At 45.4% G+C, this 72089-nt stretch overlaps 1 protein-coding gene across 1 annotated transcript; it reads right to left on the minus strand.

Moving 5' to 3' along the window:
* Positions 1–22320: 22320 nt before the first annotated feature.
* Positions 22321–52494, minus strand: LOC139572262 (uncharacterized). The gene is made up of 2 exons (XM_071394906.1): positions 52455–52494; positions 22321–23588 (listed from the first exon to the last, which is right to left on the minus strand). Exons 1-2 carry the CDS (start codon positions 52492–52494, stop codon positions 22321–22323), a joined length of 1308 nt encoding a protein of 435 aa, XP_071251007.1.
* Positions 52495–72089: the final 19595 nt, after the last annotated feature.

A 72089-nucleotide genomic window follows, 5' to 3' on the forward strand; every position in this document is an offset into this window, starting at 1 on the left:
TACACTGTCTGACTATAGTATATTATACTGTCTGACTGTAGTATATTATACTGTCTGACTATAGTATATTACACTGTCTGACTGTAGTATATTATACTGTCTGACTATAGTATATTACACTGTCTGACTATTGTTGTTGATTCCAGCCTACAAACAGAAACTAAAACAACAAGCTCCCGCGCTCAGGTCTGTTCAACGCTGGTCCGACCAATCTGATTCCACGCTTCAAGACTGCTTCGATCACGCGGATTGGAATATGTTCCGCATTGCGTCCAACAACAACATTGAAGAATATGCTGATTCGGTGAGCGAGTTCATTAGGAAGTGCATTGACGATGTCGTACCCACAGCAACGATTAAAACATTCCCAAACCAGAAACCGTGGATTGACGGCAGCATTCGCGTGAAACTGAAAGCGCGAACCACTGCTTTTAACCAGGGCAAGGTGACCGGAAACATGACCGAATACAAACAGTGTAGCTATTCTCTCCGCAAGGCAATCAAACAGGCTAAGTCCCAGTACAGAGACAAAATAGAGTCGCAATTCAACAGCTCAGACACAAGAGGTATGTGGCAGGGTCTACAGTCTATCACGGATTACAAAAAGAAAACCAGCCCCGTCGCGGACCAGGATGTCTTGCTCCCAGACACGCTAAATAACTTTTTTGCCCGCTTTGAGGACAATACAGTGCCACTGACACGGCCCGCTACCAAAACCTGCGGGCTCTCCTTCACTGCAGCCGAGGTGAGTAAAACATTTAAACGTGTTAACCCTCGCAAGGCTGCAGGCCCAGACGGCATTCCCAGCCACGTCCTCAGAGCATGCGCAGACCAGCTGGCTGGTGTGTTTACGGACATATTCAATCAATCCTTATCCCAGTCTGCTGTTCCCACTTGCTTCAAGAGGGCCACCATTGTTCCTGTTCCCAAGAAAGCTAAGGTAACTGAGCTAAACGACTACCGCCCCGTAGCACTCACTTCCGTCATCATGAAGTGCTTTGAGAGACTAGTCAAGGACCATATCACCTCCACCCTACCGGACACCCTAGACCCACTCCAATTTGCTTACCGACCCAATAGGTCCACAGACGACGCAATCGCAACCACACTGCACACTGCCCTAACCCATCTGGACAAGAGGAATACCTATGTGAGAATGCTGTTCATCGACTACAGCTCAGCATTTAACACCATAGTACCCTCCAAACTCGTCATCAAGCTCGAGACCCTGGGTCTCGACCCCGCCCTGTGCAACTGGGTCCTGGACTTCCTGACGGGCCGCCCCCAGGTGGTGAGGGTAGGTAACAACATCTCCACCCCGCTGATCCTCAACACTGGGGCCCCACAAGGGTGCGTTCTGAGCCCTCTCCTGTACTCCCTGTTCACCCACGACTGCGTGGCCATGCACGCCTCCAACTCAATCATCAAGTTTGCGGATGACACTACAGTGGTAGGCTTGATTACCAACAACGACGAGACGGCCTACAGGGAGGAGGTGAGGGCCCTCGGAGTGTGGTGTCAGGAAAATAACCTCACACTCAACGTCAACAAAACAAAGGAGATGATTGTGGACTTCAGGAAACAGCAGAGGGAGCACCCCCCTATCCACATCGACGGGTCAGTAGTGGAGAAGGTGGAAAGTTTTAAGTTCCTCGGTGTACACATCACGGACAAACTGAATTGGTCCACCCACACAGACAGCGTTGTGAAGAAGGCGCAGCAGCGCCTCTTCAACCTCAGGAGGCTGAAGAAATTCGGCTTGTCACCAAAAGCCCTCACAAACTTCTACAGATGCACAATCGAGAGCATCCTGTCGGGCTGTATCACCGCCTGGTACGGCAACTGCTCCGCCCACAACCGTAAGGCTCTCCAGAGGGTAGTGAGGTCTGCAGAACGCATCACCGGGGGCAAACTACCTGCCCTCCAGGACACCTACACCACCCGATGTCACAGGAAGGCCATAAAGATCATCAAGGACAACAACCACCCAAGCCACTGCCTGTTCACCCCGCTATCATCCAGAAGGCGAGGTCAGTACAGGTGCATCAAAGCAGGGACCGAGAGACTGAAAAACAGCTTCTATCTCAAGGCCATCAGACTGTTAAACAGCCACCACTAACATTTAGCGGCCGCTGCCAACATACTGACTCAACTCCAGCCACTTTAAAAATGGGAATTGATGGAAATTATGTAAAAATGTACCACTAGCCACTTTAAACAATGCCACTTAATATAATGTTTACATACCCTACATTACCCATCTCATATGTATATGTATATACCGTACTCTATACCATCTACTGCATCTTGCCTATGCCGTTCTGTACCATCACTCATTCATATATCTTTATGTACATATTCTTTATCCCTTTACACTTGTGTGTATAAGGTAGTAGTTGTGGAATTGTTAGGTTAGATTACTTGTTGTTATTAATGCATTGTCGGAACTAGAAGCACAAGCATTTCGCTACACTCGCATTAACATCTGCTAACCATGTGTATGTGACTAATAAAATTTGATTTGATTTGATTTGATTTGTATATTACACTGTCTGACTGTAGTATATTACACTGTCTGACTATAGTATATTATACTGTCTGACTATAGTATATTATACTGTCTGACTATAGTCTATTGTACTGTCTGACTATAGTATATTACACTGTCTGACTATAGTATATTATACTGTCTGACTATAGTATATTATACTGTCTGACTGTAGTATATTAGACTGTCTGACTATAGTATATTACACTGTCTTGCTATAGTATATTATACTGTCTGGCTATAGTATATTACACTGTCTGACTATAGTATATTACACTGAGTCTGACTATAGTATATTATACTGTCTGACTATAGTATATTACACTGTCTGACTATGGTATATTAAACTGAGTCTGACTATAGTATATTACACTGTCTGACTATAGTATATTACACTGAGTCTGACTATAGTATATTACACTGTCTGACTATTGTATATTACACTGTCTGACTGTAGTATATTACACTGTCTGACAGTAGTATATTATACTGTCTGACTATAGAATATTACACTGTCTGACTATAGTATATTATGCTGTCTGACTATAGTATATTACACTGTCTGACTATAGTATATTATACTGTCTGACTATAGTATATTATACTGTCTGACTATAGTATATTAGACTGTCTGACTATAGTATATTACACTGTCTGGCTATAGTATATTATACTGTCTGGCTATAGTATATTACACTGTCTGACTATAGTATATTACACTGAGTCTGACTATAGTATATTATACTGTCTGACTATAGTATATTACACTGCCTGACTATAGTATATTACACTGAGTCTGACTATAGTATATTATACTGTCTGACTATAGTATATTACACTGTCTGACTAGAGTATATTATACTGTCTGACTATAGTATATTACACTGTCTGACTATAGTATATTACACTGTCTGACTATAGTACATTACACTGTCTGATTATAGTATATTACACTGTCTGACTATAGTACATTATACTGTCTGACGATAGTACATTAGACTGTCTGACTATAGTACATTAGACTGTCTGACTATAGTATATTATACTGTCTGACTATAGTATATTATACTGTCTGACTATAGCATATTACACTGTCTGACTATAGTATATTATACTGTCTGACTATAGTATATTATACTGTCTGACTATAGTATATTACACTGTCTGACTATAGTATATTACACTGTCTGACTATAGTATATTACACTGTCTGACTATAGTATATTAGACTGTCTGACTATAGTATATTACACTGTCTGACTATAGTATATTATACTGTCTGACTATAGTATATTACACTGTCTGACTATAGTATATTATACTGTCTGACTATAGTATATTATACTGTCTGACTATAGTATATTACACTGTCTGACTATAGTATATTACACTGTCTGACTATAGTACATTATACTGTCTGACGATAGTACATTAGACTGTCTGACTATAGTACATTAGACTGTCTGACTATAGTATATTATACTGTCTGACTATAGTATATTATACTGTCTGACTATAGTATATTATACTGTCTGACTATAGTATATTACACTGTCTGACTATAGTATATTACACTGTCTGACTATAGTATATTATACTGTCTGACTATAGTATATTACACTGTCTGACTATAGTATATTACACTGTCTGACTATAGTATATTACACTGTCTGACTATAGTATATTACACGGTCTGACTATAGTATATTAGACTGTCTGACTATAGTATATTACACTGTCTGACTATAGTATATTATACTGTCTGACTATAGTATATTACACTGTCTGACTATAGTATATTATACTGTCTGACTATAGTATATTATACTGTCTGACTATAGTATATTACACTGTCTGACTATAGTATATTACACTGTCTGACTATAGTCTATTATACTGTCTGACTATAGTATATTACACTGTCTGACTATAGTCTATTACACTGTCTGACTATAGTATATTACACTGTCTGACTATAGTCTATTATACTGTCTGACTATAGTATATTACACTGTCTGACTATAGTATATTACACTGTCTGACTATAGTATATTACACATAGTATATCTGACAGACCATCCATCCTCTCTGTCTGTGGTTCAGACTAAACCAGACCATCCATCCTCTCTCTGTGTGGTTCAGACTAAACCAGACCATCCATCCTCTCTGTGTGTGGTTCAGACTAAACCAGACCACCCATCCTCTCTGTCTGTGGTTCAGACTAAACCAGACCATCCATCCTCTCTCTGTGTGGTTCATACTAAACCAGACCATCCATCCTCTCTCTGTGTGGTTCAGACTAAACCAGACCATCCATCCTCTCTCTGTGTGGTTCAGACTAAACCAGACCATCCATCCTCTCTCTGTGTGGTTCAGACTAAACCAGACCATCCATCCTCTCTCTGTGTGGTTCAGACTAAACCAGACCATCCATCCTCTCTGTGTGGTTCAGACTAAACCAGACCATCCATCCTCTCTGTGTGGTTCAGACTAAACCAGACCATCCATCCTCTCTCTGTGTGGTTCAGACTAAACCAGACCATCCATCCTCTCTGTGTTGTTCAGACTAAACCAGACCATCCATCCTCTCTCTGTGTGGTTCAGACTAAACCAGACCATCCATCCTCTCTGTGTTGTTCAGACTAAACCAGACCATCCATCCTCTCTCTGTGTGGTTCAGACTAAACCAGACCATCCATCCTCTCTCTGTGTGGTTCAGACTAAACCAGACCATCCATCCTCTCTCTGTGTGGTTCATACTAAACCAGACCATCCATCCTCTCTCTGTGTGGTTCAGACTAAACCAGACCATCCATCCTCTCTCTGTGTGGTTCAGACTAAACCAGACCATCCATCCTCTCTCTGTGTGGTTCAGACTAAACCAGACCATCCATCCTCTCTCTGTGTTGTTCAGACTAAACCAGACCATCCATCCTCTCTCTGTGTGGTTCAGACTAAACCAGACCATCCATCCTCTCTGTGTTGTTCAGACTAAACCAGACCATCCATCCTCTCTGTGTGGTTCATACTAAACCACACCATCCATCCTCTCTCTGTGTTGTTCAGACTAAACCAGACCATCCATCCTCTCTCTGTGTGGTTCAGACTAAACCAGACCATCCATCCTCTCTCTGTGTTGTTCAGACTAAACCAGACCATCCATCCTCTCTCTGTGTGGTTCAGACTAAACCAGACCATCCATCCTCTCTCTGTGTGGTTCAGACTAAACCAGACCATCCATCCTCTCTCTGTGTGGTTCAGACTAAACCAGACCATCCATCCTCTCCCTGTGTTCTTCAGACTAAACCAGACCATCCATCCTCTCTCTGTGTTGTTCAGACTAAACCAGACCATCCATCCTCTCTCTGTGTGGTTCAGACTAAACCAGACCATCCATCCTCTCTCTGTGTGGTTCAGACTAAACCAGACCATCCATCCTCTCTCTGTGTTGTTCAGACTAAACCAGACCATCCATCCTCTCTCTGTGTTCTTCAGACTAAACCAGACCATCCATCCTCTCTCTGTGTTCTTCAGACTAAACCAGACCATCCATCCTCTCTCTGTGTTGTTCAGACTAAACCAGACCATCCATCCTCTCTCTGTGTGGTTCAGACTAAACCACACCATCCATCCTCTCTGTGTTGTTCAGACTAAACCAGACCATCCATCCTCTCTCTGTGTTCTTCAGACTAAACCAGACCATCCATCCTCTCTGTGTGGTTCAGACTAAACCAGACCATCCATCCTCTCTCTGTGTTGTTCAGACTAAACCAGACCATCCATCCTCTCTCTGTGTGGTTCAGACTAAACCAGACCATCCATCCTCTCTCTGTGTGGTTCAGACTAAACCAGACCATCCATCCTCTCTGTGTGGTTCAGACTAAACCAGACCATCCATCCTCTCTCTGTGTGGTTCAGACTAAACCAGACCATCCATCCTCTCTGTGTGGTTCAGACTAAACCAGACCATCCATCCTCTCTCTGTGTTGTTCAGACTAAACCAGACCATCCATCCTCTCTCTGTGTTGTTCAGACTAAACCAGACCATCCATCCTCTCTGTGTTCTTCAGACTAAACCAGACCATCCATCCTCTCTGTGTTCTTCAGACTAAACCAGACCATCCATCCTCTCTCTGTGTTGTTCAGACTAAACAAGACCATCCATCCTCTCTCTGTGTGGTTCAGACTAAACCAGACCATCCATCCTCTCTCTGTGTGGTTCAGACTAAACCAGACCATCCATCCTCTCTGTGTGGTTCAGACTAAACCAGACCATCGATCCTCTCTCTGTGTGGTTCAGACTAAACCAGACCATCCATCCTCTCTGTGTGGTTCAGACTAAACCAGACCATCCATCCTCTCTGTGTTCTTCAGACTAAACCAGACCATCCATCCTCTCTGTGTGGTTCAGACTAAACCAGACCATCCATCCTCTCTCTGTGTTGTTCAGACTAAACCAGACCATCCATCCTCTCTCTGTGTGGTTCAGACTAAACCAGACCATCCATCCTCTCTCTGTGTGGTTCAGACTAAACCAGACCATCCATCCTCTCTGTGTGGTTCAGACTAAACCAGACCATCCATCCTCTCTCTGTGTGGTTCAGACTAAACCAGACCATCCATCCTCTCTGTGTGGTTCAGACTAAACCAGACCATCCATCCTCTCTCTGTGTTGTTCAGACTAAACCAGACCATCCATCCTCTCTCTGTGTTGTTCAGACTAAACCAGACCATCCATCCTCTCTGTGTTCTTCAGACTAAACCAGACCATCCATCCTCTCTGTGTTCTTCAGACTAAACCAGACCATCCATCCTCTCTCTGTGTTGTTCAGACTAAACAAGACCATCCATCCTCTCTCTGTGTGGTTCAGACTAAACCAGACCATCCATCCTCTCTCTGTGTGGTTCAGACTAAACCAGACCATCCATCCTCTCTGTGTGGTTCAGACTAAACCAGACCATCGATCCTCTCTCTGTGTGGTTCAGACTAAACCAGACCATCCATCCTCTCTGTGTGGTTCAGACTAAACCAGACCATCCATCCTCTCTGTGTTCTTCAGACTAAACCAGACCATCCATCCTCTCTGTGTGGTTCAGACTAAACCAGACCATCCATCCTCTCTCTGTATGGTTCAGACTAAACCAGACCATCCATCCTCTCTCTGTGTGTTTCAGACTAAACCAGACCATCCATCCTCTCTGTGTGGTTCAGACTAAACCAGACCATCCATCCTCTCTCTGTGTGGTTCAGACTAAACTAGACCATCCATCCTCTCTCTGTGTTCTTCAGACTAAACCAGACCATCCATCCTCTCTCTGTGTGGTTCAGACTAAACCAGACCATCCATCCTCTCTGTGTTCTTCAGACTAAACTAGACCATCCATCCTCTCTCTGTGTTCTTCAGACTAAACCAGACCATCCATCCTCTCTCTGTGTGGTTTAGACTAAACCAGACCATCCATCCTCTCTCTGTGTTGTTCAGACTAAACCAGACCATCCATCCTCTCTCTGTGTGGTTCAGACTAAACCAGACCATCCATCCTCTCTCTGTGTGGTTCAGACTAAACCAGACCATCCATCCTCTCTGTGTGGTTCAGACTAAACCAGACCATCCATCCTCTCTCTGTGTGGTTCAGACTAAACCAGACCATCCATCCTCTCTGTGTGGTTCAGACTAAACCAGACCATCCATCCTCTCTCTGTGTTGTTCAGACTAAACCAGACCATCCATCCTCTCTCTGTGTTGTTCAGACTAAACCAGACCATCCATCCTCTCTGTGTTCTTCAGACTAAACCAGACCATCCATCCTCTCTGTGTTCTTCAGACTAAACCAGACCATCCATCCTCTCTCTGTGTTGTTCAGACTAAACAAGACCATCCATCCTCTCTCTGTGTGGTTCAGACTAAACCAGACCATCCATCCTCTCTCTGTGTGGTTCAGACTAAACCAGACCATCCATCCTCTCTGTGTGGTTCAGACTAAACCAGACCATCGATCCTCTCTCTGTGTGGTTCAGACTAAACCAGACCATCCATCCTCTCTGTGTGGTTCAGACTAAACCAGACCATCCATCCTCTCTGTGTTCTTCAGACTAAACCAGACCATCCATCCTCTCTGTGTGGTTCAGACTAAACCAGACCATCCATCCTCTCTCTGTATGGTTCAGACTAAACCAGACCATCCATCCTCTCTCTGTGTGTTTCAGACTAAACCAGACCATCCATCCTCTCTGTGTGGTTCAGACTAAACCAGACCATCCATCCTCTCTCTGTGTGGTTCAGACTAAACTAGACCATCCATCCTCTCTCTGTGTTCTTCAGACTAAACCAGACCATCCATCCTCTCTCTGTGTGGTTCAGACTAAACCAGACCATCCATCCTCTCTGTGTTCTTCAGACTAAACCAGACCATCCATCCTCTCTCTGTGTGGTTCATACTAAACCAGACCATCCATCCTCTCTCTGTGTGGTTCAGACTAAACCAGACCATCCATCCTCTCTCTGTGTGGTTCAGACTAAACCAGACCATCCATCCTCTCTCTGTGTTCTTCAGACTAAACCAGACCATCCATCCTCTCTCTGTGTGGTTCAGACTAAACCAGACCATCCATCCTCTCTGTGTGGTTCATACTAAACCAGACCATCCATCCTCTCTCTGTGTTGTTCAGACTAAACCAGACCATCCATCCTCTCTCTGTGTGGTTCAGACTAAACCAGACCATCCATCCTCTCTGTGTGGTTCAGACTAAACCAGACCATCCATCCTCTCTGTGTGGTTCAGACTAAACCAGACCATCCATCCTCTCTCTGTGTGGTTCAGACTAAACCAGGCCATCCATCCTCTCTCTGTGTTCTTCAGACTAAACCAGACCATCCATCCTCTCTGTGTTCTTCAGACTAAACCAGACCATCCATCCCCTCTCTGTGTGGTTCATACTAAACCAAACTAAACCAAACTAAACCAGACCATCCATCCTCTCTCTGTGTGGTTCAGACTAAACCAGACCATCCATCCTCTCTCTGTGTGATTCAGACTAAACCAGACCATCCATCCTCTCTCTGTGTTCTTCAGACTAAACCAGACCATCCATCCTCTCTGTGTTCTTCAGACTAAACCAGACCATCCATCCTCTCTCTGTGTGGTTCAGACTAAACCAGACCATCCATCCTCTCTCTGTGTGGTTCAGACTAAACCAGACCATCCATCCTCTCTCTGTGTGGTTCATACTAAACCAGACCATCCATCCTCTCTCTGTGTTGTTCAGACTAAACCAGACCATCCATCCTCTCTCTGTGTGGTTCAGACTAAACCAGACCATCCATCCTCTCTCTGTGTGGTTCAGACTAAACCAGACCATCCATCCTCTCTCTGTGTGGTTCAGACTAAACCAGACCATCCATCCTCTCTCTGTGTGGTTCAGACTAAACCAGACCATCCATCCTCTCTCTGTGTTCTTCAGACTAAACCAGACCATCCATCCTCTCTGTGTTCTTCAGACTAAACCAGACCATCCATCCTCTCTCTGTGTGGTTCAGACTAAACCAGACCATCCATCCTCTCTCTGTGTTGTTCAGACTAAACCAGACCATCCATCCTCTCTCTGTGTGGTTCAGACTAAACCAGACCATCCATCGTCTCTGTGTGATTCAGACTAAACCAGACCATCCATCCTCTCTCTGTGTGGTTCAGACTAAACCAGACCATCCATCCTCTCTCTGTGTGGTTCAGACTAAACCAGACCATCCATCCTCTCTCTGTGTGGTTCAGACTAAACCAGACCATCCATCCTCTCTCTGTGTTGTTCAGACTAAACCAGACCATCCATCCTCTCTCTGTGTGGTTCAGACTAAACCAGACCATCCATCCTCTCTCTGTGTGGTTTAGACTAAACCAGACCATCCATCCTCTCTCTGTGTTGTTCAGACTAAACCAGACCATCCATCCTCTCTCTGTGTTGTTCAGACTAAACCAGACCATCCATCCTCTCTCTGTGTGGTTCAGACTAAACCAGACCATCCATCCTCTCCCTGTGTTCTTCAGACTAAACCAGACCATCCATCCTCTCTCTGTGTGGTTCAGACTAAACCAGACCATCCATCCTCTCTCTGTGTTGTTCAGACTAAACCAGACCATCCATCCTCTCTCTGTGTTGTTCAGACTAAACCAGACCATCCATCCTCTCTCTGTGTGGTTCAGACTAAACCAGACCATCCATCTTCTCTCTGTGTTCTTCATACTAAACCAGACCATCCATCCTCTCTCTGTGTGGTTCAGACTAAACCAGACCATCCATCCTCTCTCTGTGTGGTTCATACTAAACCAGACCATCCATCCTCTCTCTGTGTTGTTCAGACTAAACCAGACCATCCATCCTCTCTCTGTGTGGTTCAGACTAAACCAGACCATCCATCCTCTCTCTGTGTGGTTCATACTAAACCAGACCATCCATCCTCTCTCTGTGTGGTTCAGACTAAACCAGACCATCCATCCTCTCTCTGTGTGGTTCAGACTAAACCAGACCATCCATCCTCTCTCTGTGTGGTTCATACTAAACCAGACCATCCATCCTCTCTCTGTGTTCTTCAGACTAAACCAGACCATCCATCCTCTCTGTGTGTGGTTCAGACTAAACCAGACCATCCATCCTCTCTCTGTGTTCTTCAGACTAAACCAAACCATCCATCCTCTCTGTGTTGTTCATACTAAACCAGACCATCCATCCTCTCTGTGTGGTTCAGACTAAACCAGACCATCCATCCTCTCTCTGTGTGGTTCAGACTAAACCAGACCATCCATCCTCTCTCTGTGTGGTTCAGACTAAACCAGACCATCCATCCTCTCTCTGTGTGGTTCAGACTAAACCAGACCATCCATCCTCTCTCTGTGTGGTTCAGACTAAACCAGACCATCCATCCTCTCTGTGTGGTTCAGACTAAACCAGACCATCCATCCTCTCTCTGTGTGGTTTAGACTAAACCAGACCATCCATCCTCTCCCTGTGTTCTTCAGACTAAACCAGACCATCCATCCTCTCTCTGTGTTGTTCAGACTAAACCAGACCATCCATCCTCTCTCTGTGTTGTTCAGACTAAACCAGACCATCCATCCTCTCTCTGTGTGGTTCAGACTAAACCAGACCATCCATCCTCTCTGTGTGTGGTTCATACTAAACCAGACCATCCATCCTCTCTGTGTTCTTCAGACTAAACCAGACCATCCATCCTCTCTGTGTGTGGTTCATACTAAACCAGACCATCCATCCTCTCTGTGTTGTTCAGACTAAACCAGACCATCCATCCTCTCTCTGTGTTGTTCAGACTAAACCAGACCATCCATCCTCTCTCTGTGTGGTTCAGACTAAACCAGACCATCCATCCTCTCTGTGTTCTTCAGACTAAACCAGACCATCCATCCTCTCTGTGTTCTTCAGACTAAACCAGACCATCCATCCTCTCTCTGTGTGGTTCAGACTAAACCAGACCATCCATCCTCTCTCTGTGTTCTTCAGACTAAACCAGACCATCCATCCTCTCTCTGTGTTGTTCAGACTAAACCAGACCATCCATCCTCTCTCTGTGTTGTTCAGACTAAACCAGACCATCCATCCTCTCTCTGTGTTCTTCAGACTAAACCAGACCATCCATCCTCTCTCTGTGTGGTTCAGACTAAACCAGACCATCCATCCTCTCTGTGTTCTTCAGACTAAACCAGACCATCCATCCTCTCTCTGTGTGTTTCAGACTAAACCAGACCATCCATCCTCTCTCTGTGTGGTTCAGACCAAACTAAACCATCCATCCTCTCTCTGTGTTCTTCAGACTAAACCAGACCATCCATCCTCTCTGTGTGGTTCAGACTAAACCAGACCATCCATCCTCTCTCTGTGTTGTTCAGACTAAACCAGACCATCCATCCTCTCTGTGTGGTTCAGACTAAACCAGACCATCCATCCTCTCTCTGTGTGGTTCAGACTAAACCAGACCATCCATCCTCTCTCTGTGTGGTTCAGACTAAACCAGACCATCCATCCTCTCTCTGTGTGGTTCAGACTAAACCAGACCATCCATCCTCTCTCTGTGTGGTTCAGACTAAACCAGACCATCCATCCTCTCTCTGTGTGGTTCAGACTAAACCAGATCATCTATCCTCTCTGTGTGGTTCAGACTAAACCAGACCATCCATCCTCTCTCTGTGTTCTTCAGAATAACCCAGACCATTTTTTTCTCTGTGTGTGTTTCAGACTAATCCAGACCATCCATCCTCTCTCTGTGTGGTTCAGACCAAACTAGACCATCCATCCTCTCTCTGTGTGGTTCAGACTAAACCAGACCATCCATCCTCTCTCTGTGTGGTTCAGACCAAACTAGACCATCCATCCTCTCTCTGTGTGGTTCAGACTAAACCAGACCATCCATCCTCTCTCTGTGTTCTTCAGACTAAACCAGACCATCCATCCTCTCTCTGTGTGGTTCAGACTAAACCAGACCATCCATCCTCTCTCTGTGTGGTTCAGACTAAACCAGACCATCCATCCTCTCTCTGTGTTCTTCAGACTAAACCAGACCATCCATCCTCTCTCTGTGTGGTTCAGACTAAACCAGACCATCCATCCTCTCTGTGTGGTTCTGACTAAACCAGACCTTCCATCCTCTCTCTGTGTGGTTCAGACTAAACCAGACCATCTATACTCTCTGTGTGGTTCAGACTAAACCAGACCATCCATCCTCTCTCTGTATGGTTCAGACTAAACCAGACCATCCATCCTCTCTCTGTGTTGTTCAGACTAAACCAGACCATCCATCCTCTCTCTGTGTTGTTCAGACTAAACCAGACCATCCATCCTCTCTCTGTGTGGTTCAGACTAAACCAGACCATCCATCCTCTCTCTGTGTTGTTCAGACTAAACCAGACCATCCATCCTCTCTCTGTGTTGTTCAGACTAAACCAGACCATCCATCCTCTCTCTGTGTGGTTCAGACTAAACCAGACCATCCATCCTCTCTCTGTGTGGTTCAGACTAAACCAGACCATCCATCCTCTCTCTGTGTGGTTCAGACTAAACCAGACCATCCATCCTCTCTCTGTGTGGTTCAGACTAAACCAGACCATCCATCCTCTCTCTGTGTGGTTCAGACTAAACCAGACCATCCATCCTCTCTCTGTGTGGTTCAGACTAAACCAGACCATCCATCCTCTCTCTGTGTTCTTCAGACTAAACCAAACCATCCATCCTCTCTGTGTTCTTCAGACTAAACCAGACCATCCATCCTCTCTGTGTGGTTCAGACTAAACCAGACCATCCATCCTCTCTGTGTTCTTCAGACTAAACCAGACCATCCATCCTCTCTCTGTGTGTTTCAGACTAAACCAGACCATCCATCCTCTCTCTGTGTGGTTCAGACTAAACTAAACCATCCATCCTCTCTCTGTGTTCTCCAGACTAAACCAGACCATCCATCCTCTCTGTGTGGTTCATACTAAACCAGACCATCCATCCTCTCTCTGTGTGGTTTAGACTAAACCAGACCATCCATCCTCTCTCTGTGTGTTTCAGACTAAACCAGACCATCCATCCTCTCTCTGTGTGGTTCAGACTAAACCAGACCATCCATCCTCTCTGTGTGGTTCAGACTAAACCAGACCATCCATCCTCTCTCTGTGTGGTTCAGACTAAACCAGACCATCCATCCTCTCTCTGTGTGGTTCAGACTAAACCAGACCATCCATCCTCTCTCTGTGTGGTTCAGACTAAACCAGACCATCCATCCTCTCTCTGTGTTCTTCAGACTAAACCAGACCATCCATCCTCTCTCTGTGTTCTTCAGACTAAACCAGACCATCCATCCTCTCTCTGTGTGGTTCAGACTAAACTAAACCATCCATCCTCTCTCTGTGTTCTCCAGACTAAACCAGACCATCCATCCTCTCTGTGTGGTTCATACTAAACCAGACCATCCATCCTCTCTCTGTGTGGTTCAGACTAAACCAGACCATCCATCCTCTCTCTGTGTGTTTCAGACTAAACCAGACCATCCATCCTCTCTCTGTGTGGTTCAGACTAAACCAGACCATCCATCCTCTCTGTGTGGTTCAGACTAAACCAGACCATCCATCCTCTCTCTGTGTGGTTCAGACTAAACCAGACCATCCATCCTCTCTCTGTGTGTTTCAGACTAAACCAGACCATCCATCCTCTCTCTGTGTGGTTCAGACTAAACCAGACCATCCATCCTCTCTCTGTGTGTTTCAGACTAAACCAGACCATCTATCCTCTCTCTGTGTGGTTCAGACTAAACCAGACCATCCATCCTCTCTCTGTGTGGTTCAGACTAAACCAGACCATCTATCCTCTCTCTGTGTGGTTCAGACTAAACCAGACCATCTATACTCTCTGTGTGGTTCAGACTAAACCAGACCATCCATCCTCTCTCTGTGTGGTTCAGACTAAACCAGACCATCTATACTCTCTGTGTGGTTCAGACTAAACCAGACCATCCATCCTCTCTCTGTGTGGTTCAGACTAAACCAGACCATCTATCCTCTCTCTGTGTTCTTCTGACTAAACCAGACCTTCCATCCTCTCTCTGTGTGGTTCAGACTAAACCAGACCATCCATCCTCTCTGTGTGTTTCAGACTAAACCAGACCATCTATCCTCTCTCTGTGTTGTTCAGACTAAACCAGACCATCCATCCTCTCTCTGTGTGGTTCAGACTAAACCAGACCATCCATCCTCTCTCTGTGTGGTTCAGACTAAACCAGACCATCTATACTCTCTGTGTGGTTCAGACTAAACCAGACCATCCATCCTCTCTCTGTGTTCTTCAGACTAAACCAGACCATCCATCCTCTCTGTGTGGTTCATACTAAACCAGACCATCCATCCTCTCTGTGTGTTTCAGACTAAACCAGACCATCTATCCTCTCTCTGTGTTGTTCAGACTAAACCAGACCATCTATCCTCTCTCTGTGTTGTTCAGACTAAACCAGACCATCCATCCTCTCTCTGTGTGATTCAGACTAAACCAGACCATCCATCCTCTCTCTGTGTGGTTCAGACTAAACCAGACCATCTATCCTCTCTCTGTGTTGTTCAGACTAAACCAGACCATCCATCCTCTCTCTGTGTGATTCAGACTAAACCAGACCATCCATCCTCTCTCTGTGTGGTTCAGACTAAACCAGACCATCCATCCTCTCTCTGTGTGATTCAGACTAAACCAGACCATCCATCCTCTCTCTGTGTGGTTCAGACTAATCCAGACCATCCATCCTCTCTGTGTGTTTCAGACTAAACCAGACCATCTATCCTCTCTCTGTGTTGTTCAGACTAAACCAGACCATCTATCCTCTCTCTGTGTTGTTCAGACTAAACCAGACCATCCATCCTCTCTCTGTGTGATTCAGACTAAACCAGACCATCCATCCTCTCTCTGTGTTGTTCAGACTAAACCAGACCATCCATCCTCTCTCTGTGTGATTCAGACTAAACCAGACCATCCATCCTCTCTCTGTCTGTGGTTCAGACTAAACCAGACCATCCATCCTCTCTCTGTGTGGTTCAGACTAAACCAGACCATCTATACTCTCTGTGTGGTTCAGACTAAACCAGACCATCCATCCTCTCTCTGTGTTCTTCAGACTAAACCAGACCATCCATCCTCTCTGTGTGTTTCAGACTAAACCAGACCATCTATCCTCTCTCTGTGTTGTTCAGACTAAACCAGACCATCCATCCTCTCTCTGTGTGGTTCAGACTAAACCAGACCATCCATCCTCTCTCTGTGTGGTTCAGACTAAACCAGACCATCCATCCTCTCTCTGTGTGGTTCAGACTAAACCAGACCATCTATTCTCTCTGTGTGGTTCAGACTAAACCAGACCATCCATCCTCTCTGTGTTCTTCAGACTAAACCAGACCATCCATCCTCTCTCTGTGTTGTTCAGACTAAACCAGACCATCCATCCTCTCTGTGTTCTTCAGACTAAACCAGACCATCCATCCTCTCTCTGTGTGGTTCAGACTAAACCAGACCATCCATCCTCTCTGTGTTGTTCAGACTAAACCAGACCATCCATCCTCTCTGTGTTCTTCAGACTAAACCAGACCATCCATCCTCTCTCTGTGTGGTTCAGACTAAACCAGACCATCCATCCTCTCTCTGTGTGGTTCAGACTAAACCAGACCATCTATCCTCTCTCTGTGTGGTTCAGACTAAACCAGACCATCCATCCTCTCTCTGTGTTGTTCAGACTAAACCAGACCATCCATCCTCTCTGTGTGGTTCAGACTAAACCAGACCATCCATCCTCTCTCTGTGTGGTTCAGACTAAACCAGACCATCCATCCTCTCTCTGTGTTCTTCAGACTAAACCAGACCATCCATCCTCTCTGTGTGTTTCAGACTAAACCAGACCATCCATCCTCTCTGTGTCGTTCAGACTAAACCAGACCATCCATCCTCTCTCTGTGTGGTTCAGACTAAACCAGACCATCCATCCTCTCTGTGTTCTTCAGACTAAACCAGACCATCCATCCTCTCTCTGTGTTGTTCAGACTAAACCAGACCATCCATCCTCTCTGTGTTCTTCAGACTAAACCAGACCATCCATCCTCTCTGTGTGGTTCATACTAAACCAGACCATCCATCCTCTCTGTGTTCTTCAGACTAAACCAGACCATCCATCCTCTCTGTGTGGTTCAGACTAAACCAGACCATCCATCCTCTCTGTGTTCTTCAGACTAAACCAGACCATCCATCCTCTCTGTGTGGTTCAGACTAAACCAGACCATCCATCCTCTCTCTGTGTGGTTCAGACTAAACCAGACCATCCATCCTCTCTCTGTGTGGTTCAGACTAAACCAGACCATCCATCCTCTCTCTGTGTGGTTCAGACTAAACCAGACCATCCATCCTCTCTCTGTGTGGTTCAGACTAAACCAGACCATCCATCCTCTCCCTGTGTGGTTCAGACTAAACCAGACCATCCATCCTCTCTGTGTTGTTCAGACTAAACCAGACCATCCATCCTCTCTCTGTGTGGTTCAGACTAAACCAGACCATCCATCCTCTCTCTGTGTTCTTCAGACTAAACCAGACCATCCATCCTCTCTCTGTGTTGTTCAGACTAAACCAGACCATCCATCCTCTCTCTGTGTGGTTCAGACTAAACCAGACCATCCATCCTCTCTGTGTTCTTCAGACTAAACCAGACCATCCATCCTCTCTGTGTGGTTCAGACTAAACCAGACCATCCATCCTCTCTGTGTTGTTCAGACTAAACCAGACCATCCATCCTCTCTGTGTTCTTCAGACTAAACCAGACCATCCATCCTCTCTCTGTGTGGTTCAGACTAAACCAGACCATCCATCTTCTCTCTGTGTTCTTCAGACTAAACCAGACCATCCATCCTCTCTCTGTGTTGTTCAGACTAAACCAGACCATCCATCCTCTCTCTGTGTGGTTCAGACTAAACCAGACCATCCATCCTCTCTGTGTTGTTCAGACTAAACCAGACCATCCATCCTCTCTGTGTTCTTCAGACTAAACCAGACCATCCATCCTCTCTCTGTGTTGTTCAGACTAAACCAGACCATCCATCCTCTCTCTGTGTGGTTCAGACTAAACCAGACCATCCATCCTCTCTGTGTTCTTCAGACTAAACCAGACCATCCATCCTCTCTGTGTGGTTCAGACTAAACCAGACCATCCATCCTCTCTCTGTGTGGTTCAGACTAAACCAGACCATCCATCCTCTCTCTGTGTGGTTCAGACTAAACCAGACCATCCATCCTCTCTCTGTGTTGTTCAGACTAAACCAGACCATCCATCCTCTCTGTGTGGTTCAGACTAAACCAGACCATCCATCCTCTCTGTGTTCTTCAGACTAAACCAGACCATCCATCCTCTCTCTGTGTGGTTCAGACTAAACCAGACCATCCATCCTCTCTGTGTTCTTCAGACTAAACCAGACCATCCATCCTCTCTGTGTGGTTCATACTAAACCAGACCATCCATCCTCTCTCTGTGTGGTTCAGACTAAACCAGACCATCCATCCTCTCTCTGTGTGGTTCAGACTAAACCAGACCATCCATCCTCTCTCTGTGTGGTTCAGACTAAACTAGACCATCCATCCTCTCTCTGTGTGGTTCATACTAAACTAGACCATCCATCCTCTCTCTGTGAGGTTCATACTAAACCAGACCATCCATCCTCTCTCTGTGTTCTTCAGACTAAACCAGACCATCCATCCTCTCTCTGTGTGGTTCAGACTAAACCAGACCATCCATCCTCTCTCTGTGTGGTTCAGACTAAACCAGACCATCCATCCTCTCTCTGTGTGGTTCAGACTAAACCAGACCATCCATCCTCTCTGTGTGGTTCAGACTAAACCAGACCATCCATCCTCTCTCTGTGTGGTTCAGACTAAACCAGACCATCCATCCTCTCTGTGTGTGGTTCATACTAAACCAGACCATCCATCCTCTCTCTGTGTGGTTCAGACTAAACCAGACCATCCATCCTCTCTCTGTGTGGTTCAGACTAAACCAGACCATCCATCCTCTCTGTGTGGTTCAGACTAAACCAGACCATCCATCCTCTCTCTGTGTGGTTCAGACTAAACCAGACCATCCATCCTCTCTCTGTGTGGTTCAGACTAAACCAGACCATCCATCCTCTCTCTGTGTGGTTCAGACTAAACCAGACCATCCATCCTCTCTCTGTGTGGTTCAGACTAAACCAGACCATCCATCCTCTCTCTGTGTGGTTCAGACTAAACCAGACCATCCATCCTCTCTCTGTGTGGTTCAGACTAAACCAGACCATCCATCCTCTCTGTGTTCTTCAGACTAAACCAGACCATCCATCCTCTCTCTGTGTGGTTCAGACTAAACCAGACCATCCATCCTCTCTGTGTTCTTCAGACTAAACCAGACCATCTATCCTCTCTGTGTGGTTCAGACTAAACCAGACCATCCATCCTCTCTGTGTTCTTCAGACTAAACCAGACCATCCATCCTCTCTGTGTTCTTCAGACTAAACCAGACCATCTATCCTCTCTGTGTGGTTCAGACTAAACCAGACCATCCATCCTCTCTGTGTTCTTCAGACTAAACCAGACCATCCATCCTCTCTGTGTTCTTCAGACTAAACCAGACCATCCATCCTCTCTCTGTGTGGTTCAGACTAAACCAGACCATCCATCCTCTCTGTGTTCTTCAGACTAAACCAGACCATCCATCCTCTCTGTGTTCTTCAGACTAAACCAAACCATCCATCCTCTCTGTGTTGTTCAGACTAAACCAGACCATCCATCCTCTCTCTGTGTGGTTCAGACTAAACCAGACCATCCATCCTCTCTGTGTTCTTCAGACTAAACCAAACCATCCATCCTCTCTCTGTGTTGTTCATACTAAACCAGACCATCCATCCTCTCTGTGTTCTTCAGACTAAACCAGACCATCCATCCTCTCTGTGTTCTTCAGACTAAACCAGACCATCCATCCTCTCTCTGTGTGGTTCAGACTAAACCAGACCATCCATCCTCTCTCTGTGTGGTTCAGACTAAACCAGACCATCCATCCTCTCTGTGTGTTTCAGACTAAACCACACCATCCATCCTCTCTGTGTGTGGTTCAGACTAAACCAGACCATCCATCCTCTCTCTGTGTTCTTCAGACTAAACCAGACCATCCATCCTCTCTGTGTGGTTCAGACTAAACCAGACCATCCATCCTCTCTCTGTGTGGTTCAGACTAAACCAGACCATCCATCCTCTCTCTGTGTGGTTCAGACTAAACCAGACCATCCATCCTCTCTCTGTGTTCTTCAGACTAAACCAGACCATCCATCCTCTCTGTGTGTTTCAGACTAAACCAGACCATCCATCCTCTCTGTGTGGTTCAGACTAAACCAGACCATCCATCCTCTCTGTGTGGTTCAGACTAAACCAGACCATCCATCCTCTCTCTGTGTGGTTCAGACTAAACCAGACCAGTATTCTAGCCATTCATCTGCATTCACTGTCAAAATGGACAGAGAGAAACAAAAAGCTTCAAATTACCTCCATTCACCTCTCTACCCACTCACCACCATCCCTCCCTGCTCTCCTTCCTCCTCTCAAATCTAATGACTTTGATTAGAGTATCATTCATATCAACTGCATTAGTGAAGCCCTGTGTTTCTCCCAGTGCCTGACTCCCCCATTTCCTGATGCTTGGTGCTTGGTGTGTCACCTGATCCCAGGCTGCCTTTTCCCGGCTCTCCTCCATGCTGCTCCCCCTCCTGATCCAGTCTGGCCCTCCTTCATGCTCCCCCTCCTGGTCCAGCCTGGCCCTCCTCCATTCTCCCCCTCCTGATCCAGTCTGGCCCTCCTTCATGCTCCCCCTCCTTGTCCAGCCTGGCCCTCATCTCTGCTCCCCCTCCTGGTCCAGCCTGGCCCTCCTCTCTGCTCCCCCTCCTGATCCAGTCTGGCCCTCCTCCATGCTCCCCCTCCTGGTCCAGCCTGGCCCTCCTCCATGCTCCCCCTCCTTGTCCAGCCTGGCCCTCCTCCATGCTCCCCCTCCTAGTCCAGCCTGGCTCTCCTCCCTGCTCCCCCTCCTGGTCCAACCATGCCCTCCTCCCTGATCTCCCTCCCTTTCCCCACTCCCCCAGTCCCCCACCCTAGTCTCCTTCCCAGTACCCCTTCTTTGACCCTCCTCCCTGGTCCAGCCAGGGTTCAGATCAGGAGGGGGAGCATGGAGGAGGGCCAGGGTCCCCCTCCCTGCCCCCCCCCCGTCACCGGCTCTCCTCTGTCAGTCCCCCTCCCTGGCTCCACTCCCTGGTTCACCCTGGCCCCCCTTCCTTGGTCCCCTCCCTGGCCCCCTTCTCCTAGTCCCCCTCCCTTGGTCTTCCCCTCCTGGGCCAGCCTGGCCCCCTACCCTGTCCCTCCCATGGTTCCTCTCCCGTCAATAATGTGTTATTGAAGTGAAATGGTCACATTAACTCTGAGCAGCCTAATGCTCTGCTCTTCATTGATCACATAAACACAGGATATACTATAATACAGCATGCCGCAGCCGGTTAATCATCTCTCCGGCTCTGACAAGATCATAGTGGACTTGAAGAGAGAAGGAGAGGAGGAGTGAAGACGAATGGAGAGAAAAGAGCTCCCCAAGGAACCATCACAGGGAATTAGAGAGTTTCAGCTCAGCGTATGTAGTCTAGCAGGCTCTCAGGCTCTCTCGGTGGGAAAGGCCTCCTGAATGATCCCTTTTTATCTGGCCGTGGAATCAAATTAAAAGGGTTTGTAAGTCCTGACCCCACATTAATCAGAAAGCAGAAGTTGTAACCCTGGTGATTTGTTAGCTGACCTGTTTCCATCAGGTCCCACCTACTACCAGAAGTTAATATGGAGGAAACACTATCTTTAAGTGCAGCTACACTCTTGGAATGAAAGGTGCTACCAAGAACCTAAATGGGTTCTCAGCCGTCCCCATAGGAGAACCCCTTTGAAGAACCCTTTTTGGTTCCAGGTGGGTCCCTGCTCTGCACAGAGTCCAATTAAAGATGCACTCTCAAACTGTTGTGCGATTTGAGCCAGAAGTTTTGAAAGTGGTGCTCACGAGCCAAAAGTAGTCCCTTTTTTTGTGTACTATCATCCAATTGTGTACTACTTCATCCATTTTGTGTACTACTTCATCCATTTTGTGTGATATGTTGCGAATTGTGCAATTTATGTGCAATATGTTACACATTTTTTGTCCTTAAGATCCCCGAGTTTATCTTTAAGGCTGACTAATTAATATCACATGTGTTGTTCCACTGTGTTGTTCCACTGTGTTGGTCCACTGTGTTGGTCCACTGTGTTGGTCCACTGTGTTGGTCCACTGTGTTGGTCCACTGTGTTGGTCCACTGTGCTGGTCCACTGTGTTGGTCCACTGTGTTGGTCCACTGTGTTGGTCCACTGTGCTGGTCCACTGTGTTGGTCCACTGTGTTGGTCCACTGTGCTGGTCCACTGTGTTGGTCCACTGTGTTGGTCCACTGTGTTGTTCCACTGTGCTGGTCCACTGTGTTGGTCCACTGTGCTGGTCCAGTGTGCTGGTCCACTGTGTTGGTCCACTGTGTTGGTCCACTGTGTTGGTCCACTGTGTTGGTCCACTGTGTTGGTCCACTGTGCTGGTCCACTGTGCTGGTCCACTGTCTTGTTCCACTGTCTTGGTCCACTGTGCTGGTCCACTGTGTTGGTCCACTGTGTTGGTCCACTGTGTTGTTCCACTGTGTTGGTCCACTGTGTTGGTCCACTGTGTTGGTCCACTGTGCTGGTCCACTGTGTTGGTCCACTGTGTTGGTCCACTGTGCTGGTCCACTGTCTTGTTCCACTGTGTTGGTCCACTGTGTTGTTCCACTGTGTTGGTCCACTGTGTTGGTCCACTGTGTTGTTCCACTGTGTTGGTCCACTGTGTTGTTCCACTGTGTTGGTCCACTGTGCTGGTCCACTGTGTTGTTCCACTGTGTTGTTCCACTGTGCTGGTCCACTGTGTTGGTCCACTGTGTTGGTCCACTGTGTTGGTCCACTGTGTTGGTCCACTGTGTTGGTCCACTGTGTTGTTCCACTGTGTTGGTCCACTGTGTTGTTCCACTGTGTTGTTCCACTGTGTTGGTCCACTGTGTTGTTCCACTGTGTTGGTCCACTGTGTTGGTCCACTGTGCTGGTCCACTGTGTTGTTCCACTGTGTTGGTCCACTGTGTTGGTCCACTGTGCTGGTCCACTGTGTTGTTCCACTGTGTTGGTCCACTGTGCTGGTCCACTGTGCTGGTCCACTGTGTTGTTCCACTGTGTTGGTCCACTGTGCTGGTCCACTGTGTTGGTCCACTGTGTTGGTCCGCTGTGTTGGTCCGCTGTGCTGGTCCACTGTGTTGGTCCACTGTGTTGGTCCACTGTGTTGGTCCACTGTGTTGGTCCACTGTGTTGGTCCACTGTGTTGGTCCACTGTGCTGGTCCACTGTGTTGGTCCACTGTGTTGGTCCACTGTGTTCGGCTGTGTTGTTAGCTAGTCCACCATGTTGTAAAGCAGCAGGAGTCTGCAAGGCTGTCTATCTGATACATGTTGGAGCAGCATTAACACATCAATACTATCTGATACATGTTAGAATGGTTCACTACAGTACTACTGGTCTGGTGGTGAATGGTTCACTACAGTACTACTGGTCTGGTGGTGAATGGTTCTCTACAGTACTACTGGTCTGATGGTGAATGGTTCTCTACAGTACTACTGGTCTGATGGTGAATGGTTCTCTACTGGTCTGGTGGCTAATGGTTCTCTACAGTACTACTGGTCTGGTGGTGAATGGTTCTCTACAGTACTACTGGTCTGGTGGTGAATGGTTCTCTACAGTACTACTGGTCTGATGGTGAATGGTTCTCTACTGGTCTGGTGGCTAATGGTTCTCTACAGTACTACTGGTCTGGTGGTGAATGGTTCTCTACAGTACTACTGGTCTGATGGTGAATGGTTCTCTACTGGTCTGGTGGCTAATGGTTCTCTACAGTACTACTGGTCTGATGGTGAATGGTTCTCTACAGTACTACTGGTCTGGTGGTGAATGGTTCTCCACAGTACTACTGGTCTGGTGGTGAATGGTTCACTACAGTACTACTGGTCTGGTGGTGAATGGTTCTCTACTGGTCTGGTGGCTAATGGTTCTCTACAGTACTACTGGTCTGATGGTGAATGGTTCTCTACAGTACTACTGGTCTGATGGTGAATGGTTCTCTACTGGTCTGGTGGCTAATGGTTCTCTACAGTACTACTGGTCTGATGGTGAATGGTTCTCTACAGTACTACTGGTCTGGTGGTGAATGGTTCTCTACAGTACTACTGGTCTGGTGGTGAATGGTTCTCTACAGTACTACTGGTCTGGTGGTGAATGGTTCTCCACAGTACTACTGGTCTGGTGGTGAATGGTTCACTACAGTACTACTGGTCTGGTGGTGAATGGTTCTCTACAGTACTACTGGTCTGATGGTGAATGGTTCTCTACTGGTCTGGTGCTTAATGGTTCTCTACTGGTCTGGTGATGAATGGTTCACTACAGTCCTACTGGTCTGGTGGTGAATGGTTCTCTGCAGTACTACTGGTCTGGTGGTGAATGGTTCTCTACAGTACTACTGGTCTGGTGGTGAATGGTTCACTACAGTACTACTGGTCTGGTGGTGAATGGTTCTCTACTGGTCTGGTGATGAATGGTTCACTACAGTACTACTGGTCTGGTGGTGAATGGTTCACTACAGTACTACTGGTCTGGTGGTGAATGGTTCACTACAGTACTACTGGTCTGGTGGTGAATGGTTCTCTACTGGTCTGGTGGTGAATGGTTCTCTACAGTAGTGCTGGTCTGGTGGTGAATGGTTCTCTACAGTACTGCTGGTCTGGGGGTGAATGGTTCACTACAATACTACTGGTCTGGTGGTGAATGGTTCTCTACTGGTCTGGTGGTGAATGGTTCACTACAGTACTACTGGTCTGGTGGTGAATGGTTCTCTACTGGTCTGGTGTTGAATGGTTCTCTACAGTACTGCTGGTCTGGTGGTGAATGGTTCTCTACAGTACTGCTGGTCTGGGGGTGAATGGTTCACTACAATACTACTGGTCTGGTGGTGAATGGTTCTCTACAGTACTACTGGTCTGGTGGTGAATGGTTCACTACAGTACTACTGGTCTGGTGGTGAATGGTTCTCTACAGTACTACTGGTCTGGTGATGAATGGTTCTCTACAGTACTACTGGTCTGGTGGTGAATGGTTCTCTACAGTACTACTGGTCTGGTGGTGAATGGTTCTCTACAGTACTACTGGTCTGGTGGTGAATGGTTCTCTACTGGTCTGGTGGTGAATGGTTCTCTACAGTACTACTGGTCTGGTGATGAATGGTTCTCTACAATACTACTGGTCTGGTGATGAATGGTTCTCTACTGGTCTGGTGGTGAATGGTTCTCTACAGTACTACTGGTCAACAATTTCTAAGATTTTACTGAGTTCTGGTTCATATGAGGGAATCAGTCCATCAAAATAAATAAATTAGGCCCAATTCTATTGATTTCACCTGACTGGTAATACATTGGGCCTCACAATGGGCATTAGTATTAGTGCATTCAACATGCAATTGTATTTGTTATCCGTAGTTTATGGCTGCCCATACTGTTTCGTTCCCCAGCAAGAAAACCTAAACGGTCACTCAAACAGAAGGGGAAACTAACAAAGACCAGCTGACAATAACCAAAACAAAACAGTTGGGGTTTCAGGTGAAACACCTTCCAACTAGTGAGATGGCAACCAGCAGAGCTGTAACACATACTGACTATCAAATTGACACCAATCGGTGTGCCATACGTGCTAACGAGCTGTACGTGCTAAAGTCCAACCTCAAAACATACATGGAAAAACAAAAACCCGTAATAAAACCCCACCCCCACTATGAGGCTGTTCACAAGATTGACATCAGCTAACCCCACGCCCATACCACACCATATTGTGAGGCTGGTTGGACTTACTGACACATTCTATAAAATTAGGTTGGAGGCGGTTTATGGAAGAGAAATTAACATTAAGTTCTCTGGCAACAGCTCTGGTGAACATTCCTGTAGTCAGCATGCCAGTTGCATGCTCCCTCTAAACCTGAACCTAAACCTGAACCTGAACCTGAACCTGAACCTCTAAACCTGAACCTCTAAACCTGAACATCTAAACCTGAACCTCTGAACCTGAACCTGAACCTCTAAACCTGAACCTGAACCTCTAAACCTGAACCTGAACCTGAAGCTCTAAACCTGGACCTGAACCTGAACCTCTAAACCTGAACCTCTAAACCTGAACCTCTAATCTGTGGAATTGTGTTGTGTGATAAAACTGCACATTTTAGAGTAGCCTTTTATTGTCCCCAGCACAAGGGGCACCTGTGTAATGATCATGGTGTTTAATCAAGTTCTTGATATGCCACACCTGTAAGGTGGATGGATTATCTTGGTAAAGGAGAAATGCTCACTGACAGGGAAGTAAACACATTTGAGAGAAATAAGCTTCTTGTGCGTATGGAACATTTCTGGGATCTTTTGTTTCAGCTCATGAAACATGGGACCAACACTTTACATCTTGGTGAGATCTCCATCAGAGAGAGAGATAATTTATTCTACTGTTATTGTTCTGACACGTACAGCCTGACATTATGTCAGCACCATTTTATCAAACCTTAAACCTCTGGCAGCTCTGTAGCAGCTCGTAAAGCAGACCCTTACTCAACACAACACTACAGCCAATTATATTTCAAATGGCAAGGTATTTCAGAAATGTGAAACGTTGGTTCTCCGGATATGCACCTCACACCGCCTCCGACTGACAGATCATAAACAGGATGTTTAATTTCTCCACAACGTTCAAGGACAGACATTTATTTCTCATATCAAAACTATTGACTGAAAACACGCTGACTGTTCATTGTAAATATCGGGCGTTGGTGAGTGGCGTAAAACAACGTGTCTGTATTTGAATTTGACGAGTGCATTATAAATGTACGTGGATTGACATTTGATTAAATAACCGTAATGTCAATCAGATCTGCTTAAGCCTTTAGGTTGAGTGTTGCTGTCTGACTGACTGTTGACATTATGGATAAAAACACTGTTAACTATTGTGTTTGTGACTGGTCAACATGATGTAGAGAGACAAGGTCTTAGGCTTGTTATTTTCTTCAACTGAAGGGTTAGGGTCAACATGATGTAGAGAGACAAGGTCTTAGGCTTGTTATTTTCTTCAACTGAAGGGTTAGGGTCAACACGATGTAGAGAGACAAGGTCTTAGACTTGTTATTTTCTTCAACTGAAGGGTTAGGGTCAACATGATGTAGAGAGACAAGGTCTTAGGCTTGTTATTTTCTTCAACTGAAGGGTTAGGTTTAGGGTCAACATGATGTAGAGAGACAAGGCCTTAGACTTGTTATTTTCTTCAACTGAAGGGTTAGGGTCAACATGATGTAGAGAGACAAGGTCTTAGACTTGTTATTTTCTTCAACTGAAGGGTTAGGGTCAACATGATGTAGAGAGACAAGGTCTTAGGCTTGTTATTTTCTTCAACTGAAGGGTTAGGGTTAACACGATGTAGAGAGACAAGGTCTTAGGCTTGTTATTTTCTTCAACTGAAGGGTTAGGGTCAACATGATGTAGAGAGACAAGGCCTTAGACTTGTTATTTTCTTCAACTGAAGGGTTAGGGTTAGGGTCAACATGATGTAGAGAGACAAGGTCTTAGACTTGTTATTTTCTTCAACTGAAGGGTTAGGGTCAACATGATGTAGAGAGACAAGGTCTTAGACTTGTTATTTTCTTCAACTGAAGGGTTAGGGTCAACATGATGTAGAGAGACAAGGTCTTAGACTTGTTATTTTCTTCAACTGAAGGGTTAGGGTCAACATGATGTAGAGAGACAAGGTCTTAGGCTTGTTTTTTTCTTCAACTGAAGGGTTAGGGTCAACATGATGTAGAGAGACAAGGCCTTAGACTTGTTATTTTCTTCAACTGAAGGGTTAGGGTCAACATGATGTAGAGAGACAAGGTCTTAGGCTTGTTATTTTCTTCAACTGAAGGGTTAGGGTTAGGGTCAACATGATGTAGAGAGACAAGGTCTTAGGCTTGTTATTTTCTTCAACTGAAGGGTTAGGTTTAGGGTCAACACGATGTAGAGAGACAAGGCCTTAGACTTGTTATTTTCTTCAACTGAAGGGTTAGGGTCAACATGATGTAGAGAGACAAGGTCTTAGGCTTGTTATTTTCTTCAACTGAAGGGTTAGGGTCAACATGATGTAGAGAGACAAGGTCTTAGGCTTGTTATTTTCTTCAACTGAAGGGTTAGGGTCAACATGATGTAGAGAGACAAGGTCTTAGACTTGTTATTTTCTTCAACTGAAGGGTTAGGGTCAACATGATGTAGAGAGACAAGGTCTTAGACTTGTTATTTTCTTCAACTGAAGGGTTAGGGTCAACATGATGTAGAGAGACAAGGTCTTAGGCTTGTTTTTTTCTTCAACTGAAGGGTTAGGGTCAACATGATGTAGAGAGACAAGGCCTTAGACTTGTTATTTTCTTCAACTGAAGGGTTAGGGTCAACATGATGTAGAGAGACAAGGTCTTAGGCTTGTTATTTTCTTCAACTGAAGGGTTAGGGTTAGGGTCAACATGATGTAGAGAGACAAGGTCTTAGGCTTGTTATTTTCTTCAACTGAAGGGTTAGGTTTAGGGTCAACACGATGTAGAGAGACAAGGTCTTAGACTTGTTATTTTCTTCAACTGAAGGGTTAGAGTTAGGGTCAACATGATGTAGAGAGACAAGGCCTTAGACTTGTTATTTTCTTCAACTGAAGGGTTAGGGTCAACACGATGTAGAGAGACAAGGTCTTAGACTTGTTATTTTCTTCAACTGAAGGGTTAGAGTTAGGGTCAACATGATGTAGAGAGACAAGGTCTTAGGCTTGTTATTTTCTTCAACTGAAGGGTTAGGGTCAACATGATGTAGAGAGACAAGGTCTTAGGCTTGTTATTTTCTTCAACTGAAGGGTTAGGGTCAACATGATGTAGAGAGACAAGGCCTTAGACTTGTTATTTTCTTCAACTGAAGGGTTAGGGTTAACATGATGTAGAGAGACAAGGTCTTAGGCTTGTTATTTTCTTCAACTGAAGGGTTAGGGTCAACATGATGTAGAGAGACAAGGTCTTAGACTTGTTATTTTCTTCAACTGAAGGGTTAGGGTCAACATGATGTAGAGAGACAAGGTCTTAGACTTGTTATTTTCTTCAACTGAAGGGTTAGGGTCAACATGATGTAGAGAGACAAGGTCTTAGGCTTGTTTTTTTCTTCAACTGAAGGGTTAGGGTCAACATGATGTAGAGAGACAAGGCCTTAGACTTGTTATTTTCTTCAACTGAAGGGTTAGGGTCAACATGATGTAGAGAGACAAGGTCTTAGGCTTGTTATTTTCTTCAACTGAAGGGTTAGGGTCAGGGTCAACATGATGTAGAGAGACAAGGTCTTAGGCTTGTTATTTTCTTCAACTGAAGGGTTAGGTTTAGGGTCAACACGATGTAGAGAGACAAGGTCTTAGACTTGTTATTTTCTTCAACTGAAGGGTTAGAGTTAGGGTCAACATGATGTAGAGAGACAAGGTCTTAGGCTTGTTATTTTCTTCAACTGAAGGGTTAGGGTCAACATGATGTAGAGAGACAAGGTCTTAGGCTTGTTATTTTCTTCAACTGAAGGGTTAGGGTCAACATGATGTAGAGAGACAAGGCCTTAGACTTGTTATTTTCTTCAACTGAAGGGTTAGGGTTAACATGATGTAGAGAGACAAGGTCTTAGGCTTGTTATTTTCTTCAACTGAAGGGTTAGGGTCAACACGATGTAGAGAGACAAGGTCTTAGACTTGTTATTTTCTTCAACTGAAGGGTTAGGGTCAACATGATGTAGAGAGACAAGGTCTTAGACTTGTTATTTTCTTCAACTGAAGGGTTAGGTTTAGGGTCAACATGATGTAGAGAGACAAGGTCTTAGACTTGTTATTTTCTTCAACTGAAGGGTTAGGGTCAACATGATGTAGAGAGACAAGGTCTTAGGCTTGTTTTTTTCTTCAACTGAAGGGTTAGGGTCAACATGATGTAGAGAGACAAGGTCTTAGGCTTGTTATTTTCTTCAACTGAAGGGTTAGGGTCAACATGATGTAGAGAGACAAGGTCTTAGGCTTGTTATTTTCTTCAACTGAAGGGTTAGGGTCAACATGATGTAGAGAGACAAGGTCTTAGGCTTGTTATTTTCTTCAACTGAAGGGTTAGGGTCAACATGATGTAGAGAGACAAGGTCTTAGGCTTGTTATTTTCTTCAACTGAAGGGTTAGGGTCAACATGATGTAGAGAGACAAGGTCTTAGGCTTGTTTTTTTCTTCAACTGAAGGGTTAGGGTCAACACGATGTAGAGAGACAAGGTCTTAGGCTTGTTATTTTCTTCAACTGAAGGGTTAGGGTTAACACGATGTAGAGAGACAAGGTCTTAGACTTGTTATTTTCTTCAACTGAAGGGTTAGGGTCAACACGATGTAGAGAGACAAGGTCTTAGGCTTGTTTTTTTCTTCAACTGAAGGGTTAGGGTCAACATGATGTAGAGAGACAAGGTCCTAGGCTTGTTATTTTCTTCAACTGAAGGGTTAGGGTCAACATGATGTAGAGAGACAAGGTCTTAGACTTGTTATTTTCTTCAACTGAAGGGTTAGGGTCAACATGATGTAGAGAGACAAGGTCTTAGGCTTGTTATTTTCTTCAACTGAAGGGTTAGGGTCAACATGATGTAGAGAGACAAGGTCTTAGACTTGTTATTTTCTTCAACTGAAGGGTTAGGGTTAGGGTCAACATGATGTAGAGAGACAAGGTCTTAGGCTTGTTATTTTCTTCAACTGAAGGGTTAGGGTCAACATGATGTAGAGAGACAAGGTCTTAGACTTGTTATTTTCTTCAACTGAAGGGTTAGGGTTAGGGTCAACATGATGTAGAGAGACAAGGTCTTAGGCTTGTTATTTTCTTCAACTGAAGGGTTAGGGTCAACATGATGTAGAGAGACAAGGTCTTAGACTTGTTATTTTCTTCAACTGAAGGGTTAGGGTCAACATGATGTAGAGAGACAAGGTCTTAGACTTGTTATTTTCTTCAACTGAAGGGTTAGAGTTAGGGTCAACATGATGTAGAGAGACAAGGTCTTAGGCTTGTTATTTTCTTCAACTGAAGGGTTAGGGTCAACATGATGTAGAGAGACAAGGTCTTAGGCTTGTTATTTTCTTCAACTGAAGGGTTAGGGTCAACATGATGTAGAGAGACAAGGCCTTAGACTTGTTATTTTCTTCAACTGAAGGGTTAGGGTCAACATGATGTAGAGAGACAAGGTCTTAGGCTTGTTATTTTCTTCAACTGAAGGGTTAGGGTCAACACGATGTAGAGAGACAAGGTCTTAGACTTGTTATTTTCTTCAACTGAAGGGTTAGGGTCAACATGATGTAGAGAGACAAGGTCTTAGGCTTGTTATTTTCTTCAACTGAAGGGTTAGGGTCAACATGATGTAGAGAGACAAGGTCTTAGACTTGTTATTTTCTTCAACTGAAGGGTTAGGGTCAACATGATGTAGAGAGACAAGGTCTTAGACTTGTTATTTTCTTCAACTGAAGGGTTAGGGTCAACATGATGTAGAGAGACAAGGTCTTAGGCTTGTTTTTTTCTTCAACTGAAGGGTTAGGGTCAACATGATGTAGAGAGACAAGGCCTTAGACTTGTTATTTTCTTCAACTGAAGGGTTAGGGTCAACATGATGTAGAGAGACAAGGTCTTAGGCTTGTTATTTTCTTCAACTGAAGGGTTAGGGTTAGGGTCAACATGATGTAGAGAGACAAGGTCTTAGGCTTGTTATTTTCTTCAACTGAAGGGTTAGGTTTAGGGTCAACACGATGTAGAGAGACAAGGTCTTAGACTTGTTATTTTCTTCAACTGAAGGGTTAGAGTTAGGGTCAACATGATGTAGAGAGACAAGGCCTTAGACTTGTTATTTTCTTCAACTGAAGGGTTAGGGTCAACATGATGTAGAGAGACAAGGTCTTAGACTTGTTATTTTCTTCAACTGAAGGGTTAGAGTTAGGGTCAACATGATGTAGAGAGACAAGGTCTTAGGCTTGTTATTTTCTTCAACTGAAGGGTTAGGGTCAACATGATGTAGAGAGACAAGGTCTTAGGCTTGTTATTTTCTTCAACTGAAGGGTTAGGGTCAACATGATGTAGAGAGACAAGGCCTTAGACTTGTTATTTTCTTCAACTGAAGGGTTAGGGTTAACATGATGTAGAGAGACAAGGTCTTAGGCTTGTTATTTTCTTCAACTGAAGGGTTAGGGTCAACACGATGTAGAGAGACAAGGTCTTAGACTTGTTATTTTCTTCAACTGAAGGGTTAGGGTCAACATGATGTAGAGAGACAAGGTCTTAGACTTGTTATTTTCTTCAACTGAAGGGTTAGAGTTAGGGTCAACATGATGTAGAGAGACAAGGCCTTAGACTTGTTATTTTCTTCAACTGAAGGGTTAGGGTCAACATGATGTAGAGAGACAAGGTCTTAGACTTGTTATTTTCTTCAACTGAAGGGTTAGAGTTAGGGTCAACATGATGTAGAGAGACAAGGTCTTAGGCTTGTTATTTTCTTCAACTGAAGGGTTAGGGTCAACATGATGTAGAGAGACAAGGTCTTAGGCTTGTTATTTTCTTCAACTGAAGGGTTAGGGTCAACATGATGTAGAGAGACAAGGCCTTAGACTTGTTATTTTCTTCAACTGAAGGGTTAGGGTTAACATGATGTAGAGAGACAAGGTCTTAGGCTTGTTATTTTCTTCAACTGAAGGGTTAGGGTCAACACGATGTAGAGAGACAAGGTCTTAGACTTGTTATTTTCTTCAACTGAAGGGTTAGGGTCAACATGATGTAGAGAGACAAGGTCTTAGACTTGTTATTTTCTTCAACTGAAGGGTTAGGTTTAGGGTCAACACGATGTAGAGAGACAAGGTCTTAGACTTGTTATTTTCTTCAACTGAAGGGTTAGGGTCAACATGATGTAGAGAGACAAGGTCTTAGGCTTGTTTTTTTCTTCAACTGAAGGGTTAGGGTCAACATGATGTAGAGAGACAAGGTCTTAGGCTTGTTATTTTCTTCAACTGAAGGGTTAGGGTCAACATGATGTAGAGAGACAAGGTCTTAGGCTTGTTATTTTCTTCAACTGAAGGGTTAGGGTCAACATGATGTAGAGAGACAAGGTCTTAGGCTTGTTTTTTTCTTCAACTGAAGGGTTAGGGTCAACACGATGTAGAGAGACAAGGTCTTAGACTTGTTATTTTCTTCAACTGAAGGGTTAGGGTCAACACGATGTAGAGAGACAAGGTCTTAGGCTTGTTTTTTTCTTCAACTGAAGGGTTAGGGTCAACATGATGTAGAGAGACAAGGTCCTAGGCTTGTTATTTTCTTCAACTGAAGGGTTAGGGTCAACATGATGTAGAGAGACAAGGCCTTAGACTTGTTATTTTCTTCAACTGAAGGGTTAGGGTCAACATGATGTAGAGAGACAAGGTCTTAGGCTTGTTATTTTCTTCAACTGAAGGGTTAGGGTTAGGGTCAACATGATGTAGAGAGACAAGGTCTTAGGCTTGTTATTTTCTTCAACTGAAGGGTTAGGTTTAGGGTCAACACGATGTAGAGAGACAAGGTCTTAGACTTGTTATTTTCTTCAACTGAAGGGTTAGAGTTAGGGTCAACATGATGTAGAGAGACAAGGCCTTAGACTTGTTATTTTCTTCAACTGAAGGGTTAGGGTCAACATGATGTAGAGAGACAAGGTCTTAGACTTGTTATTTTCTTCAACTGAAGGGTTAGAGTTAGGGTCAACATGATGTAGAGAGACAAGGTCTTAGGCTTGTTATTTTCTTCAACTGAAGGGTTAGGGTCAACATGATGTAGAGAGACAAGGTCTTAGGCTTGTTATTTTCTTCAACTGAAGGGTTAGGGTCAACATGATGTAGAGAGACAAGGCCTTAGACTTGTTATTTTCTTCAACTGAAGGGTTAGGGTTAACATGATGTAGAGAGACAAGGTCTTAGGCTTGTTATTTTCTTCAACTGAAGGGTTAGGGTCAACACGATGTAGAGAGACAAGGTCTTAGACTTGTTATTTTCTTCAACTGAAGGGTTAGGGTCAACACGATGTAGAGAGACAAGGTCTTAGACTTGTTATTTTCTTCAACTGAAGGGTTAGGTTTAGGGTCAACACGATGTAGAGAGACAAGGTCTTAGACTTGTTATTTTCTTCAACTGAAGGGTTAGGTTTAGGGTCAACACGATGTAGAGAGACAAGGTCTTAGGCTTGTTTTTTTCTTCAACTGAAGGGTTAGGGTCAACATGATGTAGAGAGACAAGGTCTTAGGCTTGTTATTTTCTTCAACTGAAGGGTTAGGGTCAACATGATGTAGAGAGACAAGGTCTTAGGCTTGTTATTTTCTTCAACTGAAGGGTTAGGGTCAACATGATGTAGAGAGACAAGGTCTTAGGCTTGTTATTTTCTTCAACTGAAGGGTTAGGGTCAACATGATGTAGAGAGACAAGGTCTTAGGCTTGTTATTTTCTTCAACTGAAGGGTTAGGGTCAACATGATGTAGAGAGACAAGGTCTTAGGCTTGTTTTTTTCTTCAACTGAAGGGTTAGGGTCAACACGATGTAGAGAGACAAGGTCTTAGGCTTGTTATTTTCTTCAACTGAAGGGTTAGGGTTAACACGATGTAGAGAGACAAGGTCTTAGACTTGTTATTTTCTTCAACTGAAGGGTTAGGGTCAACACGATGTAGAGAGACAAGGTCTTAGGCTTGTTTTTTTCTTCAACTGAAGGGTTAGGGTCAACATGATGTAGAGAGACAAGGTCCTAGGCTTGTTATTTTCTTCAACTGAAGGGTTAGGGTCAACATGATGTAGAGAGACAAGGTCTTAGACTTGTTATTTTCTTCAACTGAAGGGTTAGGGTCAACATGATGTAGAGAGACAAGGTCTTAGGCTTGTTATTTTCTTCAACTGAAGGGTTAGGGTCAACATGATGTAGAGAGACAAGGTCTTAGGCTTGTTATTTTCTTCAACTGAAGGGTTAGGGTCAACATGATGTAGAGAGACAAGGTCTTAGGCTTGTTTTTTTCTTCAACTGAAGGGTTAGGGTCAACACGATGTAGAGAGACAAGGTCTTAGACTTGTTATTTTCTTCAACTGAAGGGTTAGGGTCAACACGATGTAGAGAGACAAGGTCTTAGGCTTGTTTTTTTCTTCAACTGAAGGGTTAGGGTCAACATGATGTAGAGAGACAAGGTCCTAGGCTTGTTATTTTCTTCAACTGAAGGGTTAGGGTCAACATGATGTAGAGAGACAAGGCCTTAGACTTGTTATTTTCTTCAACTGAAGGGTTAGGGTCAACATGATGTAGAGAGACAAGGTCTTAGGCTTGTTATTTTCTTCAACTGAAGGGTTAGGGTTAGGGTCAACATGATGTAGAGAGACAAGGTCTTAGGCTTGTTATTTTCTTCAACTGAAGGGTTAGGTTTAGGGTCAACACGATGTAGAGAGACAAGGTCTTAGACTTGTTATTTTCTTCAACTGAAGGGTTAGAGTTAGGGTCAACATGATGTAGAGAGACAAGGCCTTAGACTTGTTATTTTCTTCAACTGAAGGGTTAGGGTCAACATGATGTAGAGAGACAAGGTCTTAGACTTGTTATTTTCTTCAACTGAAGGGTTAGAGTTAGGGTCAACATGATGTAGAGAGACAAGGTCTTAGGCTTGTTATTTTCTTCAACTGAAGGGTTAGGGTCAACATGATGTAGAGAGACAAGGTCTTAGGCTTGTTATTTTCTTCAACTGAAGGGTTAGGGTCAACATGATGTAGAGAGACAAGGCCTTAGACTTGTTATTTTCTTCAACTGAAGGGTTAGGGTTAACATGATGTAGAGAGACAAGGTCTTAGGCTTGTTATTTTCTTCAACTGAAGGGTTAGGGTCAACACGATGTAGAGAGACAAGGTCTTAGACTTGTTATTTTCTTCAACTGAAGGGTTAGGGTCAACATGATGTAGAGAGACAAGGTCTTAGACTTGTTATTTTCTTCAACTGAAGGGTTAGGTTTAGGGTCAACACGATGTAGAGAGACAAGGTCTTAGACTTGTTATTTTCTTCAACTGAAGGGTTAGGGTCAACATGATGTAGAGAGACAAGGTCTTAGGCTTGTTTTTTTCTTCAACTGAAGGGTTAGGGTCAACATGATGTAGAGAGACAAGGTCTTAGGCTTGTTATTTTCTTCAACTGAAGGGTTAGGGTCAACATGATGTAGAGAGACAAGGTCTTAGGCTTGTTATTTTCTTCAACTGAAGGGTTAGGGTCAACATGATGTAGAGAGACAAGGTCTTAGGCTTGTTATTTTCTTCAACTGAAGGGTTAGGGTCAACATGATGTAGAGAGACAAGGTCTTAGGCTTGTTATTTTCTTCAACTGAAGGGTTAGGGTCAACATGATGTAGAGAGACAAGGTCTTAGGCTTGTTTTTTTCTTCAACTGAAGGGTTAGGGTCAACACGATGTAGAGAGACAAGGTCTTAGGCTTGTTATTTTCTTCAACTGAAGGGTTAGGGTTAACACGATGTAGAGAGACAAGGTCTTAGACTTGTTATTTTCTTCAACTGAAGGGTTAGGGTCAACACGATGTAGAGAGACAAGGTCTTAGGCTTGTTTTTTTCTTCAACTGAAGGGTTAGGGTCAACATGATGTAGAGAGACAAGGTCCTAGGCTTGTTATTTTCTTCAACTGAAGGGTTAGGGTCAACATGATGTAGAGAGACAAGGTCTTAGACTTGTTATTTTCTTCAACTGAAGGGTTAGGGTCAACATGATGTAGAGAGACAAGGTCTTAGGCTTGTTATTTTCTTCAACTGAAGGGTTAGGGTCAACATGATGTAGAGAGACAAGGTCTTAGGCTTGTTATTTTCTTCAACTGAAGGGTTAGGGTCAACATGATGTAGAGAGACAAGGTCTTAGGCTTGTTATTTTCTTCAACTGAAGGGTTAGGGTCAACATGATGTAGAGAGACAAGGTCTTAGACTTGTTATTTTCTTCAACTGAAGGGTTAGGGTTAGGGTCAACATGATGTAGAGAGACAAGGTCTTAGGCTTGTTATTTTCTTCAACTGAAGGGTTAGGGTCAACATGATGTAGAGAGACAAGGTCTTAGACTTGTTATTTTCTTCAACTGAAGGGTTAGGGTTAGGGTCAACATGATGTAGAGAGACAAGGTCTTAGGCTTGTTATTTTCTTCAACTGAAGGGTTAGGGTCAACATGATGTAGAGAGACAAGGTCTTAGACTTGTTATTTTCTTCAACTGAAGGGTTAGGGTCAACATGATGTAGAGAGACAAGGTCTTAGACTTGTTATTTTCTTCAACTGAAGGGTTAGAGTTAGGGTCAACATGATGTAGAGAGACAAGGTCTTAGGCTTGTTATTTTCTTCAACTGAAGGGTTAGGGTCAACATGATGTAGAGAGACAAGGTCTTAGGCTTGTTATTTTCTTCAACTGAAGGGTTAGGGTCAACATGATGTAGAGAGACAAGGCCTTAGACTTGTTATTTTCTTCAACTGAAGGGTTAGGGTTAACATGATGTAGAGAGACAAGGTCTTAGGCTTGTTATTTTCTTCAACTGAAGGGTTAGGGTCAACACGATGTAGAGAGACAAGGTCTTAGACTTGTTATTTTCTTCAACTGAAGGGTTAGGGTCAACATGATGTAGAGAGACAAGGTCTTAGGCTTGTTATTTTCTTCAACTGAAGGGTTAGGGTCAACATGATGTAGAGAGACAAGGTCTTAGACTTGTTATTTTCTTCAACTGAAGGGTTAGGGTCAACATGATGTAGAGAGACAAGGTCTTAGACTTGTTATTTTCTTCAACTGAAGGGTTAGGGTCAACATGATGTAGAGAGACAAGGTCTTAGGCTTGTTATTTTCTTCAACTGAAGGGTTAGGGTCAACATGATGTAGAGAGACAAGGTCTTAGACTTGTTTTTTTCTTCAACTGAAGGGTTAGGGTCAACATGATGTAGAGAGACAAGGCCTTAGACTTGTTATTTTCTTCAACTGAAGGGTTAGGGTCAACATGATGTAGAGAGACAAGGTCTTAGGCTTGTTATTTTCTTCAACTGAAGGGTTAGGGTTAGGGTCAACATGATGTAGAGAGACAAGGTCTTAGGCTTGTTATTTTCTTCAACTGAAGGGTTAGGTTTAGGGTCAACACGATGTAGAGAGACAAGGTCTTAGACTTGTTATTTTCTTCAACTGAAGGGTTAGAGTTAGGGTCAACATGATGTAGAGAGACAAGGCCTTAGACTTGTTATTTTCTTCAACTGAAGGGTTAGGGTCAACATGATGTAGAGAGACAAGGTCTTAGACTTGTTATTTTCTTCAACTGAAGGGTTAGAGTTAGGGTCAACATGATGTAGAGAGACAAGGTCTTAGGCTTGTTATTTTCTTCAACTGAAGGGTTAGGGTCAACATGATGTAGAGAGACAAGGTCTTAGGCTTGTTTTTTTCTTCAACTGAAGGGTTAGGGTCAACATGATGTAGAGAGACAAGGTCTTAGGCTTGTTATTTTCTTCAACTGAAGGGTTAGGGTCAACATGATGTAGAGAGACAAGGTCTTAGGCTTGTTATTTTCTTCAACTGAAGGGTTAGGGTCAACATGATGTAGAGAGACAAGGTCTTAGGCTTGTTATTTTCTTCAACTGAAGGGTTAGGGTCAACATGATGTAGAGAGACAAGGTCTTAGGCTTGTTATTTTCTTCAACTGAAGGGTTAGGGTCAACATGATGTAGAGAGACAAGGTCTTAGGCTTGTTTTTTTCTTCAACTGAAGGGTTAGGGTCAACACGATGTAGAGAGACAAGGTCTTAGACTTGTTATTTTCTTCAACTGAAGGGTTAGGGTCAACACGATGTAGAGAGACAAGGTCTTAGGCTTGTTTTTTTCTTCAACTGAAGGGTTAGGGTCAACATGATGTAGAGAGACAAGGTCCTAGGCTTGTTATTTTCTTCAACTGAAGGGTTAGGGTCAACATGATGTAGAGAGACAAGGTCTTGGACTTGTTATTTTCTTCAACTGAAGGGTTAGGGTCAACATGATGTAGAGAGACAAGGTCTTAGGCTTGTTATTTTCTTCAACTGAAGGGTTAGGGTCAACATGATGTAGAGAGACAAGGTCTTAGGCTTGTTATTTTCTTCAACTGAAGGGTTAGGGTCAACATGATGTAGAGAGACAAGGTCTTAGGCTTGTTATTTTCTTCAACTGAAGGGTTAGGGTCAACATGATGTAGAGAGACAAGGTCTTAGACTTGTTATTTTCTTCAACTGAAGGGTTAGGGTTAGGGTCAACATGATGTAGACAGACAAGGTCTTAGGCTTGTTATTTTCTTCAACTGAAGGGTTAGGGTCAACATGATGTAGAGAGACAAGGTCTTAGACTTGTTATTTTCTTCAACTGAAGGGTTAGGGTTAGGGTCAACATGATGTAGAGAGACAAGGTCTTAGGCTTGTTATTTTCTTCAACTGAAGGGTTAGGGTCAACATGATGTAGAGAGACAAGGTCTTAGACTTGTTATTTTCTTCAACTGAAGGTTTAGGGTCAACACGATGTAGAGAGACAAGGTCTTAGGCTTGTTATTTTCTTCAACTGAAGGGTTAGGGTCAACATGATGTAGAGAGACAAGGTCTTAGGCTTGTTATTTTCTTCAACTGAAGGGTTAGGGTCAACATGATGTAGAGAGACAAGGTCTTAGACTTGTTATTTTCTTCAACTGAAGGGTTAGGGTCAACACGATGTAGAGAGACAAGGTCTTAGGCTTGTTATTTTCTTCAACTGAAGGGTTAGGGTCAACATGATGTAGAGAGACAAGGTCTTAGGCTTGTTATTTTCTTCAACTGAAGGGTTAGGGTCAACATGATGTAGAGAGACAAGGTCTTAGACTTGTTATTTTCTTCAACTGAAGGGTTAGGGTCAACACGATGTAGAGAGACAAGGTCTTAGGCTTGTTTTTTTCTTCAACTGAAGGGTTAGGGTCAACACGATGTAGAGAGACAAGGTCTTAGACTTGTTATTTTCTTCAACTGAAGGGTTAGGGTCAACACGATGTAGAGAGACAAGGTCTTAGGCTTGTTATTTTCTTCAACTGAAGGGTTAGGGTCAACACGATGTAGAGAGACAAGGTCTTAGGCTTGTTATTTTCTTCAACTGAAGGGTTAGGGTCAACACGATGTAGAGAGACAAGGTCTTAGGCTTGTTATTTTCTTCAACTGAAGGGTTAGGGTCAACACGATGTAGAGAGACAAGGTCTTAGACTTGTTATTTTCTTCAACTGAAGGGTTAGGGTCAACATGATGTAGAGAGACAAGGTCTTAGGCTTGTTATTTTCTTCAACTGAAGGGTTAGGGTTAGGGTCAACACGATGTAGAGAGACAAGGTCTTAGGCTTGTTATTTTCTTCAACTGAAGGGTTAGGGTTAGGGTCAACACGATGTAGAGAGACAAGGTCTTAGACTTGTTATTTTCTTCAACTGAAGGGTTAGGGTCAACACGATGTAGAGAGACAAGGTCTTAGACTTGTTATTTTCTTCAACTGAAGGGTTAGGGTTAGGGTCAACATGATGTAGAGAGACAAGGCCTTAGATTTGTTATTTTCTTCAAATGAACCTAGAAAAATAAAAATCCCTTATCATTACCATTATCCTGATGACATTAAACCAACTCTTACTGAAATGTATTCTACCTCTAGGATTAAAGCCCTTATCATTATCATTACCATTATCCTGATGACATAATACCAACTGTTACTGAAATGTATTCTACCTCTAGGATTAAAGCCCTTATCATTACCATTATCATTATCCTGATGATATAATACCAACTGTTACTGAAATGTATTTTACCTCTAGGATTAAAGCCCTTATCATTACCATTATCATTATCCTGATGACATTATACCAACTGTTACTGAAATGTATTCTACCTCTAGGATTAAAGCCCTTATCATTATCATTAACATTATCCTGATGACATAAAACCAACTGTTACTGAAATGTATTCTTCCTCTGCTCTTTTAGAACCCAGGGTTAAAGAACCTAACCAAATGAAAAGCCAGTCAGTCTTTGGATGTATTTGTTTCTGGTCAGCCACAATCATCCTGCCCTTTGACCCCTAGTCCCATTAATCAATGTAACTCTGAATGGCTTAGTAAAGCATGTGGCAGATGCCCCTCCAACAAGCTGTCTACAACTGTCTAAACCACTTGAAAGTCATTAGCGTTAAGAGATCTATAGAGGAGTAAATGGAGGTTGAAACCTAAACAGTGACCGGGGGATTGGAGAATGGCTGCGCAATCTGCTTTGGCCTTCTGGGACACAGAGAGAGGACACTGTTACACTGCTACTGGGGTGGTGAGCTGGATGGGCAGGGAGGGGAGGGTGGGAGAGAGGGAGAGAGACTGTCAGAGAGAGAGAAAGTAAACTGAGTGTACAAAGCATTAGGAACACCATCCTGATATTGAGCTGCACCCCCCCCACCCTCCGTTCATGGATGTCCTTAGGGTGGTCGGCCAGTTCTTGACACACTCAAACCGCTGCACCTGGCACCTACTACCATACCCCATTCAAAGGCACGTCAATCTTTTGTCTTGCCTTTTCACCCTCTGAATGGCACACATACACATCCATGTATCAGTTGTCTCAAGGCTTAAAACCCTTATTTAACCCGTCTCCTCCCCTTCATCTACACTTGTTTGAAGGGGATGTAACAGGGCTTAAAACCCTTATTTAACCCGTCTCCTCCCCTTCATCTACACTGGTTTGAAGGGGATGTAACAGGTGACACCAATAAGGGATCATAGTTTTCACCTGGATTCACCTGGTCAGTCTATGTCATGGAAGAGTAGGTGTTCGTAATGTTTGGTCCACACAGTATATGTGTGGACGGAGGGGTGGACGCATTGATGGGTAAGAGAGGACAGTTTCCATCTTGGTATTGATTCTTTGAGCCAGCAGAGTCACCAGATGCCACCAGGGCTGCTAGAGTTTCATCTAGCCTGTTTATAGTTGTCTCAGCTCTCCCACTCTCATCCTCTCCCTGTCCTAACCCTCCTTCAGAGTTTCATCTAGCCTGTTTATAGTTGTCTCAGCTCCCCCACTCTCATCCTCTCCCTGTCCTAACCCTAACCCTCCTTCAGAGTTTCATCTAGCCTGTTTCTAGCTGTCTCAGCTCTCCCACTCTCATCCTCTCCCTGTCCTAACCCTCCTTCAGAGTTTCATCTAGCCTGTTTCTAGCTGTCTCAGCTCTCCCACTCTCATCCTCTCCCTGTCCTAACCCTAACCCTCCTTCAGAGTTTCATCTAGCCTGTTTATAGTTGTCTCAGCTCTCCCACTCTCATCCTCTCCCTGTCCTAACCCTAACCCTCCTTCAGAGTTTCATCTAGCCTGTTTATAGTTGTCTCAGCTCTCCCACTCTCATCCTCTCCCTGTCCTAACCCTCCTTCAGAGTTTCATCTAGCCTGTTTCTAGTTGTCTCAGCTCTCCCACTCTCATCCTCTCCCTGTCCTAACCCTCCTTCAGAGTTTCATCTAGCCTGTTTATAGTTGTCTCAGCTCTCCCACTCTCATCCTCTCCCTGTCCTAACCCTAACCCTCCTTCAGAGTTTCATCTAGCCTGTTTATAGTTGTCTCAGCTCCCCCACTCTCATCCTCTCCCTGTCCTAACCCTCCTTCAGAGTTTCATCTAGCCTGTTTATAGTTGTCTCAGCTCTCCCACTCTCATCCTCTCCCTGTCCTAACCCTCCTTCAGAGTTTCATCTAGCCTGTTTCTAGCTGTCTCAGCTCTCCCACTCTCGTCCTCTCCTTCGTCCTAGAGTTTCATCTAGCCTGTTTATAGTTGTCTCAGCTCTCCCACTCTCATCCTCTCCCTGTCCTAACCCTCCTTCAGAGTTTCATCTAGCCTGTTTATAGTTGTCTCAGCTCTCCCACTCTCATCCTCTCCCTGTCCTAACCCTAACCCTCCTTCAGAGTTTCATCTAGCCTGTTTCTAGCTGTCTCAGCTCCCCCACTCTCATCCTCTCCCTGTCCTAACCCTCCTTCAGAGTTTCATCTAGCCTGTTTATAGTTGTCTCAGCTCTCCCACTCTCATCCTCTCCCTGTCCTAACCCTCCTTCAGAGTTTCATCTAGCCTGTTTATAGTTGTCTCAGCTCTCCCACTCTCATCCTCTCCCTGTCCTAACCCTAACCCTCCTTCAGAGTTTCATCTAGCCTGTTTAAAGTTGTCTCAGCTCTCCCACTCTCATCCTCTCCCTGTCCTAACCCTAACCCTCCTTCAGAGTTTCATCTAGCCTGTTTAAAGTTGTCTCAGCTCTCCCACTCTCATCCTCTCCCTGTCCTAACCCTAACCCTCCTTCAGAGTTTCATCTAGCCTGTTTCTAGCTGTCTCAGCTCTCCCACTCTCATCCTCTCCCTGTCCTAACCCTCCTTCAGAGTTTCATCTAGCCTGTTTCTAGTTGTCTCAGCTCTCCCACTCTCATCCTCTCCCTGTCCTAACCCTAACCCTCCTTCAGAGTTTCATCTAGCCTGTTTCTAGTTGTCTCAGCTCTCCCACTCTCATCCTCTCCCTGTCCTAACCCTAACCCTCCTTCAGAGTTTCATCTAGCCTGTTTCTAGCTGTCTCAGCTCTCCCACTCTCGTCCTCTCCTTCGTCCTAGAGTTTCATCTAGCCTGTTTATAGTTGTCTCAGCTCTCCCACTCTCGTCCTCTCCCTGTCCTAACCCTAACCCACTCTCATCCTCTCCCTGTCCTAACCCTAACCCTCCTTCAGAGTTTCATCTAGCCTGTTTATAGTTGTCTCAGCTCTCCCACTCTCATCCTCTCCCTGTCCTAACCCTCCTTCAGAGTTTCATCTAGCCTGTTTATAGTTGTCTCAGCTCTCCCACTCTCATCCTCTCCCTGTCCTAACCCTAACCCTCCTTCAGAGTTTCATCTAGCCTGTTTATAGTTGTCTCAGCTCTCCCCCTCTCGTCCTCTCCCTGTCCTAACCCTAACCCTCCTTCAAAGTTTCATCTAGCCTGTTTATAGTTGTCTCAGCTCTCCCACTCTCATCCTCTCCCTGTCCTAACCCTAACCCTCCTTCAGAGTTTCATCTAGCCTGTTTATATTGTCTCAGCTCTCCCACTCTCATCCTCTCCTTTGTCCTAGAGTTTCATCTAGCCTGTTTAAAGCTGTCTCAGCTCTCCCACTCTCGTCCTCTCCCTGTCCTAACCCTAACCCTCCTTCAGAGTTTCATCTAGCCTGTTTATAGTTGTCTCAGCTCTCCCACTCTCATCCTCTCCCTGTCCTAACCCTAACCCTCCTTCAGAGGTTCATCTAGCCTGTCTATAGCTGTCTCAGCTCTCCCACTCTCATCCTCTCCCTGTCCTAACCCTCCTTCAGAGTTTCATCTAGCCTGTTTATAGTTGTCTCAGCTCCCCCACTCTCATCCTCTCCCTGTCCTAACCCTCCTTCAGAGTTTCATCTAGCCTGTTTAAAGTTGTATCAGCTCTCCCACTCTCATCCTCTCCCTGTCCTAACCCTAACCCACTCTCGTCCTCTCCCTGTCCTAACCCTAACCCTCCTTCAGAGTTTCATCTAGCCTGTTTATAGTTGTCTCAGCTCTCCCACTCTCATCCTCTCCCTGTCCTAACCCTCCTTCAGAGTTTCATCTAGCCTGTTTAAAGCTGTCTCAGCCCTCCCACTCTCATCCTCTCCCTGTCCTAACCCTAACCCTCCTTCAGAGTTTCATCTAGCCTGTTTAAAGCTGTCTCAGCCCTCCCACTCTCATCCTCTCCCTGTCCTAACCCTAACCCTCCTTCAGAGTTTCATCTAGCCTGTTTAAAGCTGTCTCAGCTCTCCCACTCTCATCCTCTCCGTCCTAACCCTAACCCTCCTTCAGAGTTTCATCTAGCCTGTTTATAGTTGTCTCAGCTCTCCCACTCTCGTCCTCTCCCTGTCCTAACCCTCCTTCAGAGTTTCATCTAGCCTGTTTAAAGCTGTCTCAGCTCTCCCACTCTCATCCTCTCCCTGTCCTAACCCTCCTTCAGAGTTTCATCTAGCCTGTTTATAGTTGTCTCAGCTCCCCCACTCTCATCCTCTCCCTGTCCTAACCCTAACCCTCCTTCAGAGTTTCATCTTTTCTGTTTATAGTTGTCTCAGCTCTCCCCCTCTCATCCTCTCCCTGTCCTAACCCTAACCCTCCTTCAGAGTTTCATCTAGCCTGTTTATAGCTGTCTCAGCTCTCCCACTCTCATCCTCTCCCTGTCCTAACCCTCCTTCAGAGTTTCATCTAGCCTGTTTATAGTTGTCTCAGCTCCCCCACTCTCATCCTCTCCCTGTCCTAACCCTCCTTCAGAGTTTCATCTAGTCTGTTTATAGCTGTCTCAGCTCCCCCACTCTCATCCTCTCCCTGTCCTAACCCTAACCCTCCTTCAGAGTTTCATCTAGCCTGTTTATAGTTGTCTCAGCTCTCCCCCTCTCATCCTCTCCCTGTCCTAACCCTAACCCTCCTTCAGAGTTTCATCTAGCCTGTTTATAGCTGTCTCAGCTCTCCCACTCTCATCCTCTCCCTGTCGTAACCCTCCTTCAGAGTTTCATCTAGCCTGTTTAAAGCTGTCTCAGCTCTTCCACTCTCATCCTCTCCCTGTCCTAACCCTAACCCTCCTTCAGAGTTTCATCTAGCCTGTTTATATTGTCTCAGCTCTCCCACTCTCATCCTCTCCCTGTCCTAACCCTCCTTCAGAGTTTCATCTAGCCTGTTTAAAGCTGTCTCAGCTCTCCCACTCTCATCCTCTCCCTGTCCTAACCCTAACCCTCCTTCAGAGTTTCATCTAGCCTGTTTATAGTTGTCTCAGCTCTCCCACTCTCATCCTCTCCCTGTCCTAACCCTAACCCTCCTTCAGAGTTTCATCTAGCCTGTTTAAAGCTGTCTCAGCTCTCCCACTCTCATCCTCTCCCTGTCCTAACCCTAACCCTCCTTCAGAGTTTCATCTAGCCTGTTTAAAGCTGTCTCAGCTCTCCCACTCTCATCCTCTCCCTGTCCTAACCCTAACCCTCCTTCAGAGTTTCATCTAGCCTGTTTATAGTTGTCTCAGCTCTCCCACTCTCGTCCTCTCCCTGTCCTAACCCTAACCCTAACCCTAACCCTAACCCTATCCCACTCTCGTCCTCTCCCTGTCCTAACCCTAACCCTAACCCTAACCCACTCTCGTCCTCTCCCTGTCCTAACCCTAACCCTAACCCTAACCAACTCTCGTCCTTTCCCTGTCCTAACCCTAACCCACTCTCGTCCTCTCCCTGTCCTAACCCTCCTTCAGAGTTTCATCTAGCCTGTTTATAGTTGTCTCAGCTCTCCCACTCTCATCCTCTCCCTGTCCTAACCCTAACCCTCCTTCAGAGTTTCATCTAGCCTGTTTATAGTTGTCTCAGCTCTCCCACTCTCATCCTCTCCCTGTCCTAACCCTCCTTCAGAGTTTCATCTAGCCTGTTTATAGTTGTCTCAACTCTCCCACTCTCGTCCTCACCCTGTCCTAACCCTAACCCTCCTTCAGAGTTTCATCTAGCCTGTTTATAGTTGTCTCAGCTCTCCCACTCTCATCCTCTCCCTGTCCTAACCCTCCTTCAGAGTTTCATCTAGCCTGTTTATAGTTGTCTCAGCTCTCCCACTCTCATCCTCTCCCTGTCCTAACCCTAACCCTCCTTCAGAGTTTCATCTAGCCTGTTTATAGTTGTCTCAGCTCTCCCACTCTCATCCTCTCCCTGTCCTAACCCTCCTTCAGAGTTTCATCTAGCCTGTTTATAGTTGTCTCAGCTCTCCCACTCTCATCCTCTCCCTGTCCTAACCCTAACCCACTCTCGTCCTCTCCCTGTCCTAACCCTAACCCTAACCCTAACCCTAACCCTAACCCTAACCCTAACCCTAACCCTAACCCTAACCCTAACCCTAACCCTAACCCTAACCCTAACCCACTCTCGTCCTCTCCCTGTCCTAACCCTAACCCACTCTCATCCTCTCCCTGTCCTAACCCTAACCCTAACCCTCCTTCAAAGTTTCATCTAGCCTGTTTATAGTTGTCTCAGCTCTCCCACTCTCATCCTCTCCCTGTCCTAACCCTCCTTCAGAGTTTCATCTAGCCTGTTTCTAGTTGTCTCAGCTCTCCCACTCTCGTCCTCTCCCTGTCCTAACCCTAACCCTCCTTCAGAGTTTCATCTAGCCTGTTTATAGTTGTCTCAGCTCTCCCACTCTAATCGTCTCCCTGTCCTAACCCTAACCCTCCTTCAGAGTTTCATCTAGCCTGTTTATATTGTCTCAGCTCTCCCACTCTCATCCTCTCCCTGTCCTAACCCTAACCCTCCTTCAGAGTTTCATCTAGCCTGTTTATAGTTGTCTCAGCTCTCCCACTCTCATCCTCTCCCTGTCCTAACCCTAACCCACTCTCGTCCTCTCCCTGTCCTAACCCTAACCCTAACCCTAACCCTAACCCACTCTCGTCCTCTCCCTGTCCTAACCCTAACCCTAACCCTAACCCTAACCCTAACCCACTCTCGTCCTCTCCCTGTCCTAACCCTAACCCACTCTCATCCTCTCCCTGTCCTAACCCTAACCCTAACCCTCCTTCAAAGTTTCATCTAGCCTGTTTATAGTTGTCTCAGCTCCCCCACTCTAATCCTCTCCCTGTCCTAACCCTAACCCTCCTTCAGAGTTTCATCTAGCCTGTTTATAGCTGTCTCAGCTCTCCCACTCTCATCCTCTCCCTGTCCTAACCCTCCTTCAGAGTTTCATCTAGCCTGTTTATAGTTGTCTCAGCTCTCCCACTCTCATCCTCTCCCTGTCCTAACCCTAACCCTCCTTCAGAGTTTCATCTAGCCTGTTTATAGTTGTCTCAGCTCTCCCACTCTCATCCTCTCCCTGTCCTAACCCTAACCCTCCTTCAGAGTTTCATCTAGCCTGTTTATAGTTGTCTCAGCTCTCCCACTCTCATCCTCTCCCTGTCCTAACCCTCCTTCAGAGTTTCATCTAGCCTGTTTATAGTTGTCTCAGCCCTCCCACTCTCATCCTCTCCCTGTCCTAACCCTAACCCACTCTCGTCCTCTCCCTGTCCTAACCCTAACCCTAACCCTAACCCACTCTCGTCCTCTCCCTAACCCACTCTCGTCCTCTCCCTGTCCTAACCCTAACCCTAACCCTAACCCACTCTCGTCCTCTCCCTGTCCTAACCCTAACCCTAACCCTAACCCACTCTCGTCCTCCCCCTGTCCTAACCCTAACCCACTTTCGTCCTCTCCCTGTCCTAACCCTAACCCACTCTCATCCTCTCCCTGTCCTAACCCTAACCCGCTCTCGTCCTCTCCCTGTCCTAACCCTAACCCACTCTCGTCCTTTCCCTGTCCTAACCCTAACCCACTCTCGTCCTCTCCCTGTCCTAACCCTAACCCACTCTCGTCCTCTCCCTGTCCTAACCCTAACCCTAACCCTAACCCTAACCCCACTCTCGTCCTCTCCCTGTCCTAACCCTAACCCTAACCCTAACCCTAACCCTAACCCACTCTCGTCCTCTCCCTGTCCTAACCCTAACCCTAACCCACTCTTGTCCTCTCCCTGTCCTAACCCTAACCCACTCTCGTCCTCTCCCTGTCCTAACCCTAACCCACTCTCATCCTCTCCCTGTCCTAACCCTAACCCTAACCCACTCTTGTCCTCTCCCTGTCCTAACCCTAACCCTAACCCTAACCCACTCTCGTCCTCTCCCTGTCCTAACCCTAACCCTAACCCTAACCCACTCTCGTCCTCCCCCTGTCCTAACCCTAACCCACTTTCGTCCTCTCCCTGTCCTAACCCTAACCCACTCTCATCCTCTCCCTGTCCTAACCCTAACCCGCTCTCGTCCTCTCCCTGTCCTAACCCTAACCCACTCTCGTCCTTTCCCTGTCCTAACCCTAACCCACTCTCGTCCTCTCCCTGTCCTAACCCTAACCCTAACCCTAACCCTAACCCACTCTCGTCCTCTCCCTGTCCTAACCCTAACCCTAACCCTAACCCTAACCCTAACCCTAACCCACTCTCGTCCTCTCCCTGTCCTAACCCTAACCCTAACCCACTCTCGTCCTCTCCCTGTCCTAACCCTAACCCACTCTCATCCTCTCCCTGTCCTAACCCTAACCCTAACCCACTCTTGTCCTCTCCCTGTCCTAACCCTAACCCTAACCCTAACCCACTCTCATCCTCTCCCTGTCCTAACCCTAACCCTAACCCTAACCCTCCTAACCCTCCTTCAGAGTTTCATCTAAAGTCTATCAAAACAGCTCCCACAATCTTTTTTTCATCAATTTCTCTCAGCCAATCATCAGTCATTTGTGTAAGTGCCGTGCTTGTTGATTGTCCTTCCCTATAAGTCTGCTGAATGTATGTTGTCAATATGTTTACAGTCAAATAGCATTGAATCTGGTCAAACACAATTTTTCCCCAAAAGTTTAATAAGAGTTGGTAACTGGCAAATAGGAGTGGCAATATCGTCTGCTATTATCCTCAGTAATTTTCCATCCAAGTTGTCAGACTCCGGTGGCTTGTCATTGTTGATAGACAACAATAACTCTTCCACACTCACTTTACAGAATTCTGAATTACAATGCTTGCCTTTCATAATTTGATCAGTTATACTTGGATGGTTAGTGTCAGCGTTTGTTGTTGGCATGTTATGCCCAAATTTGCTAATCTTGCCAATGAAAAAATCGTGAAAGTAATTGGCAATATCAGCGGGTTTGTGATGAATGATTCAAAAAATGATGGAATTGAGTTTGCCTTTCTGGCCAATTTTTATTTTATTATATTTATTTTTAAAATTTTATCCCATTTTCTCCTCAATTTTCGTGGTATCCAATCGCTAGTAATTACTATCTTGTCTCATCGCTACAACTCCCGTACGGGCTCGGGAGAGACGAAGGTCGAAAGCCATGCGTCCTCCGAAGCACAACCCAACCAAGCCGCACAGCGCGCCTCCAACCCGGAAGCCAGCCGCACCAATGTTTTGGAGGAAACACCGTGTACCTGGCCCCCTTGGTTAGCTCGCACTGCGCCCGGCCCGCCACAGGAGTCGCTGGAGCGCGATGAGACAAGGATATCCCTACCGGCCAAACCCTCCCTAACCCGGACGACGCTATGCCAATTGTGCGTTGCCCCACGGACCTCCCGGTCGCGGCCGGCTGCGACAGAGCCTGGGCGCGAACCCAGAGACTCTGGAGACTCAGTGCCCTAGACCACTGCGCCACCCGGGAGCCTGGGCGCGAACCCAGAGACTCTGGAGACTCAGTGCCCTAGACCACTGCGCCACCCGGGAGCCTGGGCGCGAACCCAGAGACTCTGGAGACTCAGTGCCCTAGACCACTGCGCCACCCGGGAGGCCCTAGACCACTGCGCCACCCGGGAGGCCCTAGACCACTGCGCCACCCGGGAGGCCCTAGACCACTGCGCCACCCGGGACGCCCTAGACCACTGCGCCACCCGGGAGGCCCTAGACCACTGCGCCACCCGGGAGGCCCTAGACCACTGCGCCACCCGGGAGGCCCTAGACCACTGCGCCACCCGGGAGGCCCTAGACCACTGCGCCACCCGGGAGGCCCTAGACCACTGCGCCACCCGGGACGCCCTAGACCACTGCGCCACCCGGGAGGCCCTAGACCACTGCGCCACCCGGGAGGCCCTAGACCACTGCGCCACCCGGGAGGCCCTAGACCACTGCGCCACCCGGGAGGCCCTAGACCACTGCGCCACCCGGGAGGCCCTAGACCACTGCGCCACCCGGGAGGCCCTAGACCACTGCGCCACCCGGGACGCCCTAGACCACTGCGCCACCCGGGAGGCCCTAGACCACTGCGCCACCCGGGACGCCCTAGACCACTGCGCCACCCGGGAGGCCCTAGACCACTGCGCCACCCGGGAGGCCCTAGACCACTGCGCCACCCGGGAGGCCCTAGACCACTGCGCCACCCGGGAGGCCCTAGACCACTGCGCCACCCGGGACGCCCTAGACCACTGCGCCACCCGGGAGGCCCTAGACCACTGCGCCACCCGGGACGCCCCTTTGCCCCAAAGCTTTTTACTCTCAATCTTTATATAATTTATCTTTGTTTCACAGTTTATTCTTATTTTATTCAGTTTAGTCACATGATTTCTCAATTTGCAGTACGTTTGCCAAACAGTTATGCAGTCAGACTTATTTGCCATCTCTTTTGCCTCATCCCTCTCAACCATACAGTTTTTCAATTCCTCATCCAGCCACAAGGATTTAACAGTTTTTACAATAATTTTACTAATGGGTGTGTGCTTATTAGTAACTGGAATAAGCAATTTCATAAATGTGTCAAGTGCAGCATCTGGTTGCTCCTCATTACACACCACAGACCAACAAATATTATTTACATCAACAACATAGGAATCACTACTAAGCATATTGTGTGACCTCTTATACACTATACTATGCCCAGCTTTTGGAACTTTGGTTTTCCTAGATATGGCTACTATATTGTGATCACTACATCCAATGGATTTGGATACTGCTTTAAAGCAAATTACTAAAGCTGTGATCAAGACATGTTGATGATTCCTGTGCTGTTTGCAACTACCCTGGTAGGTTGACTGATCACTTGAACCAGGTTGCAGGTACTGGTTAGAGTTTGAAGCTTTCTCTTGAGTGTGCAGCCTGATGAAAGCCAGTCAATATTTAAATCACCCCCCAAAAATTACCTCTCTGTTGATATCACATACATTATCAAAGATTTCACACATGTTATCCAGATACTGATTGTTAGCACTTGGTGGTGTATAGCAGCTTCCTACCAGAATGGGCTTTAGTTGAGGCAGATGAACCTGTAGCCATATTACTTCAACAGTGTTGAACCTTTCTGGGAAGGGGGTTCGGCTAGCGGAACACCTGGCCTACAGCCAGTGAAAATGCAGGGGCGCCAAATTCAAACAACAGAAATCTCATAATTAAAATTCCTCAAACATACAAGTATTATACACAATTTTAAAGATAAACGTCTTGTTAATCCAACCACAGTGTCCGATTTCAAAAAGGCTTTACGGCGAAAGCACACCATGCGATTATGTTAGGCCAGCGCCTAGCCACGAAAATCATAGACATTTTCCAGCCAAGGAGAAGTGTCACAAATGTCAGAAATAGCGTTAAAATTAATCATTAACCTTTGATGATCTTCATCTGGTGGCACTCCCAGGACTCCATGTTACACAATAAATGTTTGTTTTGTTCGATAAAGTTAATCTTTAAGTCCAAAAACCTCATTTGAAATTGGCGCGTTATGTTCAGAAATGCATTGTCTCAAACAAACATCCGGTGAAATTGCAGAGAGCCACATCAAATTACAGAAATACTCATCATGAACATTGATGAAAGGTACAAGTGTTACACATAGGATTAAAGATATACTTCTTGTTAATCCAGCCGCTGTGTCCGATTTTAAAAAGGCTTTACGGCGAAAGCATACCATGCGATTATGTTAGGCCAGCGCTTAGCCATAAAAATAAAATACAGCCATTTTCCAGCCTAGGAGAGGTGTCACAAAAGTCAGAAATAGCGTTAAAATGAATCACTAACCTTTGATGATCTTCATTTGATGGCACTCCCAGGTCTCCATGTTAGACAATACATTTTCGTTTTGTTCAATAAAGTTAAACTTTATGTCCAAATGCCTCCTTTTTGTTTGCGCGTTTAGTCCAGTAATCCAAATGCACAAAGCGCGGGCACAAAGTACAGACGAAAAGTCAAAAAAGTTCCATTAGAGTTCGTAGAAACATGTCAAACGATGTTTCTAATCAATCCTTAGGGTGTTTTTATCATAAATATTCAATAATGTTTCAACCGGACAATACTGTTTTCATTAGAAAGGAAAGGGAACGTAGCTCGCGCTCACGGGCGAGACTAAACTAAAGGCTTTCAGCTGAGCCACCTGCTTTGACAGGTCTTATTCTCTCCCCTTTCACAATAGAAGTCTGAAACAACTTCTAAAGACGGTTGACATCTACTGGAAGCCTTAGGAAGTGCAATCTGACCCCACAGACACTGGATATTCGATAGGCATGCACTTGAAAACTACAAACCTCAGAGTTCCCACTTCCTGGTTGGATTTTTCTCAGGTGTTCGCCTGCCATATGAGTTCTGTTATACTCACAAACATTATTTTAACATTTTTGGAAACTTTAGAGTGTTTTCCATCCAAATCTACTAATTATATGCATATTCTAGCTTCTGTGCCTGAGTAACAGGCAGTTTACTCTAGGCACGCTTTTCATCTAAACTTCCCAATGCTGCCCCCTATCCCAAAGAGGTTTTGACATTAGATCCTCTCTAAGCTTTACATGAATGTGGTTTTGATTTCAAGAAGGCTTTACGGCGAAAGCAGACCATGCGATTATCTGAGGACAGCGCCCCACATACAAACACATGAAAATCATATTTCAACCAGGCAGGTGCGAGACAAAAGTCAAAATTGCCATATTGTCACGATCGTGTGGAGAGACGGACCAAGGCGCAGCGGGATATGAATACATCTTCCTTTTATTTATGAAGATGAATGAACACGAAACGAAACACTTATACAAACTATACAAAACAACAAACGATCGTGAAGCTAAATAACGTAGTGCACACACACAGGCTACAAACGTTAAACATAGACAATTACCCACAAACATCTAAAGCCTATGGTTACCTTAAATATGGCTCCCAATCAGAGACAACAATAACCAGCTGTCTCTGATTGAGAACCAAATCAGGCAACCATAGACTTTCCTAAACACCTACACTCAACCATAGACAATACTAGACACATACACTCCACACAAACCCATACACTAAAACCAACACCCCCTTTACCATAATAAACACCAAAAACACAAACATACCCCATGTCACACCCTGACCTAACTAAAATAATAAAGAAAACAAAGAATACTAAGGCCAGGGCGTGACATAACCCCCCCCTTAAGGTGCGAACTCCGGGCGCACCAGCACATAGTCTAGGGGAGGGTCTGGGTGGGCGTCCGTCCACGGCGGCGGCTCCGGCACTGGTCGTGGTCCCCACCCCACCATAGTCACTACACGCTTTCCTAAACCCACTGGAATAAGGGGCAGCACCGGACTAAGGGGCAGTACCGGACTAAGGGACAGCACCAGGATAAGGGACAGCACCAGGATAAGGGACAGCACCAGGATAAGGGACAGCACCAGGATAAGGGACAGCACCAGGATAAGGGACAGCACCAGGATAAGGGGCAGCACCAGGATAAGGGGCAGCACCAGGATAAGGGGCAGTAACAGGATAAGGGGCAGTAACAGGATAAGGGGCAGCACCGGACTAAATGGCGGATCCTGGCTGGACGGCTCAGGCGGATCCTGGCTGGACGGCTCTGGCGGATCCTGGCTGGCCTGCTCTGGCGGATCCTGGCTAGCTGACGGATCTGGCTGCTCATGTCTGGCTGATGAATCTGGCTGCTCATGGCTGGCTGACGGATCTGGCTGCTCATGGCTGGCTGACGGATCTGGCTGCTCATGGCTGGCTGACGGATCTGGCTGCTCATGGCTGGCTGACGGATCTGGCTGCTCATGGCTGGCTGACGGATCTGGCTGCTCATGGCTGGCTGACGGATCTGGCTGCTCATGGCTGGCTGACGGATCTGGCTGCTCATGGCTGGCTGACGGATCTGGCTGCTCATGGCTGGCTGACGGATCTGGCAGATCCTGTCTGGTTGGCGGCTCTGGCAGATCCTGTCTGGTTGGCGGCTCTGGCAGATCCTGTCTGGTTGGCGGCTCTGGCAGATCCTGTCTGGTTGGCGGCTCTGGCAGATCCTGTCTGGTTGGCGGCTCTGGCAGATCCTGTCTGGTTGGCGGCTCTGGCAGATCCTGTCTGGTTGGCGGCTCTGGCAGATCCTGTCTGACGATCGGCTCTAGCGGCTCCTGACTGACGATCGGCTCTGACGGCTCGGGACAGACGGGCGGCTCTAATGGCACTGGGCAGACGGATGGCTCAGATGGCGCTGGGGAGACGGATGGCTCAGATGGCGCTGGGGAGACGGATGGCTCAGATGGCGCTGGAGAGACGGATGGCTCAGATGGCGCTGGAGAGACGGATGGCTCAGATGGCGCTGGAGAGACGGATGGCTCTGGCCGGCTGAGGCGCACTGTAGGCCTGGTGCGTAGTGCCGGAACTGGTGGTACCGGGCTGGGGACACGCATCTCAGGGCTAGTGCGGGGAGCAGGAACAGGGCATACTGGACCCTGGAAACGCACATTAGGCCTAGTGCGTGGTGCCGGAACTGGTGGTACCGGGCTGGGGACACGCATCTCAGGGCTAGTGCGGGGAGCAGCAACAGGACGCACAGGACTCTGGGGACACACAGGAGGCTTGGTGCGTGGTGTAGGCACTGGTGGTAATGGGCTGGAGACACGCACCATTGTACGAGTGCGTGGAGGAGGAACAGGGCTCTGGAGACACACTGGAAGCCTGGTGCGTGGTGTTGGCACTGGTGGAACAGGACTGGGGCGGGAAGGTGGCGCCGGAAATACCGGACCGTGCAGGCGTACTGGCTCCCTTGAGCACCGAGCCTGACCAACCTTACCTGGTTGAATGCTCCCCGTCGCCCGACCAGTGCGGGGAGGTGGAATAACCCGCACCGGGCTATGTAGGCGAACCGGGGACACCATGCGTAAGGCTGGTGCCATGTAAGCCGGCCCGAGGAGATGTACTGGTGGCCAGATAGGTAGAGCCGGCTTCATGGCACTTGGCTCAATGCTCAATCTAGCCCTACCAGTGCGGGGAGGTAGAATAACCCGCACTGGGCTATGCACACGTACAGGAGACACCGTGCGCTCTACTGCGTAACACGGTGTCTGCCCGTACTCCCGCTCTCCACGGTTAGCCTGGGAAGTGGGCGCAGGTCTCCTACCTGCCCTCGGCCCACTACCTCCTAGCCCCCCCCCAAGAAATGTTTGGGTAGTACTCACGGGCTTCCAGCCTTGCCTCCGTGCTGCCTCCTCATATCGCCGCCTCTCTGCTTTCGCTGCCTCCAGCTCAGCTTTGGGAAGGCGATATTCTCCAGGTTGAGCCCAAGGTCCCTTTCCATCCAATTCGTCCTCCCATCTCCAGAAATCCTGTGTAGGTGGGTCCTGTTGCCGTTTCACACGCTGCTTGGTCCTTTGGTGGGTAATTCTGTCACGATCGTGTGGAGAGACGGACCAAGGCGCAGCGGGATATGAATACATCTTCCTTTTATTTATGAAGATGAATGAACACGAAACGAAACACTTATACAAACTATACAAAACAACAAACGATCGTGAAGCTAAATAACGTAGTGCACACACACAGGCTACAAACGTTAAACATAGACAATTACCCACAAACATCTAAAGCCTATGGTTACCTTAAATATGGCTCCCAATCAGAGACAACAATAACCAGCTGTCTCTGATTGAGAACCAAATCAGGCAACCATAGACTTTCCTAAACACCTACACTCAACCATAGACAATACTAGACACATACACTCCACACAAACCCATACACTAAAACCAACACCCCCTTTACCATAATAAACACCAAAAACACAAACATACCCCATGTCACACCCTGACCTAACTAAAATAATAAAGAAAACAAAGAATACTAAGGCCAGGGCGTGACACATATAATAAATGCCTTACCTTTGAAGATCTTCTTTTTGCAATCCCAAATGTCTCATTGACACAATGAATGGTTGTTTTGTTCGATAAATTCCTTCTTTATATCCCCAAAATGTCAATTTATTTGGCGCGTTTGATTCAGAAATACACCGGTTTCAACTCGCCCAACATGCCTACAAAGTATCTAATAAGTTACCTGTAAACTTGGTCCAAACATTTCAAACAACGCTCCTAATCCAACCTCAGGTATCCTAAAATGTAAATAATCGATAAAATTTAAGACGGAATAAACTGTTTCCAATACCGGATAAAAACAACGTGAAGCTCCAGTTCACGCGTATCAAAACAGTAGAGTCCACCTGGAGTGACACTTACAAAGAACAGCCATACTTCTTCATTTCTCAAAAGAAAAACATTGAACAATTTCTAAAGATTGTTGACATCTAGTGGAAGCCATAGGAACTGCAACCAGGTTCCTCATAAATAGGGCTTCCCATAGAAATATAATGGAAAACACAATGACCTCAACAACAAAAAATTCCCTGGATGGATTGTGCTCGGGGTTTTGCCTGCCAGATCAGTTCTGTTATACTCACAGACATTATTCTAACAGTTTTAGAAACTTCAGAGTGTTTTCTATCCAAATCTATGTATGCATATCCTAGCTTCTGGGCCTGAGTAGCAGGCAGTTTACTTTGGGCACGCTTTTCATCCGGACGTGAAAAGTCTGGCCCCTATCCCAGAGAGGTTAATATATTAAGCCCCCTCCTGCACTCCCTGTTCACCCATGACTGCGTGGAGATGATCGTGGACTTCAGGAAACAGCAGAGGGAGCACCGCCCCCTATCCACATCGATGGGACGGCAGTGGATAGGGGGCAGTGGAAACTGACAAACTGAAATGGTCCTCCCACACAGACAGCGCACCAGCGCCTCTTCAACCTCAGGAGGCTGAGGGAAAGGTGGCTTTTCACCTAAAACCCTCACAAACTTTTACAGATGCACAATTGAGAGCATCCTGTCGGGCTGTATAACTGCCTGGTATGGCAACTGCACCGCCCACAACTGAAAGGCTCCCCTAGAGGGTGGTGCGGTCTGCACAACGCATCACAGGGGCAAACTACCTGCCCTCCAAGACACCTACAGCACCCGATGTCACAGGAAGGCCAAAAAGATCATCAAGAACAACAACCACCCGAGCCACTGCCTGTTCACCCCGCTATCATCCAGAAGGCGAGGTCAGTACAGGTGTATCAAAGCTGGGACCGAGAGACTGAAAAACAGCTTCTATGTCAAGGACATCATACTGTTAAACAGCCATCACTAACACAGAGAGGCTGCTGCCTACATGCAGACTTGAAATCATTGGTCACTTTAATAAAGGTGTCACTAGTCACTTTATAATGCCACTTTAATAATGTTTACATAATCATTACGTCAGTGATCTTCAAGACAACTGGGAACTGAATAAAACAAGGTCCAATCATGACGTCAGCTATCTTCAGGTCAGAGCTATAGAAAGAGACTTGAGTTCTCAGTTGGATGACGGTCACAACGTATTTTCACAGTCGAGTTCCCAGTTGTCTTGAAAGCGGCTGAATTCATGCTGGATTGACAGCATGACCAATGTTGAATGTTTACCCTTTTAAGCTTGGAAAAGAGACCCTTAATCCAAGACTTGGCCCACACATCCACTCCACTGAATAGCAGGCTAGTGATTGCTTTGCAATGCTTGCAGTTAGCCACTGAGTCCTTCCAAACCACTCATTGTTGATTTAGCAATTTACAACTTGTTGTGTAATGTTTATGTCCAATGGCCAATGAGTACCGATACATTTTATCTCTAATTTCTCTTCATATGACGAGGATTGAAAAGGATTTGCCAGTAGATTGTCGACTTGACTCATGATGATCACATCTAGGTTGCTAGCTAAGACTTTGAAAGTATGATGTTGACATGTCCAATCAAAGCCACTGAAGATATAATGTGATATGACGTCATTTTATCTGTGGCAATTGACCATGAGCCGCGTAGATTTTTCGGTGACGTAGTGTCCCCATGAGTGCTACTAGAGAACATTACCAACCCCTAGGCTCCGTATTTTGGGCTGGCTGCTCCACCACCACAGAACAAACTGAGCCTGAAACACCTGCATTTTGGACCTGCCTTACTCAAGAAAACAAAACAGAGACCATGTTTGTATGTGGCTTTATTAACGCAATGATTATTTGACTTTTACATTGTTTGCAAGATGATACGTGACACATGTTAATGCCAGAATGAAATGCAAAACAGGGAAAAACATAAATATATATATTAACAGGTGGGGCTTCAAACTGTTGGGGCTCTGCCCTACCTGTCCTGAATGACAAGTCTCCACTGACCGTACTATGTTAAAGCAGAGCCCTACCTGTCCTGAATGACAAGTCTCCACTGACCGTACTATGTTAAAGCAGAGCCCTACCTGTCCTGAATGACAAGTCTCCACTGACCGTACTATGTTAAAGCAGAGCCCTACCTGTCCTGAATGACAAGTCTCCACTGACCGTACTATGTTAAAGCAGAGCCCTACCTGTCCTGAATGACAAGTCTCCACTGACCGTACTATGTTAAAGCAGAGCCCTACCTGTCCTGAATGACAAGTCTCCACTGACCGTACTATGTTAAAGCAGAGCCCTACCTGTCCTGAATGACAAGTCTCCACTGACCGTACTATGTTATAGCAGAGCCCTACCTGTCCAGAATGACAAGTCTCCACTGACCGTACTATGTTAAAGCAGAGCCCTACCTGTCCTGAATGACAAGTCTCCAATGACCGTACTATGTTAAAGCAGAGCCCTACCTGTCCTGAATGACAAGTCTCCACTGACCGTACTATGTTAAAGCAGAGCCCTACCTGTCCTGAATGACAAGTCTCCACTGACCGTACTATGTTAAAGCAGAGCCCTACCTGTCCTGAATGACAAGTCTCCACTGACCGTACTATGTTAAAGCAGAGCCCTACCTGTCCTGAATAACAAGTCTCCACTGACCGTACTATGTTAAAGCAGAGCCCTACCTGTCCTGAATGACAAGTCTCCACTGACCGTACTATGTTAAAGCAGAGCCCTACCTGTCCTGAATGACAAGTCTCCACTGACCGTACTATGTTAAAGCAGAGCCCTACCTGTCCTGAATGACAAGTCTCCACTGACCATACTATGTTAAAGCAGAGCTGTCCTGAATGACAAGTCTCCACTGACCGTACTATGTTAAAGCAGAGCCCTAGCTGTCCTGAATGACAAGTCTCCACTGACCGTACTATGTTAAAGCAGAGCCCTACCTGTCCTGAATGACAAGTCTCCACTGACCGTACTATGTTAAAGCAGAGCCCTACCTGTCCTGAATGACAAGTCTCCACTGACCGTACTATGTTAAAGCAGAGCCCTACCTGTCCAGAATGACAAGTCTCCACTGACCGTACTATGTTAAAGCAGAGCCCTACCTGTCCTGAATGACAAGTCTCCACTGACCGTACTATGTTAAAGCAGAGCCCTACCTGTCCTGAATGACAAGTCTCCACTGACCGTACTATGTTAAAGCAGAGCCCTACCTGTCCTGAATGACAAGTCTCCACTGACCGTACTATGTTAAAGCAGAGCCCTACCTGTCCTGAATGACAAGTCTCCACTGACCGTACTATGTTAAAGCAGAGCCCTACCTGTCCTGAATGACAAGTCTCCACTGACCGTACTATGTTAAAGCAGAGCCCTACCTGTCCAGAATGACAAGTCTCCACTGACCGTACTATGTTAAAGCAGAGCCCTACCTGTCCTGAATGACAAGTCTCCACTGACCGTACTATGTTAAAGCAGAGCCCTACCTGTCCTGAATGACAAGTCTCCACTGACCGTACTATGTTAAAGCAGAGCCCTACCTGTCCTGAATAACAAGTCTCCACTGACCGTACTATGTTAAAGCAGAGCCCTACCTGTCCTGAATGACAAGTCTCCACTGACCGTACTATGTTAAAGCAGAGCCCTACCTGTCCTGAATGACAAGTCTCCACTGACCGTACTATGTTAAAGCAGAGCCCTACCTGTCCTGAATGACAAGTCTCCACTGACCATACTATGTTAAAGCAGAGCTGTCCTGAATGACAAGTCTCCACTGACCGTACTATGTTAAAGCAGAGCCCTAGCTGTCCTGAATGACAAGTCTCCACTGACCGTACTATGTTAAAGCAGAGCCCTACCTGTCCTGAATGACAAGTCTCCACTGACCGTACTATGTTAAAGCAGAGCCCTACCTGTCCTGAATGACAAGTCTCCACTGACCGTACTATGTTAAAGCAGAGCCCTACCTGTCCTGAATGACAAGTCTCCACTGACCGTACTATGTTAAAGCAGAGCCCTACCTGTCCTGAATGACAAGTCTCCACTGACCGTACTATGTTAAAGCAGAGCCCTACCTGTCCTGAATGACAAGTCTCCACTGACCGTACTATGTTAAAGCAGAGCCCTACCTGTCCTGAATGACAAGTCTCCACTGACCGTACTATGTTAAAGCAGAGCCCTACCTGTCCTGAATGACAAGTCTCCACTGACCGTACTATGTTAAAGCAGAGCTGTCCTGAATGACAAGTCTCCACTGACCGTACTATGTTAAAGCAGAGCCCTACCTGTCCTGAATGACATGTCTCCACTGACCGTACTATGTTAAAGCAGAGCCCTACCTGTCCTGAATGACAAGTCTCCACTGACCGTACTATGTTAAAGCAGAGCTGTCCTGAATGACAAGTCTCCACTGACCGTACTATGTTAAAGCAGAGCCCTACCTGTCCTGAATGACAAGTCTCCACTGACCGTACTATGTTAAAGCAGAGCCCTACCTGTCCTGAATGACAAGTCTCCACTGACCGTACTATGTGAAAGCAGAGCCCTACCTGTCCTGAATGACAAGTCTCCACTGACCGTACTATGTTAAAGCAGAGCCCTACCTGTCCTGAATGACAAGTCTCCACTGACCGTACTATGTTAAAGCAGAGCTGTCCTGAATGACAAGTCTCCACTGACCGTACTATGTTAAAGCAGAGCCCTACCTGTCCTGAATGACATGTCTCCACTGACCGTACTATGTTAAAGCAGAGCCCTACCTGTCCTGAATGACAAGTCTCCACTGACCGTACTATGTTAAAGCAGAGCTGTCCTGAATGACAAGTCTCCACTGACCGTACTATGTTAAAGCAGAGCCCTACCTGTCCTGAATGACAAGTCTCCACTGACCGTACTATGTTAAAGCAGAGCCCTACCTGTCCTGAATGACAAGTCTCCACTGACCGTACTATGTTAAAGCAGAGCCCTACCTGTCCTGAATGACAAGTCTCCACTGACCGTACTATGTTAAAGCAGAGCCCTACCTGTCCTGAATGACAAGTCTCCACTGACCGTACTATGTTAAAGCAGAGCCCTACCTGTCCTGAATGACAAGTCTCCACTGACCGTACTATGTTAAAGCAGAGCCCTACCTGTCCTGAATGACAAGTCTCCACTGACCGTACTATGTTAAAGCAGAGCCCTACCTGTCCAGAATGACAAGTCTCCACTGACCGTACTATGTTAAAGCAGAGCCCTACCTGTCCTGAATGACAAGTCTCCACTGACCGTACTATGTTAAAGCAGAGCCCTACCTGTCCTGAATGACAAGTCTCCACTGACCGTACTATGTTAAAGCAGAGCCCTACCTGTCCTGAATGACAAGTCTCCACTGACCGTACTATGTTAAAGCAGAGCCCTACCTGTCCTGAATGACAAGTCTCCACTGACCGTACTATGTTAAAGCAGAGCCCTACCTGTCCTGAATAACAAGTCTCCACTGACCGTACTATGTTAAAGCAGAGCCCTACCTGTCCTGAATGACAAGTCTCCACTGACCGTACTATGTTAAAGCAGAGCCCTACCTGTCCTGAATGACAAGTCTCCACTGACTGTACTATGTTAAAGCAGAGCCCTACCTGTCCTGAATGACAAGTCTCCACTGACCATACTATGTTAAAGCAGAGCTGTCCTGAATGACAAGTCTCCACTGACCGTACTATGTTAAAGCAGAGCCCTAGCTGTCCTGAATGACAAGTCTCCACTGACCGTACTATGTTAAAGCAGAGCCCTACCTGTCCTGAATGACAAGTCTCCACTGACCGTACTATGTTAAAGCAGAGCCCTACCTGTCCTGAATGACAAGTCTCCACTGACCGTACTATGTTAAAGCAGAGCCCTACCTGTCCAGAATGACAAGTCTCCACTGACCGTACTATGTTAAAGCAGAGCCCTACCTGTCCTGAATGACAAGTCTCCACTGACCGTACTATGTTAAAGCAGAGCCCTACCTGTCCTGAATGACAAGTCTCCACTGACCGTACTATGTTAAAGCAGAGCCCTACCTGTCCTGAATGACAAGTCTCCACTGACCGTACTATGTTAAAGCAGAGCCCTACCTGTCCTGAATGACAAGTCTCCACTGACCGTACTATGTTAAAGCAGAGCCCTACCTGTCCTGAATGACAAGTCTCCACTGACCATACTATGTTAAAGCAGAGCTGTCCTGAATGACAAGTCTCCACTGACCGTACTATGTTAAAGCAGAGCCCTAGCTGTCCTGAATGACAAGTCTCCACTGACCGTACTATGTTAAAGCAGAGCCCTACCTGTCCTGAATGACAAGTCTCCACTGACCGTACTATGTTAAAGCAGAGCCCTACCTGTCCTGAATGACAAGTCTCCACTGACCGTACTATGTTAAAGCAGAGCCCTACCTGTCCTGAATGACAAGTCTCCACTGACCGTACTATGTTAAAGCAGAGCCCTACCTGTCCTGAATGACAAGTCTCCACTGACCGTACTATGTTAAAGCAGAGCCCTACCTGTCCTGAATGACAAGTCTCCACTGACCGTACTATGTTAAAGCAGAGCCCTACCTGTCCTGAATGACAAGTCTCCACTGACCGTACTATGTTAAAGCAGAGCCCTACCTGTCCTGAATGACAAGTCTCCACTGACCGTACTATGTTAAAGCAGAGCTGTCCTGAATGACAAGTCTCCACTGACCGTACTATGTTAAAGCAGAGCCCTACCTGTCCTGAATGACATGTCTCCACTGACCGTACTATGTTAAAGCAGAGCCCTACCTGTCCTGAATGACAAGTCTCCACTGACCGTACTATGTTAAAGCAGAGCTGTCCTGAATGACAAGTCTCCACTGACCGTACTATGTTAAAGCAGAGCCCTACCTGTCCTGAATGACAAGTCTCCACTGACCGTACTATGTTAAAGCAGAGCCCTACCTGTCCTGAATGACAAGTCTCCACTGACCGTACTATGTTAAAGCAGAGCCCTACCTGTCCTGAATGACAAGTCTCCACTGACCGTACTATATTAAAGCATTAAATAGTGTTTATCCATGGCTTAAAAGCCTGCTATGTAAAATAATGTGACATTTCTTCAGTCAAACTGATTTGGAAATGATCCCGGCTTGTTTTTTATGTTTGTTTTTTACAAAAGCTCTTTTTGTGGAAGTTATTGGATAGAAAAATGAATGAATAGTGAATGTTCTTGTGGTTGTTTATGTCAATACATAGCTGTCTACAGTATATCCCTACTGTCTACAGTATATCCCTGTTGTCTACAGTATATCCCTGCTGTCTACAGTATATCCCTGCTGTCTACAGTATATCCCTGCTGTCTACAGTATATCCCTGCTGTCTACAGTATATCCCTACTGTCTACAGTATATCCCTGCTGTCTACAATATATCCCTGATGTCTACAGTATATCCCTACTGTCTACAGTATATCCCTCCTGTCTACAGTATATCCCTACTGTCTACAGTATATCCCTGCTGTCTAAAGTATATCCCTACTGTCTACAGTATATCCCTACTGTCTAGAGTATATCCCTGCTGTCTAGAGTATATCCCTGCTGTCTACAGTATATCCCTGCTGTCTACAGTATATCCCTACTGTCTACAGTATATCCCTACTGTCTACAGTATATCCCTACTGTCTACAGTATATCCCTGCTGTCTACAGTATATTCCTACTGTCTACAGTATATCCCTGCTGTCTACAGTATATCCCTACTGTCTACAGTATATCCCTACTGTCTACAGTATATCCCTGCAGTCTACAGTATATCCCTGCTGTCTACAGTATATCCCTGCTGTCTACAGTATATCCCTGCTGTCTACAGTATATCCCTACTGTCTACAGTATATCCCTCCTGTCTACAGTATATCCCTACTGTCTACAGTATATCCCTACTGTCTACAGTATATCCCTCCTGTCTACAGTATATCCCTGCTGTCTACAGTATATCCCTAATGTCTACAGTATATCCCTAATGTCTACAGTATATCCCTACTGTCTACAGTATATCCCTACTGTCTACAGTATATCCCTACTGTCTACAGTATATCCCTACTGTCTACAGTATATCCCTGCTTTCTACAGTATATCCCTACTGTCTACAGTATATCCCTGCTGTCTACAGTATATCCCTGCTGTCTACAGTATATCCCTGCTGTCTACAGTATATCCCTGCTGTCTACAGTATATCCCTACTGTCTACAGTATATCCCTACTGTCTACAGTATATCCCTGCTGTCTACAGTATATCCCTACTGTCTACAGTATATCCCTGCTGTCTACAGTATATCCCTACTGTCTACAGTATATCCCTGCTGTCTACAGTATATCCCTGCTGTCTACAGTATATCCCTACTGTCTACAGTATATCCCTCCTGTCTACAGTATATCCCTGCTGTCTACAGTATATCCCTGCTGTCTACAGTATATCCCTGCTGTCTACAGTATATCCCTGCTGTCTACAGTATATCCCTGCTGTCTACAGTATATCCCTGCTGTCTACAGTATATCCCTGCTGTCTACAGTATATCCCTCCTGTCTACAGTATATCCCTGCTGTCTACAGTATATCCCTGCTGTCTACAGTATATCCTTACTGTCTACAGTATATCCCTCCTGTCTACAGTATATCCCTGCTGTCTACAGTATATCCCTGCTGTCTACAGTATATCCCTCCTGTCTACAGTATATCCCTGCAGTCTACAGTATATCCCTGCTGTCTACAGCATATCCCTGCTGTCTACAGTATATCCCTGCTGTCTACAGTATATCCCTACTGTCTACAGTATATCCCTCCTGTCTACAGTATATCCCTACTGTCTACAGTATATCCCTACTGTCTACAGTATATCCCTGCTGTCTACAGTATATCCCTACTGTCTACAGTATATCCTTGCTGTCTACAGTATATCCTTGCTGTCTACAGTATATCCCTGCTGTCTACAGTATATCCCTGCTGTCTACAGTATATCCCTGCGGTCTACAGTATATCCCTGCTGTCTACAGTATATCCCTGCTGTCTACAGTATATCCCTACTGTCTACAGTATATCCCTGCTGTCTACAGTATATCCCTGCGGTCTACAGTATATCCCTACTGTCTACAGTATATCCCTACTGTCTACAGTATATCCCTACTGTCTACAGTATATCCCTACTGTCTACAGTATATCCCTACTGTCTGCAGTATATCCCTGCTGTCTACAGTATATCCCTGCTGTCTACAGTATATCCCTGCTGTCTACAGTATATCCCTGCTGTCTACAGTATATCCCTGCTGTCTACAGTATATCCCTGCTGTCTACAGTATATCCCTGCTGTCTACAGTATATCCCTACTGTCTACAGTATATCCCTACTGTCTACAGTATATCCCTACTGTCTACAGTATATCCCTACTGTCTACAGTATATCCCTGCTGTCTACATTTACATTTTACATTTAAGTCATTTAGCAGACGCTCTTATCCAGAGCGACTTACAAATTGGAAAGTTCATACATATTCATCCTGGTCCCCCCGTGGGGAATGAACCCACAACCCTGACGTTGCAAGCGCCATGCTCTACCAACTGAGCCACACGGGACTGCGGTATATCCCTGCTGTCTACGGTATATCCCTGCTGTCTACGGTATATCCCTGCTGTCTACGGTATATCCCTGCTGTCTACGGTATATCCCTGCTGTCTACGGTATATCCCTGCTGTCTACGGTATATCCCTGCTGTCTACGGTATATCCCTGCTGTCTACAGTATATCCCTGCTGTCTACAGTATATCCCTGCTGTCTACAGTATATCCCTGCTGTCTACAGTATATCCCTACTGTCTACAGTATATTCCTGCTGTCTACAGTATATCCCTGCTGTCTACAGTATATCCCTACTGTACTATAACCCAGTGTGGCAGTGTGTTGATCTCATGTTCTGTCCCTTTAGGACAATACTCCCTGCCACCAGCAGATGGCAGCTGGTCTACTCCTTCCCCAGCCTCCTCACTCCACCAGAAGCACATTCTCCTTCACTTCATTACATTTAACTTGTTACAATTACGAGAACATACCACTGAAATGTATTAGCATAAAAATGAATTAAATAACATTAAACACATTGGTGTGTTATAATATTGAGGCTGATATTTGTGATAAAATAATCATTTTTGTTTTGTTTGCAAGACTGAAATACTTCCTTAAGAATGAGAGACACTTGGTTCCTTTATAATTAATTTAAAAAAAAATAATAATAATCCTAAAAACTTTACATTAAGTAATTGTTTCCATTTCAGTCTACCTGGCTGTTTTAATTACATTAGAATCATTTCAGTCTACCTGGCTGTTTTAGTTACATTAGAATCATTTCAGTCTACCTGGCTGTTTTAGTTACATTAGAATCATTTCAGTCTACCTGGCTGTTTTAATTACATTAGAATCATTTCAGTCTACCTGGCTGTTTTAGTTACATTAGAATCATTTCAGTCTACCTGGCTGTTTTAGTTACATTAGAATCATTTCAGTCTACCTGGCTGTTTTAATTACATTAGAATCATTTCAGTCTACCTGGCTGTTTTAGTTACATTAGAATCATTTCAGTCTACCTGGCTGTTTTAGTTACATTAGAATCATTTCAGTCTACCTGGCTGTTTTAATGACATTAGAATCATTTCAGTCTACCTGGCTGTTTTAGTTACATTAGAATCATTTTAGTATACCTGGCTGTTTTAGTTACATTAGAATCATTTCAATCTACCAGGCGGGTTTTGGTTACATTAGAATCATTTCAGTCTACCTGGCTGTTTTAGTTACATTAGAATCATTTCAGTCTACCTGGCTGTTTGAGTTACATGAGCATCATTTCAATCAACCTTGTTGTTGTAGTTACATTAAGGACAACCTTCCCCGGGGTGGTTTGTGTACGAGGTCACTCCGGTCGACATTCCTCCATCTCAAAGCTACAATACAATGTAATTTCCATCCTCATCTGATCCTACCCAGAATGCCCCTCTGGTCAGCAGTAATAGAATGACCTTTTCTCCCATTGCTCTTCAACCTTTCAACAACAACAATCCACCTTGATCTGTTTTTTACCGTCCATGTATAATACTCAATTCCATTGTCATCACAATCATCCTCCAGGAAAAATAGAAAAGAAAACACAAGGATGAGAAAACACAAGGGTGAGAAAACACAAGGGTGAGAAAACACAAGGGTGAGAAAACACAAGGATGAGAAAACACAAGGATGAGAAAACACAAGGACCTCCTCTTGTCTCTCTCCACTCTCTCTTCCTGTCCTTGCTGACCGACAGGACAGTAACTTGGATAGGTCCAGTCTATTCCTCCAAGGCTGCTGCCTCTCCTCATGTCCTTGCTGACCGACAGGACAGTAACTTGAATAGGTCCAGTCTATTCCTCCAAGGCTGCTGCCTCTCCTCATGTCCTTGGATAGGTCCAGGCTATTCCCCCAAGGCTGCTGCCTCTCGTCATGTCCTTGCTGACCGACAGGACAGTAACTTGGATAGGTCCAGGCTAGTCCTCCACGGTTGTGGCACCTCCTCTTCTCTCTCTCCTCTGCTTTCCACCCTCTCCTCAAACCTCTCTCTTCTTCCCTCGCCCTGTCCACAGGGGTTTTCTCGTTTGTGCAGAAGTCCAGTCTTTCACGTCATCTCCCACTCTGTCTGAATCTGAACACTAACCCCGGTCTTTCATCTCCCTCTCCATGTCTGTCTGACAAAGTTTTCATATTAAGTATCTGAGTACTTTAAACTACATAATAGTGGGTTGAAAGTTAAAATGTAACTTCAATAACAACATGAGACAACTCTTCTATATTGCCATCTCTAGTACCCTTTACAGACAGTATTCATGGTATGTTGCCTGTAAAAAACTATTTTTACCCAATTCCTACAGTCCCATGTCAACCACATGCTTGCTGTATCTAGTTGCTTCAGGCAGGTCCTAAGGAACATTCTAAGACTAACATTATAAAACAATAGAAGGTCATATTTTGAGGTGAATGATGTTCCTAGTCTGTGCAGCCTATAGGCGACAAGGCTGCACCATGCACATGAAATCAATAGTTATTGTGTTCATTAAACAGACAAGACACACATACAGTAGGCTACCCTGATCACAGTCAACCACATATATTTTACAGTAGGCTACCCTGATCACAGTCAACCACATATATTTTACAGTAGGCTACCCTGATCACAGTCAACCACATATATTTTACAGTAGGCTACCCTGATCACAGTCAACCACATATATTTTACAGTAGGCTACCCTGATCACAGTCAACCACATATATTTTACAGTAGGCTACCCTGATCACAGTCAACCACATATATTTTACAGTTGGCTACCCTGATCACAGTCAACCACATATATTTTACAGTAGGCTACCCTGATCACAGTCAACCACATATATTTTACAGTAGGCTACCCTGATCACAGTCAACCACATATATTTTACAGTAGGCTACCCTGAACACAGTCAACCACATATATTTTACAGTAGGCTACCCTGATCACAGTCAACCACATATATTTTACAGTAGGCTACCCTGATCACAGTCAACCACATATATTTTACAGTAGGCTACCCTGATCACAGTCAACCACATATATTTTACAGTAGGCTACCCTGATCACAATCAACCACATATATTTTACAGTAGGCTACCCTGATCACAGTCAACCACATATATTTTACAGTAGGCTACCCTGATCACAGTCAACCACATATATTTTACAGTAGGCTACCCTGATCACAGTCAACCACATATATTTTACAGTAGGCTACCCTGATCACAGTCAACCACATATATTTTACAGTAGGCTACCCTGATCACAGTCAACCACATATATTTTACAGTAGGCTAACCTGATCACAGTCAACCACATATATTTTACAGTAGGCAACCCTGATCACAGTCAACCACATATATTTTACAGTAGTCTACCCTGATCACAGTCAACCACATATATTTTACAGTAGTCTACCCTGATCACAGTCAACCACATATATTTTACAGTAGTCTACCCTGATCACAGTCAACCACATATATTTTACAGTAGGCTACCCTGATCACAGTCAACCACATATATTTTACATATTTTACAGTAGGCTACCCTGATCACAGTCAACCACATATATTTTACAGTAGGCTACCCTGATCACAATCAACTACATATATTTTACAGTAGGCTACCCTGATCACAGTCAACCACATATATTTTACAGTAGGCTACCCTGATCACAGTCAACCACATATATTTTACAGTAGGCTACCCTGATCACAGTCAACCACATATATTTTACAGTAGGCTACCCTGATCACAGTCAACCACATATATTTTACAGTAGGCTACCCTGATCACAGTCAACCACATATATTTTACAGTAGGCTAACCTGATCACAGTCAACCACATATATTTTACAGTAGGCAACCCTGATCACAGTCAACCACATATATTTTACAGTAGTCTACCCTGATCACAGTCAACCACATATATTTTACAGTAGTCTACCCTGATCACAGTCAACCACATATATTTTACAGTAGTCTACCCTGATCACAGTCAACCACATATATTTTACAGTAGGCTACCCTGATCACAGTCAACCACATATATTTTACATATATTTTACAGTAGGCTACCCTGATCACAGTCAACCACATATATTTTACAGTAGGCTACCCTGATCACAATCAACTACATATATTTTACAGTAGGCTACCCTGATCACAGTCAACCACATATATTTTACAGTAGGCTACCCTGATCACAGTCAACCACATATATTTTACAGTAGGCTACCCTGATCACAGTCAACCACATATATTTTACAGTAGGCTACCCTGATCACAGTCAACCACATATATTTTACAGTAGGCTACCCTGATCACAGTCAACTACATATATTTTACAGTAGGCTACCCTGAACACAGTCAACCACATATATTTTACAGTAGGCTACCCTGATCACAGTCAACCACATATATTTTACAGTAGGCTAAGAAAATCATGAAATATAACAGAATAAAATATAAATATTATTATATATACAGGTGTAGGGTCTTACATTAAGTCTTCATCTTCACACCCATGGAAAATAATAGCAATCTATCTTTTCTAAAGAGTCTGTTCATATTTCCTCAACAGGCTTCTGGAATATCCTATACTCAATGGATAATAGACCTAGCAACCATCAAGAGCTTTAGAGGGTGGTGCATTTAGAACTGCCAGGAGGATTGTACTAATGGGTGTTGTCTAGCATCCATCAAAAGCTTTAGAGGGTAGTGCGTGTAGAACTGCCAGGAGTATAGTAGTAATGGGTGTCGCCTAGCAACCATCAGGAGCTTTAGAGGGTGGAGCATTTAGAACTGCCAGGAGGATTGTAGTAATGGGTGTTGCCTAGCATCCATCAAAAGCTTTAGAGCGTAGGGCGTGTAGAACTGCCAGGAGGATAGTAGTAATGGGTGTTGCCTAGCAACCATCAAGAGCTTTAGATGGTGGTGTGTGTGGAACTGCCAGGAGTATAGTAGTAATGGGTGTTGCCTAGCAACAATCAAGAGCTTTATAGCGTAGTGCATTTAGAACTGCCAGGAGGATAGTAGTAATGGGTGTTGCCTAGCAACCATCAAGAGCTTTAGAGCATAGTGCATTTAGAACTGCCAGGAGGATAGTAGTAATGGGTGTTGCCTAGCAACTATCAAGAGCTTTAGAGTATTGTGCATTTAGAACTGCCA

Source organism: Salvelinus alpinus, chromosome 4, assembly GCF_045679555.1.
Source record: "Salvelinus alpinus chromosome 4, SLU_Salpinus.1, whole genome shotgun sequence".
In the NCBI taxonomy this organism is placed as follows: domain Eukaryota; kingdom Metazoa; phylum Chordata; class Actinopteri; order Salmoniformes; family Salmonidae; genus Salvelinus; species Salvelinus alpinus.

Bases quoted from the DNA above. Each gene is read 5' to 3' on its own strand.
- LOC139572262 (XM_071394906.1), bottom strand. From the start codon at position 52,494: ATGGAGTCCTGGGAGTGCCACCAGATGAAGATCATCAAAG. The intron at 23,589-52,454 runs GTTAATGATTAA...ATGGTGGACTAG, and splicing joins CCAGATGAAGATCATCAAAG to CTAACAACACAGCCGAACAC.